The sequence below is a fragment of the Cetorhinus maximus genome, chromosome 10, assembly GCF_964194155.1.
Source record: "Cetorhinus maximus chromosome 10, sCetMax3.hap1.1, whole genome shotgun sequence".
NCBI classification, from domain to species: Eukaryota; Metazoa; Chordata; class Chondrichthyes; order Lamniformes; family Cetorhinidae; genus Cetorhinus; species Cetorhinus maximus.
This window is the reverse complement of record NC_135888.1, coordinates 106,307,506-106,374,237: the sequence shown is the minus strand read 5'-3', so window position 1 is coordinate 106,374,237 and position 66,732 is coordinate 106,307,506. Positions and strand designations below refer to the sequence as shown.

At 42.9% G+C, this 66,732-nt stretch overlaps 2 protein-coding genes across 3 annotated transcripts; one reads left to right on the top strand and one right to left on the bottom strand.

Moving 5' to 3' along the window:
* Positions 1-6,041: 6,041 nt before the first annotated feature.
* Positions 6,042-24,255, top strand: camlg (calcium modulating ligand). Of its 2 annotated transcripts, none has more exons than XM_078550941.1 (4): positions 6,042-6,499; positions 9,737-10,206; positions 17,070-17,135; positions 23,308-24,255. In XM_078550941.1, exons 1-4 carry the CDS (start codon positions 6,352-6,354, stop codon positions 23,497-23,499), a joined length of 876 nt encoding a protein of 291 aa, XP_078407067.1. In that variant the 5' UTR covers positions 6,042-6,351; the 3' UTR covers positions 23,500-24,255. The 2 variants fall into 2 exon arrangements, with proteins under 2 accessions (XP_078407067.1, XP_078407066.1); XM_078550940.1 differs by having other exon boundaries at positions 6,245-6,499; positions 9,734-10,206.
* A 4,883-nt stretch (positions 24,256-29,138) lies between these two features.
* Positions 29,139-66,282, bottom strand: LOC144685280 (RYamide receptor-like). The gene is made up of 5 exons (XM_078549703.1): positions 66,104-66,282; positions 55,455-55,688; positions 54,310-54,519; positions 51,657-51,864; positions 29,139-29,895 (listed from the first exon to the last, which is right to left on the bottom strand). The coding sequence occupies exons 2-5, from the start codon at positions 55,677-55,679 to the stop codon at positions 29,879-29,881; spliced, it is 660 nt and encodes a 219-aa protein (XP_078405829.1). The 5' UTR covers positions 55,680-55,688; positions 66,104-66,282; the 3' UTR covers positions 29,139-29,878.
* Between the last annotated feature and the right edge of the window lie 450 nt (positions 66,283-66,732).

Genomic DNA, 66,732 nt, shown 5'->3' with positions numbered 1-66,732 from the left:
CCCAGGACCGAGGGACTGGGAACTGTTTAGAGCCCCCCGGGCTGTACAGCTCAAAATGAATGTATGCAAATGATTGTAATATTCATTGATTGTATTGATGCACCTCGTGATACATGTTGTAAAAGTTGAACCTGATTGTACTTTTGTGATGGTGATTTTGAAATGGTTTGGAATGTTCTTGAAGAAAAAGTATATTTTTGCAAAAAAAAACAATTTTCAGCATTGTCTAGGCTGTCACTGAAAACCCTTGTTATAATTTTTCTTGAGATGCAAACATCTGTCTATTTGACAGTGATTCACCAGTGACCTGCATGAAGTGGAGAATTGGGGCGGAATCGTCCCAGATTTGCATTAAGTGCAAATTAGCAGGCAGGAAAAATTATGTTTACCCGCACCCACAATGGCAGATTTTCGTGTCATATCATTTCCTTCCCAGCACGTCCTGCCTCATCAATAGTGCATTCACAGGAAACACGCCGGATCACTGGCAGACCCACTCAGAGTTTCCTGCCAAGCTGTGGCCTCAGCGCTTCCTTGCTCCGGGCACCATATTTAAAGCACACCAGAGTACAGCCTACTTCATGTCTGCAGACCAGGACTGCTCCAGGTGACAGATTCCCAAAAAGCAAAGAAGACGGCAGCTCCCAAATTTAGTGACGCCTCCCTGGGGCACCTGCTGGATGCAGTGGAAGGCTGCGCAATGCCCTGTACCCCTGCTCTGGCTGCAGGAGGTCCACCAGAGTCACCAATCTGGCCTCAGAGGTGGTGGCAGCAGCAGTCAGCGCCACTGGAGCACAGAGGAGGTCAGCCAGCTACTGCAGGAAGTGGATGAATGCTAGGGTAAGTCAACCACTTCACCATTCTCAACTCACACAATCACAAACCCATCACATATCCACAGGGATCTCACATTTCAAGGTACAACACCACTAACTTCCACACACACCTTCACATCTCCATCAGGCTCATATCCTCTTGAACTCGCATCCTCATCCCTTCCATGGTTCCGCTCACCACACAAACATTCCATGTAGTGCCATGTGTCATTCTCACAAGCTCCATCTGTTTTCATACTGGAGAAGCTGGCTCACAGCAGCAGGGAGCGGTTCCTGACTGGGGTGGGGGGGTGGAGTGGCCCACATTAGGCTCCTCACTCGCTTTGAGGGGTGTGCCATCATGCTGACTGGTGAGGACGTGGACTGTGCCTGAGGCAATGGCGTGGGCGGCGAACACCTACGTGAGGATCCTGCACCATATCATCCCTCTCTCAACACAACTGTGAGTGCTCTCTCTCCTGCTTGTGACTCTGCTGACATGCACTAATTATCTTTACTTCAGCTCACAGAGAGGTCTACCAAGCGACTGACACCCTTGACCAGCCAGTCCCTCAACTCCATCCAGGGAAGGCGGTGGCATAGTGGTATTGTTACTGGACTGGTAATCCAGAGACCCAGGGTAATGCTCTGGGGACCTGTGCTGAATCCCACCACAGCAGGTGGTGAAATTTGAATTCAATAAAAATCTGGAATTAAAAGTCTGTTGATGACCATGAAACCATTGCTGATTGTTGTAAAAACCCAACTGGTTCACTAATACCCTTTAGGGAAGGAAATCTGCTGTCCTTACCTGGTCTGGCCTACATATGACTCCAGACCCACAGCAATGTGGTTGACTCTTAAATGCCCTCTGAACACCCAAGATATGGTCAAGGTATGTTCTCTCTGAACAAGGGCAATTAGGGATGGGCAATAAATGCTGGCCTAGCCAGTGACACCAACACCCCATGAATGAATAATAAAAAAAGGTCCTCACCTCCAGCCAAGAGGATGCCTCCTCCATTGAAGAGCTGGAATTAAACAGCCTGGAAGACCCATCACAGCGCTTACCCACACCCTTTGCCAGCACAGAGATACACTCCTTGGTGGGACCTGGATCAAGAGCAGGCTTGCGTTCACAATCTGGTGGTCACTGCACGGACATGTATCCGCAGGAATAAGAGGCAGGTTCAGCCGAGCTCCTTGGCACTCAGAGGACTGCTGGGGAAGAGGCATCTGTGAGGTACGAATCAGCTGATGAGTCTCTGGTTTCGGCCTTCCAACTCATTCTTGGGGGAAACATCATGCAGAGCTGTTGGAAGCCCTCAACAGAGTGACATACCAATCAAAGGAGTGCATCCACCTGCTCTCTGATGAAGTGATGCCCACATGTGTGCCTGTGGAAGCCTCCATGGGAAGGATGGCGGATACCATGAAGACCCTGGTCCAGCACAATGCGAGGATGTGCACAGACATGCACTCCATCGTGGTAGTCATGGGTGACTTCCTGCAGCGGCAACATGAGAGGAAATGGTGCACCTTGACATTCCTTCAGGTGCTCCTTCCCATCAAGGAGTCAGACCAGGGCCCTCGGGCACCTGAAGGGAGGAAGAGCTGCAGCTGACATCCCTGGATCATCCACTCAGGAATCTCAGAGTCTGTCCTATCTCTCTGAGTCCCCTATGTCTGTGGCCCTCTCAACCTTGTCCTGTGTCACCGCAGAGGGAGCAGCTGGCCCATAGGAGGACAGCCAAAACAAGCCAGGGCCCTCAAGGCCTTGGCTCTCCAGAGGACACACGCTAAAGTCATCACAGGCAACAGGGCCAAGCATTGCACAGGCTGTCTCCACCCTTGCTGAGGATGTCAGGGCAGCACCTGAAGAAGCCTGGAAAAGTTTATAAATTCTGATCACAAGTGGTTGCACGGGTGAACACATTTTGTCACTTTATAATCAGAAAATATATTAACTTTAGCTAAATAATGTGTAATGTTGTTTTTCAGCTTCATTAACAGGCTTCACGAGTCCCCCCCTTCCCCCCACTAGCAGTTCAGCTGCATGCAGTTGGAGCACAAGTGATTCTGGAGGGAGAAGTGTGTGTGTGGCAGGGCCTTTTGGAGCCTCGCGCAAGCACTCTCCCACACATGCGAAGCCTTGTCCATCACACTCATCTCACTGTCCTGAGAATTTTCAATGCTGCCTGCTGAGGTTCACTTTCAGTTGTCCATCTGAACCGACCTGAATCTTCGCCCACCCACTAATTGCACTCCCATGCAGCACCTGTGCCCGTCCAACATGAGGCTCCGCTCACTTTTCGATTTTCACAACTACAGTCGTGGTCAAATATCTTGTCAGCTTCCCCATCCTTTCCCCTCCCCCAGTCACCCATGTCCTTTGCCCCATCACTGTTGACCCCCCTGGTATCACTTTCCACTTCCCCACTGTGACCTACCAACCTGAACCCTTATCATTCCAGGATGTCCAGGTGAACGTGCATGTTCCCTACTTTCCTCAGAATCCCACCCTCATCTACATTGACCTCCCCAATCTCCTCCTTCCTACCCGCAGGGCCTTCTGCCTCTGAGTCCCCACCAACCACCCTCGTTGTCCCTTCTACTGCTACCGATGCATCCCCACCCTTCCAGCTCCCTCTGCCCCCTCTCATACTCACCATTCTCTCCTACCATGCCACCCTCAGTTTGCTCCCCAGGAGGCAGTCATTGATGCCACAGACCCCCCCCTTGCACATTTACCTGGAAAAGCCACCCCCTTACTCCCTTCCCCTGGACACCTTCCCCCACTCTGAGCTCCCACCTCCCCCTGGACACCTTCTCCCCTCTGAACTCCAGCTTCGCCCCAAATACCTTACCCCCTCCGAACTTCCTCCTCCCCCAGACACCTTCCCCTCTCCGAACTCTCTCCCTTACACCATCCTCCCCACCCTTACACTTATCGCCCCACTTGCTGCATTCACCCCCATTACACCCTCCTCCCCCCCCAAACTTAGCCGCCCTCGATATCTTTGTTCCCCCCAACCTCACCACCCCCCACACCTTCTTCACACCTCCAACCTTACCCCTCCAACACCTTCGTCCCTCCAACTCCCTACCTCACCATCATCCCCCCCACTGCACCCCTCGGCATGTAATCATACTTCCTCTCCCACTCACAGCTAGACCTACCTCTCCCCCCACCTTTTCGATCATCCATAGCAGTCCATGGCCAAGACCGGGATCTTCCGAAGCAGACCCGAATCATCAACGGAGACCTCCAACCATCCGAGAACTGCTCACAGCGAAGCCATGTCCATGAGAATCCACCCAACATGCGATGCACGTGTTCCTCCATGGTCCAGTATCTGTAGGGCTCCAGAATTTTTTTCTCCTCAGTCGTCCGTGATCTGAGCAAGGTCCTAAAGGTGAGTCCCGACTTCTGCACATCTTGCTTATCCAGATGTGTTCTGGGCCGACGTGTTTTCCCATTGGCATAGCGGTAAATTGGGCATGTTGGAAGATTTTGGTTGGGCCTTACTTTGCATCCCATTACCGAGATGCAAACCTAGTTCACATCGGCCTCCAGCAGGATTTGCGTTCCACCATGGCGGACACCATCGATCTTGCTGTAATTACATGCCAGCGTGAAACTGATTTCTGCCCCTCACACCGAATTGTCCCTCCCCCGCCCGCCCTGACGCCCACCGCCAATGGGACCAGACGATTCCGCCCATTGGTACAAGCAATTCAAAGACAGAAAATGCTATTTTAGAGGCATGTTTGATTATTTTCTTATGCTGTTTTTAATAATTTTTATGTTACAGCTTGTATTTTCTCAACCTAATGGAAAAACCAACATGGTGGACAAAAGGATCTTCAAAAAATATTTTCAACTATTGATTCATCTCCTCCTTTCTTTCAGTGGTAAATGTTGGTCCATCCTTGTATTTGTTGTTTCTCATATCTTTAATATTTTCTTATGGGATTTTCTTACTTGTTTCCTTGTGTGTTGACTCATATGTTCCCATATATTTAGTTGTGATGCGTGTCTGTTTTATGAATATAAAGTTTCAGCTAATCGATTGCAAGTGCTGATGTTCTGCCTCTCTCAATGTCAGTTTACCATCGAGCTCAAAGTGTTAGAGTTGACAAGTGTTACTTAGAATGGAAAAGGTTTGGTGTACTCCAGGGTTCAGTACTGGCTCCCTTAAGTTCTCAATATCTATATGATGAGAACTTGTTTGTATTAAGCAAAATTACATTTGCTATTGCCATAAAAGTAGGGAGGTTGACAAACATGAGGATATATTGTACAGCAGCAAAATGGTTCTGATAAATTTTCACAAGGCAATCATTGGGCCACAGATAGAGCATTCAGTGCCCCATTATAGAGAACACATTAAAGGAAAAAGAGAGTGCACAGAGTAGATTTACTAGAACAAATCCAGGAATAAGATACTATACTTATGCTTATAGACTTGTGATGGTGGGTCAGTGCTGGTGAATGGGAACTGGTTGGGACTTCATTCAAGTAGAAAGCAAAAATATTTTATAACGTCCTGATGAAGGATGGTAGTGTAGGATGACTGAAAAGGACATGGATAGGGCAAGGAAACTGGAAACTGTTAAAGTGGTGAAAGGTGTCAGAAGGATCACAGAGGTGGTTGGGAATAGACTGGCAAAGGGAGAAGAAACAGATTTGAGATAGGAAGAAATCAGTTCCATGGGGCAAGAACAGACTGAAATGGTCGGTCTACTATGGCAGTCCTGTTTGTTGTTGGGAAGGAGTTCAAAGGGAGCTGTGAGGTGCTGGGAGATCTATGACACTGGGGACCATGAAGATGAGGTGTCCAGAGGAGATGAGGTCCACAATAGTCTTAGAAACAATGGCTTAATGTTCCGTGGTGGAGTCATGGTCCAAGCAGAGGGAGGAGGTAGTTGTCAGAGAATTGTCATTCAGCCTTCACAAGGTTTGCCAAAAAGGTGTCGCCCTTGTCAGCAGGTTTAATGTATTTTTTGTTTCTTTACTTGTCTAATTACTATCCTCTATGGCTAAGCAATATCAGCCCATTTGTCACTGATGCTGCCTGACCTGAGCATTTCCAGGTGGAAATTTGTCTCAGGCGGTGAGGTCAAACAGGTGATAACGGATTGGCTGCCTGCTATGCACCACCTGATATTTAATTACATTAACTGCAATGGAACTAAACAACAGGCGCTGCACATAACAGGCAGTCGATTTGATATCGCCCATTTTTGGCCGCACCGCCCAAGACAAATTTCTACCCCTTTCTGTTTCTTGTTCAGATTTCTGGCAGTATTTTGCTTTTATAAGCACATGAAGCATTTGTTATCAACAAAGCAATCGAAATAGGTGATGGTATTTGTAAAAGCAGAATGTGATTCTCACTGGCAATGACACCATAAGTGACATGTGGTAAGTTCAGTCCCTGACAACTTGGCCTCAGCGCTGAGAGGCCTCCTGGCGCCACATCATCAGAGTGCGCCGGCGGGCTCCACCCGCCTGTCCCTGTCAGCGGGAGCGATGGAGAGCGGCGGCGAGGAGCAGCAGCAGCAGCAGAGGAAGAAAATGACCTCGGAGCGGAGAAGAGCCGAGCTCCGGCGGAGGAAGCTGCTGCTGAACTCGGAGGAGCGGCTGAACCGAATCATGGGTTTCAGCAAGAGCGGGGCGGGTGAGTGGGAGTAGGGATTGCGGCCTGGTCCCCGCCTCAGCCGCCCCTTAGCAACCGGCTCCGCAGCAACAAGCAGCGCTCAGTCCCGGGGTGGGGGGTGGGGGAGGAGGACGATAAACACCGGGCAGCGAAAAACTCCCTCTGCCCGCTTCATCCCATCCCAGCAGCGGCACCGTCTGTCCCGGTCTGTCTCACTGCAAAACAAAGCAGCCGCTAAACATTGAAACCAATCCAGCAGCCGCCTGAATTCAAGGGACAGGGGCGGGGAGCGAGCACCGGGGTGGGGTGGGGGGGGGGGTGAGGATAATTGTGAAAATGTGTTTAAACCCTGGCACTCTCGCGTGAGAGGAGGGTGAGGGTGGGGGTGGCGATGTTTAATCAGCCTTTTGGTCCTCATTTTGAATGTTCAAAGGTTGATTGTTGTCGACTGTCCGTGTGCGGGCAAGATAACAGACATTGTTACTGTGCAAAACACGGGTTGGGGGGATCAGGAAAGCGTACATTCTTTGTTTTTTTAATCGGACATTCTGCAGACAGAAACCTGATTTGTGGGAGGGTGGAAGTTTAACAGGAGAGGGGGAGGGAGCATGGGGTGGGGCACTATTTATTTCTGCCTTCTCTGGGCGCAGGAAGAATTTGACGAAGGTCAAATTGTAAAAAAAATGGCAAAATTAAATAGTGCTTGAATGGTGACTTTGTTGCCTGACTGATAGTGTTAGTTCAGCACAGGTTGGAAGTGCATTCATTACAGTTAGTGATATTTAACTATCTCTTTGGAATGAGAGTGAATATAAACTTTTTAGAGATATGTGATGTATTGCAGTTGCTTTGTGCTGTGGCAATACACGTGACTGGGAACCTTTGCTATTTGAAATAAACATTTTTGATCTGATTTGGCTGATGTATCACTTTAGTATTTACAGACTAGGGTTTTTAATTTGTGCTAAATGCTGTAATGGAACTTTTTCATAGAGAAGGACGAGAACCCATTATTTCGGTCTGTATAATTTAAATTATCACCCTTCCAGATTGTTGAATATCCGACTATTCTGCCGGGTATGTATATACTTGTTACATGGAAATGTAATTCTTTTCTTTCAACGAGATGATGCACTAGTGAAAGGGCTTAAAATTAGGAACAGTTGACGAGGAATATGGTGGATAGCGCCTGGCAGCCCAGAAGGATGCAGGCAGAGTGACGGAGGAGGTTGACAGGCAGAAATGATAGCTGGGGTTCCATTAGCCTGGGTTTCCTTTGTCCTCCAAACTGTCAGATGATGCCCCAATCCAAGTCCCAGATCTTTCCAATGTTCTCAGATCTCCGGGAAATAGTGAATGCTTCCACATCCTGAGGTTCCTTCCGTGTTGTCTGCTTTTAGAACTGCCCACAATGCTGCCAGCTTTGCTGCATTCCTTCCCCAATGCTCTCTGAAACACTCTACACAGTACTGCCAGACCCTGTGTCCCTTTTTCCTGTGCATCTAGATCCCAAACTGCCCTAATTTTGATAAGTCAATGTCCCTGATAATACTACGTAGCATGACATCTTTGTTCTTATAAAACCCCTGACTCATTGTGACCAATGCAGTGAAATATCCTCATATTCGGCAAATGGCCTTGTATCTAGTGCTTGTTTCTTATAACACCTCCTGGTGTCTTGATTGTATTATTTCTGGGCAATGTCTGTTTGTTACATTAAACTATTTAAGATGAGCTTTGCATAGTAATATAAGGGAAAAGCTAAATTATTGGAAATCTACTAAGGAAAAGAGAATATTGGGAACACAGGTTATAAATCAGCACCTGTAAATATAGAGAAAAAGCAGGTTATGAAAATTGATCTGATTTAAATGTAACTGAAACATTACAATCTGTTTTTCCTTTGCTAACTGACTTGTATATTTCCACAGTTTTTGTACGCCTACTATTACACATCGCTGAGTCCTCCAAACACTGTGATGTTATTGCTCTTTGTGGAATTACGTAGATTGGTTCAGCGCGTTATGTAGTAATTTCTGTGTGGGTTTTATCCTGCTCATGAGCAACAGTCTTAATCCTGTATGCCCACCCCATTTGGATATTCGTTTATCCATCTTTCCTTTCACCACTTTTCTAATACTTTAAAAAAAAACTGGCATGATCTTTGTTCTAATCACTAACTCTGGATATGCCTTCTACATGTTCCCCAATCCTAGACCCCCTCGGCCTCTGTAACAGCCTTTTAAGAATTGCATCACCCAGCCAGTTCCCCACATGGGGAACATTGTTTCAAATTTTATTTTGGTTGCCCTGACTGGTTTGCAGCTTCCCAATACTTTTCAATTATCTGAGAGAATGTTTTGCATGTTTTTCTCCTATTGAAGCAAAACTTCAGAACATCAATTCTCAGATCCCCACTATTTATCACTGATGGATTCTATTGCAATCCAGTGAGACCTTTAACCCTGATCTGAAGGCTCTGGCTAAACCATTTTTATGTCATGATTTAGACCTAGATTTGTGATTACTGATTTGTACTTTAAAAAAACACACACATATACAAGATTAGAGTGGCAATGGCAGTGTAAAGCAATTGAGTATGCATCAGGAATATATAAACCACTTATACTTCTGTTTTATTGTTTATGTTGTGGGATAAGGGAGAGCAGATGATGTGTTGGTGAATCTGATAGATGTAGCAACCATCTTACATCTAGTTAGTTGTCAAGCCAAAGTAACACATGAGTGACCAACTGCAGGTGAATATTAATACAGCTTTTGCTAGCATTCACAATGTTCTTCACATCATAAATAACCTTCAGAAATAGTGTAGTTTTTGTAAGTTTTTTTTCCTAGCAGTAGGCAGTGCACTGAGTTAGCACATTACCCTCTTATCCAGGGGACATTTGTTAGAATCCATCCCAAACTGATGATAGGAAAATCTCTTTGGTACCTGGCAGGGACCTATGTAAAATGAATGCAGTCAAGAGTGCTCTTCAGGTTAGAGTTAAGGCACATTAATGGGATAGAGTACTAGGAGTTATACTCTGCATGTAAACGGTGTATATATTGATTTGGGATTGGGTATTGGTGGAGAATAAATCTACTTGAACTTCCAAGAACAATTATTGTAAAGAATTCAAAAATGCCCTGATGACTTTTAAAAACTCAATCCAGATGAATGTTTCCATAGATTTTGAATGTTGCAGAAAGGAAAGATAAATATAATTTCTCCTATTCTTCCTTCTATTTCAGAAGAGGAGAACCGGACAGACTCTCTTCCACCATATGAACTGGAGAAAACCGTGTCTCTGCAGAACTCAGGCCTTTCCAAAAGAACTCCAGGAATTCCAAATGAAACTGCTGATGGCTCAGTGACATCCATTCATTATACCAATGGAACAGAGCTTCAAGGGCCATATTCTGCAGACAGGAGGGACTCGCTTAATAAAATTAATGAGGCTGACAATGATTTGGGGCAAGGAAGCCGTAACCTAGGTAAACTAGATGTGCCGGTAGAGCTGACCCAGCGTGGTCCACGTCGTGGTATTGAGCAGTATATATCACGATTCGACGAAGCGATGAAACTTAGAAATCAACTGATGAGTGAGAAGTCTGGTCATGAGAATGGAGGTGGGGGTGAAGAGTTTGGCACATTCCGTGTTTTCCGATTAGTGGGGAGTGCTCTGCTAGCCTTACTGGTTAGAGTCTTTGTATGCAAATACCTGGTGAGTACTGCAGCTGGTTTCTAATCTAAAATGTTTGTACATTTTGAAAAGAGAGAATTTTGTGATGTATACTAGTATATTTTTGAAATGTACTCGCAGCTCTCCTGTGTTGTTGCTTAGTAAGTTAAAGATTGCGTTGGTGGGGGATGCTCATCTCCCATGGAAAAGTGGACCAAAGTTTGCAAGAGGGGTCTCGAGATGAAGTAAATATTTTGTAGTTGGTTCCTGGACAATAAAAGGTATTTTCTTTTTTCAATCATTTTATTCACCTCAATTTAGATAACCCCTCAGTCTCCTATTCCCTAGGGATGTTTATGCAACCTGTCCTCATAATTGAACCCTTTAACCTCACTATCATTCTGGTGAGAATTGTCAGGAAGATATAATAGTTTTCATAGTGTGATTGGAATTTATTGTAGAGTCTGTGGGCCTGTGTGTGTGTGTGACGTAATTGAATTACAGGCAGCTGGTCCGAAGGCTTTGATGTATCAGAAGATAAGCTAGGTTTAAAATGTTAAGTAAGTAAACATGGGTGAAGTTTTAGAATATGAGGCCTAAAGGGAACATTTGTATTTTAAATAAACAAGACCAGCTTGAAGTCAAAAGAGGGGGTGAAATGTTTCACCTAGTCAGAAGTTAAGAAACAGTGTGTTTATTTTTCTCAAAGATTACTGGTAAAATTGGTACTATGATAGATTTTTATTATTAGAGAAGTAAAGTCCAAAGACGCAGTGAAACAATGGAAATTTGCATTCAAAGGAGAAAATATGTATGAAGGAGAGAAGGCAGTGCGCAAGGGAAGGCATTCTAAGATCTAACAAGTGTAAAAAGCCTCCAGCCTCTAAGCCTCAAACTGCTGTCTGCAAGAACTGAAGTTAAGAAAACTCACTTTGAATTTGACTGTTCAGGGCATCGGTGTTACTTTGCCTGGGTCTTTTAAAATCTGTGTATTTTACTGTTGCCTTAATGGAGGTGTAACTGGGAGTTAGATTAATTAGAGGAGTTGGGAGTTATCATGGTAGTAATTTGTAAAGCTAAGTATGTGCTTAAAATCATTGTTTTTTTTTCTATTTAATAAAGGTTTAATTTAGTTTTGTAAGAAAGCTATAAGACTTGTTGGTCTTATTACTATTGAATTCAAGGCACGCATCTCGAAATATATACAAATTGCAAATCCGTTGTGGCAGTTGCTTCAAGTTTCCCTTTGGGATTTGAGCAGCTCGGCATTTACCACCCTCCTGCCATAACAAGACAGTACTGCACTCCCTCCAAGGCCAGTATATCCTTCATGAGGTACAATGCTGGGGTGGAATACAGACTTGCAGATTGAGTGTGACCACTGCTGAGTACAAATGAGACAAAGGCGGACATTCTAATGGTCTTTTTGATTGTACCTGTCCATTAGCTTTTAGTGGATTATGAATATGGACATCTACATGCCTGTGCTGCTTCACAGTTCTTAGAAAATTTCTGTCTTGAGTCAGGTATGTGTCCTCACACTTGCCCATTTTGTCCTCTTTTTTGCCAGAGTTTTGCCTATTCGTTTAATCTATCTATATCCCTTTGTAATTTCCTGCTTTCCATCTATACTGCTTGCTGTGCCTCCCTACTAAGTGCATTCAGCAGTCCTCAGTATGCAACCTTCACCTGAATTGTTGATAAATATAGTTGCAAGCTGAAGCTCCAGTACAGATTTTTCAGAAATTTTACTTGTCAAATCCCACTAATCAGAGTACATACTCTTTTATTCCCCATTACTGAGCTAATTTCCAACTCTTACTTAAGCACTATACTATATCATGTGCAACTCTTACTTAAGCACAGTCTTTTGGTAGAGCACTTTAAATTTGAACTTCCCTACAAACTTCAATAATTGCACAGCCCAATTACATTTTGCCATAGAGACAGTTAACAAAATTTATTTTTTGAGTACACTGCATTAAACCAGTAAGGGGAGCTGGTGTAGCTACCTAGAATAAATTACAAAATATGTTTCTATCGCGAAACTTGACAATATTTTATTTGTTACATATAATGTGTTGTGAGTCAGCCCTTGAATATCATACCAAATATTTTTTTAGGACTATTGCCTCAGGAGAACTTGGCTTTGCAAGAAGTTTTCAGTTTCAATAAGTTTTCATTTGAATGGGGCTGGCTTAGAAACAAAAAAACCCTTATGCTCTTTGAAAGGCCAGTTATACCAAAAAAATCTCCAGAAGGTATAAACACAGATGCTTGCTGGGAGTTGTAAGCTGCTAACTTGAATCCCTTCTGCCTGCTGAGATCAGTTTGAATGAACTCAGGTCAGGTTTTTTCATAGACATAGGTGGAAAATATTGTTATAGGCACTTCAAACAGAAAATGTTATTTTGAGAAATATTTAAATAGACCCTTTGTAGTACAGAACTTGAAAATTGCTGAAAAGAGGTATGTTGCTGAAACTTTTCGTCTTGCACTCACCAGGACAAACACAAGAACGCCAAATTTCAAATAATCTCAACAATTTATACTATAGGGGAAAAAGGTGCTGATTCATTGGCAAGCTGACTCTGGCTGAGGCATTGCCATGGGGAATGCCTCTTTCTGCTTCCGGGTAATTGAAAAAAAGCACAAGGCTTAAATATTTAATCATTTTCTGTATTATGTATTTTAATATAAGATTTTTAGCATAAAATATTTCTGTAAATAATTTAATCCAAGGTGACAGGCAAAATTATTTTTAACTATTTTTAGTACTTTGATTTACTTTTTGAAAATTGGGTACTGCTGACTGATTTTTATAGTTTTATTTTGGTAGTTTTCAGTTCTGCCTGCTCTTTGGGGTAAATTTCCTATTTGTTGAGTTGTGACTTGTTTCTGTCATTTTACAATGTAGAAAGAAACTCTTGAGGAATGTTAAAAGCAGAATCAGAACTCCAGCTTTATATCTGACATTATTTACCACACTTCAAAAAAAACAAAGGTTAAGTAACAGTCAACCTCTGCGTGAACTCATTCAGTATTTACTTAATAGAATGTAGACTTTGTCGCTTTAAAGGATATAGTTTCACCTTGGCAGCATAATAGTACATTATGCATTACATAACGTAGTGCTGGTTTCCTTATAAAACATAATGTACAAGCCACATATTCTCAACCATATGTCTTTTGTTGTGAATAAGCCCTAATTGGAACATATGAGCTATTTAGTCTCCCACCATTTCTAGAGAAGGCTGATGTTTCTCATTCACCCAACCAATTCTGGGAAGGAAGGTGTTTCTGGTGGCTGCCAAAAATATTTAATCAGTTTTGTAATGGTGACCGAGAACGAACTACTTCAATAACGTCCTACTTCCCAGTGTGTATTGTATGAAAAGGACAGCATGTCTTTGGAAAATTTAGACTGAAAGGCCAGCCCATAGTGCAGAAACAAACTCAGTTGAAAAGGCTAGATAAATCAAACAATCATTGTTGCAACACATCTGATTTTTCACCAATGTGGATTAAAGGAAAAACTTTAGGAGGTGAAGTTTACACACCCTATTTACCTAAGCCTTATCAAATGAGAAATATATGTGGAAAGAACTCAAGTTGACATAGTTGAGACATAACAAATAGATTGTGTTGTTACATACGGGGTTAGGAGAGAACATTTGTACCCTTTCCCTTCTTGTCTGTAATCAGTGTGGTTTTAGAAAGGAAGTGTGCATTTTCTAGCCCCTGGAGCATGTGGTTGATTTTACTAACAGCAGTAAACTTTTGTGGGTTTAAATAAAGATTATTTATTCACGCTTTCACCTTGAAAGTCTAAACAGAACCTCACTCATGCACACAGACACGATAAAGATCTAGTTCGAGAATAGTGTACTTTTACAAGTTGTAAACAAAAGAATAGTTAATAGTTCCCATGTTTGACTTGTAGGGAAAACGGTTGCTGCAGGCCTTTTCAATAACTATAGGTGTATATTAAGAATTATTGTAGATTCCCTTGACGAGGTGGGTGTTCAGCAGGTTAGTCACTTGTAGTTTCTTCTTACCAGAAGATCAAGTTTCTTTATAGGTGGACTTGGAATAGGAATCAGGCTGGGAGAACAATTTTTTTCATGTAACAGTCTCCAGGCTTAAAAGGTGTGGGTCTACTGCCTTTTCTGCTGCTGATCTGTAGCTAGTGTAGCTTGAGTTTCTCTCTGGGTCTTGAGATAAGTACAGTTGTTTATCTGAAAACAGTTTTGGTCACATGATCAACTTCTATTGTCTACCTAGAATGATCTGGAAGTCTGAAACCCTGGCTACACAATGAGGTGATGGATGAGTTCTTCACAATGACTCAGGATGAATTGGTTTTTTGCCCAGCTCTCATTGTTCAGGTTCAAGCTTGGAGACATGGAGTCTGGACTTGTGTTTTTGGAAAATCCACAAACAATAGCAAGCATAAATTCCACAGAAGGGTTCCATCTGAGTATGTTGATTCAGGCAGGACCTCACCACCCATAGACATTCAAGTAGGAACTTTCTGGAAACTTGAGGTAGTCTGTGTAGAAATTATAGAAGTCACCTGACCTTCTGCACTCATCTCGACAATCTTGTTAGTGTCCATTCTTTTAAAATAAAGTTTTCCAGAAGCGTATGCAGTTCATGTTTAAAGCTATGAATAGGACATCCCTTCAATTGACATGACGATATGTACAATGAGAACTCCAATTCATGATGCTAAAAGAGGAAGACAGAGGGAAACAATGGACTGATTCTATCATAGAAATAGTGGATGGAAGACTAGCTGTACAGGGGGGAGATGACAATAGTGACAGCCTTGGATTAAAGCTGATGAGATGCCATGTATGCCTTGTGTCTTGAGAAGGTGTATTTGTGTACCGATGTTTTGAATTATTTTTAAACTGATTTTGATTTTTGCAACTTCATTATCCTTGTAGGTCATTGCAACACAAATGCTTTTTTAAAAAAAAAATGGAATATTCAAAAGTAGAAATGTTTAGAATATTATTTATAGATCATTGTTATGAAAAGCCTTTACTCTCGGCTGGAGCACAGTTGAAATGTTTAGCTGCTAATCTCACCTACCCTTTTAAAACCCTGAAGCCAATTGAGTCCTGCAGTTAATTCTGTTAGAGAAAAATTTGTAGATACCAAGTATCTGTAAATGTCAGGCCGAATCAATCTATAAACTTCCCTCATGAGCAAAAATCAGTCTGTGACTGACCCGAGTGTGAAATGCTTGATTGGGTTTTTTGTCCTTTTGGTGCTTTTTGATCTGTGACCAATGCTGTGAAAACTTTTATGTGGATTGATTCTTTGCAAGTGTGTCTTAAAATCAAAAAATGCTAGTTAACACTTTGCATTATTCATACTCATAGCATCTGCTATTTATGTTCTTCCCACTGTCATAGAATGAATGTGGTGCAGTTACTCAGAATTCTCCAGGTCGAGTGATTTGAACCACTTGGGATAAAAATGGCAGGTAGACCTTATTATAAAAATGAATGTAAATTTCCTTTGCTTTTACATCAAGAAGGAAACACAAGGACATTGTGAATCTGTGGAGCATTCCCCCTAACCCCTCTGCATTGCAAAACTTCTTTGATCAGGACTTGCTTGCCCCTAAATTCCTTTAAGATATATAGAATGCAAATATCTCGCAACTGCAAGGTTGCCACCATTAGTCAGGTCACATAACAAATAATTTGAGAATTGAACCCGGCCAGTATCACCTTGTAATCTGAGAGTTGCTACAGCTACCACTAGAGGTAGTCCATACAGGAAGTATTGCTGTTCCTGTAGGACAAGGGATATGAAGAAAGCCAGAATTCTAATACATTTTTTTCCTCCCCCCTCTGATCCTCTCTGCATTCTTTAACAGTATAAACCTTTGATAGTTTACAGTGACTAGCATGTTCCACTTCACCTTTTATTTAATAAACTTATTTTTAAAAAAATTATTTATTTTGTTAGATCAAGCATTGGATGAAGAAATATAAATAGAAAATGCTGGAAATACTCAGCAGGTCAGGCAGTACCTTTGGTTAGAGAAACAGAGTTAACATTTCAGGTCAATGACCTTTTCAGTGTTGGGTTAAGGAAGTTACTTTGTGCCGCACTGGTGTGTGGAACAATATAGACCTCCTCTCTGCACCTCTTGGATTTATGAACTTTCAAGAAAAGATAGAAACACTTGTACACCTCTAAAGAGTCAACTGCATACATAGTTGGGAGTTGCCTTTGCAGCAGCCCAACACGATTAGAGCACCATGATATTTGCGGAACCACTAAATATTAGAACCTGAGAAGTCCATTTAGGGAATTTTACTGCATTACTGAATCCCTAATTCTAATCCCTAATACAATCCCTAATAGTAAAAAAAAAAGAATTCCAAAGTGAGCTGCTCTTTCTTTTACAGCTTGAGATTGGTGAAAATGGTTTTCAGTAGTACTCTGTGCACTTGCTGCTAACTGCATTGGGAAGCAGTCCCCTGCAATCAAAAAACGAGCAGGGGATGTTCTGATTAATATCAAGAATTTGGTTGCAAAGCATTTGTCATCTGCTCAATCTCTTAAGTAAAAGTAACTTTTATTTCTGATATATTTAAGTCTGTCTCCTCTGTCATGCGATAATTCTGTAAAGGACTGTTGTGGATAAGTGCATAATTAATGCATTATGTATAGGCAGTGAGAAGACAAATCTGGAATAATTGTGGAAGTTCTACAGGAGTTGTTCAGTTACCATAAGTCATGCGTATATATTTTGCATTGAACAGCTCAAAACAAATTCTGATTTTTAAAAATAATTTATGGTGCAAATTTTTCCCTATTTAATGTAATTAAAACAAAAAGCATTAATGTGATTTTTTTTCTCTCAAAATATTTTACAGGCCATTTTTGCCCCATTTCTGACTCTTCAACTTGCATATATGGGCTTGTCAAAGTACTTTCCGAAGGTAATGTTTAAATCTTGAGCTGTTGTACAATTAATTATATTGTATAATTCAGAATTCACCTCTACAATGTATGAAAATTATATTTAGACCACAGAACCCATTTCTTTCAGTAGGCAGTGAATAATTTACATTATTTAAATTCTTTCTAGTTATATTCTTGGAAGATGCAAATAAGCATAAGCAAGACATCTTAGAGAATAACCCTAAAATTTTGATTGGATTTCAAATTGGACTGAAAGTTTCAACTTGTTACAAAAAAGACAACTTGGAGCAGGAGTGGATCAGATGCAACTTGTGCCTCTGAATCAGTTTCACAACCAGTTAGTTATCTAGATCCTTTTTAAGTTGTACTAATAATACTACCCTATTAATCAAGGAATACTTAGGTTTTTATTTTACAGTTCTTGAAAAATGATCTCAAATAGTCTTTGTGTGTCTTTAACAAATTTTAACCAAACTTGATCAAAAAAATTGTCATAAAAGAGCATCTCTTTCAAAATCAAGTGTGCTGACATTAATTTCAGTGTTATAAGCATACATTTGCCATGTCAGTTGGTGAAAAGATCAACTTTTTATTAGAAAACACTGCTGAAGCTTGATTTTTCTAGTTACAACAGCCAAAAATAGCAGCCGCATTTCAGATTGGGTGGAAGAAAAGAAAAGTAAAATGACATTAAAAGAAGTGACTGGGGAAATTACCAATAATCCTCTTCTCCAATTCAGAATGCCAGCAAGCAATTTTGATTATTTGACTCTAGTTTTTGCCCTGACTCTATGGGCAGAATTTTCCATTTGTCCCGACCGACTCGGCGGCGGGCGGGCGATTGCCGCTGGAGAAACGGGCTGTGCTGCCATTTTCCGCAGGTGGGCCAATTAAGGCCCGCTCAGTGGGTAAGCAATTCCCGTGGAGAACGGGAAAATAGTCGGGGGGGCGGGCGGCCTCAGACTGCCGGTTCCAATGGGGAGCCGGCAGCCTGTATAAAGAGTGGCCAGGCAGCCTGCTTGAGGCAGTGCACCATGGCCACTCGGGGAGAGAGGGACGGAGGATCGATTGGACAGCAGCATGAGCAGGAGGAGGGGGGCAGGCTGCAGGAGAGGCCAGCAGGGGGCCAATGTGCCCCCCTGATTTTCCGATGCATGCCTTGCTGTCCTCCTGCAAGAGGTGTCTATCTGTCGGCATGTGCTGTATCTGGAGGATGGGAGGAGGAGGGTCCCCCATGTCACCAGATAGGCGTGGCAGGAGGTGAGTGATGCTGTAAGCGCCCATGATGATGTGCGGCGCACTGGCACCCAGTGCAGAAAAAGATTCAATGATTTGCTGCGCTCTGGATGGGTGAGTACCGTGTCGGTCTTGGCCATTTGACCCAGAAGGTAGCCTTAGCCTTTGAACCCCCCCCCACCATATCTTGCTGTCGTTACTGTATAGGGCATCTGGGTGGGTAAATGGGTACTGACCATGCTTACATCAGCCTTAGTGGTTGAGGTGAAGAAGGGTTCTCCCCGCGGCATATGTTGGTGTTTGTGGCATTTGAGTAGTCTGGGTGCAACCTGCAGGGGAGGCTGCTAGACACGTACTCAGAACCCCAACACGTCATATTGATGGTAATGAGATGGTGCAAGGGGTGCCTCAAGGTGTTTTGGCCAAGTGGCATCTGCTGGCATCCGTGCCGCACCTAGTTGTGCCTCCTTGCCATGGGCGCTAAGACCCGTGTGCTATTCAAAGTGATGGACCCCGAATGTGTGCAAGGTGGCCATTGGGGGAGGGGGGTTGGGACCAGCTGTACTATCTTCTGGGGGCAGATCACCAGTAGTGTGGACAGGAGCTGCTGGAGGCCTCAGATGGGCCACTGTGGTTGGGGTGCGGCGTGCGCGTGCAGAGTACATGAGCGAACAGCCCAATAAATCCTCTTCTCTGTTTTGCAGGCAAAAAGTCACCACAATGCCCGGAAGCGCCTCACAACCTTTGAAGAACAGGCCATGGAGCTAGGCAGGAGGCAGGAGGCCAGGGCGGCTGGGGGTGGCGAGGCTGGGGTCCAGCGGCCAGGTATTTGAGGTCCACAGTACTATCCACTCTGTCTGCCCACCATCCAAACCACTGATGGTTGCTGCAATCGTTATTGCTGAAACACTGCTCATTCACAGACTGAGACATTCTGACGTGTGGGCCATACAGAAGGGACTCTCGTCCCCTTGAGGATTCTCGTCTCCACCACCTTCCAAAGTCACCGTATCCCATTTGTGACCACTAACACCATGGTCTAACATGCCATTGGATCGCTGCTGCACAACCAAAGAGTTATTGCATCTTAGGGGGTTTGGGACCTCCACCACCCTTTCAGCCAGTGCGCCCCACATCACTTAGTCCAAAAGGTCCTCAGCACCTCAGCTGTGAACCTCATGGCACTCAACTTAGATAAATGCCACCACGTTACTCATCCCTGCACCAAGGGGAAATGTTGCCTTCTGCACACCCGGTCTATGCCCCTCCTAACGGAATGAAGGCCAATAATGTGACCTTTCGATCTCCTGTGACCCATGGCAAATGTCACAACTGTTTGCGCTGTTTCCTCAGCACCGCAACTATCCAGGCCAGAATGCATCCAGGTCAGGTACCTCTGCACTCTCCCCACTCCTATGGTATATAACATGCCATATGGCATTCCTGAGGCCATTTGACCAGCCTGTCTGCATGTGCATTTAATGGTTGGGGCGCCTCTTGACTCTTCCCCACCTCACCAATGTTCGTCTCCTTAGCGTCTTGAAGGGTGAGCGACTTATGAGGCTGGGGGGGGGAAGGGATGAAAGGTTGAACTGAATGTACGCTAACTGATGCAGTGTCCTTGTTGTTAATTTCATCATCACCACCAGAGCGACCCGCACCTCGACACCGCAGCCCCCCCTTTGCACCTGAGGGCTAACATGTGCAACTTGCGGCACATAATTTCAGCCAGCCAGGCACCAGCGCAGACACACACACCTTGGTGGGGACTTTACCGTCGGCTAGTGTCCCGGGTCATAGGGAGAGGGCATATCACAATTGCTGGAGGAGATGGTAAGGGCAGAGAGTGCCGATGGCGCCAGCAGCCGGAGGGCTGCAGGGGACGAGGCACATGCTGAGTCCGGCACTGATGACGTGCCCCTGGAGTTATCCCCAATACAGCAGCTGCAGGACAGGCGGCAGGAAGTGCATTTGCATCTGGCAGGGTTGCATGAGGGAATGCTTCAGTTGCTCTCTGCGATGGAGGAGTCCAGACAGAGTGCACGTGAAGGTTTGACCCTCAGGGCAGAGCTTTAGGCTTCCTCCAATGAGAGATTGGCAACTCTATCATAGAGAGGGGCTTCAATCGAATGGAACATTTTATGATTGGGATATGATCTGACCTGCAAGCCCTCACAGCGGTACTGGCCACGGGTGGTCATTCCCAATGTGGGAGATGTTGTGGACACCAAGCGTCGGCACTTGGTGCCCATGCATCTGCGGTGAGCAGGGAGGTTGAAAGGGACCTCATGTTGGTGCAGCAGCTGCCTGTTGTCACTGCGAGCTCCTCTCATGATGCTCCAGGTGAGGGCAGCAGCTCCTTTGCCCCTCTGTCAGTCAACGTTTCATCCGTTGAGGCTGCGACAACTGGGGAGGTGCCAGTTCAGGAACTGGCCACTCCCTCCCAGGCGGAGCCATCACAGGCTCCACGGGCCAGAGAACGTCCGCCAAGATCATCAAGACCAATAGGACAGCAGAGTCAGCAGGCTGTCTCACAGGCCACTCCGAGCGATGGGGCGGCACCTAGATGTAGTACCCGGAAACGTAAGCAAAAGGCACTATAGGCACTGCACAGGTGTGTCACTGATGATTTTGTGTTGCCCTTAGAATAGGGACCCAAATTTTTCTTATTACAATGGAGTGTTGTCTGCTTTTCTTTTGGACAGAATAAAGTCCACCTTTGTAACCATGGCTGAGTGTCTTTTGTTTGTGGTGCATTTTTCTTTTTCACATTTATCATGAGTGTTTGAGTGGACATTGATGTTTTTGTACTAAGCCCTTATTTGCAGCTGAACAGGTGGGAGATGTGGCACCTAAGTGCCACGTGTGGAAGTGCCAGGCAATGCTGTTCCTGCTGATCCATGTGTGTGGAGCTAGCTGAAGGTTCTTTGGATTAAATTGTCCCGGGTGTCCCTGCCTCCTTGGTGTAAATGCGGGTCATCATTCTGCCCCTCATCATCGCCCTGTGATTCCTCATCGTCTGAGGCACTGCTGGATTCATCATGTGCAGCCTCATCCAGGGCGTCAAGGTCTTCATTGTCAACTGCATCCCCCCTTTCCAGCGCATGATTGTGCAGGGCGCAGCAGACTACCACTATCCGAGGGATGCGATCTGGGGTGTACTGAAGTACACCCCCTGAGTGGTCCACGCAACGGAAGCGCATCTTGAGAAGACCAATGTCTCTCTCCACCACAGCCCTTGTGGTGCCCTGGTTCCTAATTGTAGCGCTGCTCAGCTTCTGTTCTTGGACGGCGTAGTGGCGTCATGAGCCACCTTCACAGGTGATAGCCCTTGTCACCCAGCAGCCAACCACCCAGCCGAGCCGGAGCACTGAAGAGCCCCGGCACCTGGGAGTGTCTGAGGATGTAGCTGTTGTGGGAGCTGCCTGGGTATCTTGCACAGACTTGTAAAATCTGCATCCTGTGATCACACACTATCTGCACGTTCATGGAGTGGAAGCACTTCCCGTTGATGAAGGCACCGGGCTCACCTGCTGGCGCCTTGATGGCCACATGTGTACAGTCTATAGCACCCTGGACGTGGGGGAAGCCAGCAATGGCCGCGAAGCCTCTGGCTCGCTGTGCCTGACTTGCCTGGTCGCAGCGGAAGTGGATGAAGGTGGATACCCATCTGAACAGAGTGTCTGTAACCTGCTTGACGCAAGTGTGGACAGATGATTGGGAGACACTGCAAAGATCACCCACCGAGCCTTGGAAGGAGCCAGAGGCATAGAAGTGGAGGGCAACTGTGAGCTTCAGAGCCGATGGCATGGAGTGTCCACCCACACAGTTAAGGGAGATCTCCGGGCCAATCATCTGACAGATATAGTTGACTGTCTCCCTTGAGAGTCGGAGCCTCCTTCGGCACTGCCCCTCAGTCATATTGAGGTAGCTGCTTCACCGCCTGTATACCCTGGCAGCAGGATAGTGGCATCTTCTGTGGCCCCTTGCACCTTGGACAGCCTCTTGGCCCTGCGCCCTTTGTGCCTGTGCCTGGCCTCCCAAAGGTGGCTCCCCTGGAGGCTGATTGTCCACTCCTGGCCTCCTCCTTATTCTATCCCTCCCTTCCTCCTCAGGGGAGCTGCCTGCAGTGGAGATGTCAGAACCCGTACCCCCAGGCTAAATGGAGGCCTCCGGAAAGCTGCAGGCCCGAGAAAGATTACTGTCTGCAGGCTGGTTTCAAAGTACACAAGAAGCTCTTGGAAATTGATGAGAACTGCTAACCATCACACGGGCAACTTTTAAACACTTACAGCAATTAAAACTTCGTGTAAAACATGAACAACCCCTCTGAGTCCACAATACCCGACATTACATGAGTTTTCTTAAAAAAATCTACCTGTTGGGCCCTTGCTCCAACCCGAAGTGCGCATGGGTCCCTCAAAATCCAGGACAATTGGTAAGTTAAGGGCCCTAACGAGGCCTTCAATTAATGGCGGATGAGCACCCCGCTGCTGAGCGCGCCCGCTGACCGAAATATCGCGATGCCATGTGCTGACGTCGGCACGCTCGCGCGACGTCAGCGCGCGACATTTTAAGCGCTGACGTGCGGGCTCTGCCACCCACACGTCAGCCGGAAAATTCTGGCCTATCTGTCTGTTACTTACTGACCTCTCAAAATATAGAAATCATTTTTAAAACAATATTTTCCATTTCTATCTGTTCAGAACATTCCCACAAGTGGACTTCACTGCATAATTTGGTCAGTCCTTGCAGACAACATGTAATATTGATTGAAACAATCTACATGATGATTGATGCTACCATTTATTCTGATTTTGATAAATGTATCAGTCGTAGGGCCAAAAAGTCATTTCTCACCTTGCCACCCCAAACTTAGGTGACTACAATAATGTATGACATATTTCATTTGGAGGAAAAAGTATTGATAACTATAAATCTGCTCCATCATAGAGTGAAAAGAAGGTAAAGACGACCGTATTGACTGCTGCCCTGCTTCTGTCAGGAATCCCTGCTGAGGTCATCAATCGTTCCATGGATACGTATGGGAAAATGGGAGATGTGTTTGCAGATCTCTGTGTCTATTTTTTCACCTTTATCTTTTCTCATGAAGTAATTGTTTTTATTGGTGTTGATTTGCCTTGATGTCATTGGTTTGGGAAGGGGAAAGAAACAACAATAGTCAAGCTTTGTTTCATCTAACTTTGCAATTTTCACGGTCTGTGCCATTCTTCAGTCTTAATGGGCACTGGATCTTTCAGGCTGTCGCAGGCTCTCAAGTTCTTTTCTGAATCAACCTGTCCAGAAATAATTGAAAGAAAAATAATGTTAACAGACAAAAATTTCAATTCTTCACATTGGTGTTCCTTAACCAAGAACATCAAGAAATATTTTCCTTTAATTTAGTATGCAGAGTTTGACATCAAATGACACATTAGTAGTCTTAGAAAGCTGTGTCAAAATGTGGAAAAAGTCGCACGTTTGTATCTGTATATATATATGCATATATATCTCTGTATGCTTATAAGCCATCTATAGTACAAGAAGTGATGTTACTCAAATTACAGACGTGCAACAAAAAAAATTTAGCTTTTTATTTTTAAAAGTTGGCATTACTATTAGCTGAATGCTATTATAGCCTACTTGTCTGACATCTGTCTGTACTGGTTTGATGCCATGCTTTACCTGCAAGAATCCACTGTCCAGGGTATTTATTATTTTTCTTTAACTGTGATATACTGTGATTAAGTTATTTGACCCATGTTTTGTATTTATATTAGGTTATCTTATTTGTAGACACTTGTTGGATACTATGCGTTTCCTGTAAGTTGTTGGAGAGCAGAGTGAACATTTTCATTGTGCAACTTAAAATTAATTAAAAGTTAAATGCATAACACTTTATATTTTTATTCTAAACATTTGTGCAAATCTATCCAAAAAATGTCACTGTTATAAAAAGTTATTTGACAACTGAAAGATCACTCTCTGATTTCATCCTCATCCAACTATGCAGTGTTGGAAGTTAATAAACTTTTCATTTATGCAATCCATACTTCCCTCCTTAAGAAAAGGAGCAGGATGAACTAGTGACGTGGATGCAAATTAGACACCATTGAATTTGTCCCCTAAAATGTGTGTGCTTGTTTAGTAAGGCAAGGTCATTTTCTTCTGTTTTAGTGGCTGCAAAACATGCCACCTAATGTTTATAAGCTCAAATTTGGAGATCTGAAGTAAAATCCCATGTTAGATAAATCAGATTTCCACTGACTGTTGTTTTTTCAAAATGGTGTATTCTGTTGATATATAGTACCAGAAGACACTTTTTGGAAGTTATTTGATTGTGAGGTATCACATTAAACCCAGTCTTATCCTCACTTGATTTTCATACGCATACGCGCGCACACACACATTTCCAGCAGTGGTCACTGGATAATTCAGGAACTGTTTCCATAATGAGGTGGGGGATGGGGGGAGGGGGGAAACAAGGGAAAAGACAAGAGAATGTACATATTAGGTAGCCAAAAAATGGTAATACACATTTGCTGATGCAACATAATTTCTCAATAAAATGTGTGAACAATTTGAAGGGTAGAACTTTGGTAGATCCACTTTTGCCAAAGCTAAGGGGTGGAGGTGGTGGGCAGTGGTAAACAGTCCCAACTGTCATTTCGCAAGGGAACTTCTTGTGAACCAGAGAGAATCTGCTATATTGTCTGAAGCATTTTTCAGTACTAGTGGCACCTGAGAGAGGACCTGACAAAAGAGATTTCTGCCTCCTTGGAGAACTTTTGAACATCCTGTCAGGAAGATTCAGCAAAGCTGATCAAGTAGGGTCAAATAGCATTGTTAAGTTGTTGTCAGAATGCTCCAGATAGGGGACCATGGGTTTTAGAATTTTTTTTTAAAACCCCTTCTGTCCTGGGGTGAATGAAGACAACTGCAGTACATGCAGCTATTGCTTTGGCTGAACTTGGCTAACCATATAGTGTAGGGACCTTCCTATTGTGCCCATAATAATATCACACCACTTGTTGCTTCCTATTACTCAGTAAGAGTTGTTATAGGATGTTTGATACACCAACAGTCCTAAAACGAAATTATATTTTTTGCCTTTTTTCTCCTATTTTGAAGGCTTCACCTCCTCCTAAGCTATAGTTGCATGGGTGCATTGTGGAAATAACAGTTCATTTGTGAGCCCAAACAGTTTTTTTTTAGCTGTGCTGAGCTGATTGCATCCTCCTATTTCTAAACACAGATACAACTCAATTCACAAGAAAATAGCAATGTCAGGGGAAACAATGTATTTATACTATATGCAAAGAGAGTGCTGATTGGTTGGCAAGTGGACTCAGGTAGAGGTGTTGACATGGAGAATGCATCAGTTGATGGTGACTGACAGTTAACTGCCAAGCATTGTTTGAAATTTAAACCAGACAGCTTGATTCTGGTCCATTGCCCTGGGGAATGGCTGTCACTTCTTTTGTTCAGCTGAAACAGGTGCAATGTGTGTACATGTTCTTTCTGTCTGCAAAGAACAGGTCCCTATGTATTAATATATGTAGCTTCCAGTACACGCAAATACGCAAAGTGCAAGCCAGACTGACGATCTTAAATTGGTTGTCAGCATTTTTCTTAGCACACAGGATTATTTAGCAAATGTCTAATCGCATCTAATGTTGGATACTGTATTTTGAGTTTTGCAAGCATAGGCTGGTTGGGTACGGTATGTATCTTGCCTCTTGCGAACAGTGGAAGGGACATGCTGTTTGATGCAATCTGCCAGTCGGCCTACATACCTGGCATCACACAGGCACTGAGATTCATACACCATATTACTCATTTGTGTGATAGGCAGAACGTCTTTTTGACTTGGCGACAACATTCTGTTAGTGGCAAATACTACTCGTGTTGCTACTGCATAGTAGCAGCGTGAAACAGCTTCACCTGTTGCTCAAATTTTTGAGATACAAAAGGTAATCTGAGGTGGACTGGGCTCTTTTCAGGGTCGAAAGTGATGACCTTGGGCCCAATCATGAGTTTGCGTCATATATAGTGTGAAATGATCTGATCAGGGTAACTGCTATCTCGCAGGATTTCTTTGATGTGCTCTATTTTAGCATCAAGCTTTCATGCTGAGCAAATAGCTCAGGCCCTATTTATGAGGTTGCCAATGAGGCCGATCTTAAAGCATGTGGAACTGTAAGTCCCAATGCAAACACATACTTTGCAGCAGGGAGTGGCAACAGACGTTCTGACATACCCTTTTTTCTGGCCTAGAGGTTCTAGATAAATTGTAGTCGCTCTACTGCTTCGGATCAGACTAGTGAGGGGTGGGGAAGATACTTGTGACATTGTAATCTTTATAGTGCAGTTGCATGCTGATTTTACCACATGAGCCATAAAATTGGAAGAGGTTCACCTGAGGCTTCAGCCCAAATTGATTAACTGAACCTTGCAAAATACATTATATCCATTTATATTAGCATGCATTCTTTAATTGGTCAATTTTTAAAAGTCTAATGGAAGTTATAAAGTTGTGGTAGAAGTCCCAATATTTATATTTCTTGCCAATTATTACCTGCATTTTTCTCTTCAGTCATTATTCTGTTCAGACATTTGACAAATGCTTATCTGCTCAGAATGAGTTTAACATATAATTGCAGTTTTTAGCTTTAAGTACAACTCATTGAGAACACAAAAGAGTTCTACACATTAATCAGAATCTGCATATGTCAAATTAAGTTTAGGTATTAAAAACTGTTGAATCACTTAAAGGAATAGTGCCTGAGCACTAGATTATGCAGGCATTTAATAAGTTTTTTTTGTTTTCAAATTGTTTTCACCTTTTCACATTTCATGCTTTTCTTGCACCCCTCTCACCCCCAGCCTTTGTCTAACATTGACCTGAATGCTAGCTCCCCACAAACTTTAGGTTCACTGACTTCAGACTGAAAATGAACTTGGGTGAAACCAGATTGATTAAAACATCCTAATCTATATTGCCCCACAGCCTTTTCTCTTTTAAAAAATGTATTCATTCATGGGATGTGACATCGCTGGTTAGGCCAGCATTTATTGCCCATCCCTAATTACCCTTGAGAAGGTGGTGAGCTGCTGCCTTGAACCGCTGCAGTCCATGTGGTGTAGGAACACCCACAGTGCTGTTAAGAGGGGAGTTCCAGGATTTTGGCTTAGCAACAGTGAAGGAATGGCAATATAGTTCCAAGTCAGGATGGGTGTGTGGCTTGGAGGGGATCTTGCAGGTGATGGTGTTCCCATGCGTCTGGTGCCCTTGACCTTCTTGGTGGTAGAGGTTGTGGCTTTGGAAGGTGCTGTCAAAGGAGCCTTGGTGAGTTGGTGCAGTGCACCTTGTAGATGATGCACACTAATGTCTCTTGTGTGCATAAGACAGTGCTTAGATACACTTGCAGAGCTTCCAACAACTCTTCAATATCTCACTTCAGCAAAATGTTTTATGATAACCATTATCATAAGCTCACTTCTGGATTTACCTAACATCCATTTGCACCATCTCAGCATAGCTAATGGCCCCATTTCCATCTGGAAAGGAAACTCTTGCATCCAAAGCCAATTATAGTGTCTCCAGCTGAAATCAGCAAACTTGATCCAGGACCTTCCTGGTCTATGTGACTAAATTCATTTACCCACTGAACTCCCAGGTGGGAGATTTATTCTTTTAAATAAAAGTACAATTATTCTTAAGGTAATTTCATATTTCCTCTTGGTAAATATAATTTTTTACTAGTGCTCAGCCAATATGACTGTGCCAAAATCTCTCTCTGCAGCCATACAACACAAGATTTAATCAGGCCTTGCTTTGCTGTTATTTCGTTGTGGTTAGTACATGTAGTACTAACCATGTTTTAAAGAATAATTTGAGTGGGCAGTTGGGAGCTTACATTGCTCATGTTCTAATGTAAAGTTGGCAAAGGGAGCTCTGTATGTTTTTTCTCAAACTTAGAAATTGAATGGTGGGAGAGGTTTTTATGTAAATTTAAAACCACTTTTGCATGTGCAGCTGATACAAAATTAAAGAAGGATGGCAATCTTGTATGATCTCACTTACACTGATTGTAGTTTGTACCTACAACATTGTACCACGCTGGCCCCAACTTAAGTATAATTAAACTTGTTAAAATTGTGCATCTTTTAATTTTAAAAAAAATTGTGCCAATAAATTAGAATTGGGTCTTCCCATAATTAATGCTTCCTTATAACGATGGTTAGCGCCGAGGTGTAACTGTAACACAACTATTTCATTGGAAGTGAAAACCCATTTCTTTAAACAAAGATGATACTCTTGTCAATTCTAGAGTGACAATATTTTGCCAAATAGAACCATCTCATATTTTCTTATTTATTGAACCTTGTAACTCAGCCAGGATGTTAAATTTGTTTATTTTTAAAAATCAGGTTTGGTATGTTATAAACATTGCTGCCAGTGAGAAACAAATGGGGCCATTAGGGTACAGCAACATAGTGATTATGTTACTGGACTGGTATTCCAGAAACTTGGACAAATTGTCTGGAGAAGGGTTCAAACCCCACCATGGCAGGTAGGGAATTTAAATTCAATTCATTAAATAAATGATTAATGTGGAATTTTAAAAAACTCACTAATATCCGTGGCGGTGACCATGAAACTATTGGATTGTTGTAAAAAATCTGGTTTACTAACATCTTTTGGGGAAGGAAACCTGCTATCCTTACCTGGTCTGGCCTGAATGTGACTCCAGTCCACAGCAACGTGGTTGACTCTGAACTACCTTCTGAAATAGCCTAGCAAACTACTCAGCTGTATTCAAGAAGGCAGCCCACCACTACCTTCTCAAGGGCCATCAGGTACGGGTAATAAATACTGGCAACGCCCACACATCTCATGAACGAATATAAAAAAAACAAGGCTTAGGTAATGGCAATAAAACTCATCAGTTGAACCCTTCCCTTAAATTACAGCCTTGTTGATCACTTACGGTAATCATTATACTGTACCAGCATATAGAGATGAATACAGACAGTACAACGATGTTGCACAGTAATTACTGATTGCTTCTAGATGGTTTCTTTATTGCACTTACTTTGTCATTAAACTAGGAACAAATTACCAACAAACTCTGAAGAAAATGTAACATGTTACACTTTAAATATGATTTTTAGAATGAGAAACAAATAACATGCAGAATCAGTCTACATTTTACACAGACATCAAGTCAATACAATTTGGTTTTGTATGTATCCAAGTCTAAAACATTAAAAGTATTCCTCTCCAGGTGAAGTCACGCCAATGTTTTTGCAATCTTGCCATGTAGCTGGTCTTTCCATGTTCTCTTTCCTTTTTGAATGCTTGATGCATTTTCTCTTTTTATGCACAGAATTTACATTTCTTCTGTGTTGCAAGCATTAAATTCATCTGCTAAAACTCCGATGGGACATCAAATAATGTTCATCCATGTGTAAAGCATTCATTGGGAACCAGGGCAACTGGTTAGGTTTAATTTAGATGTTACATCACAGAAGTAGCTAAAAAAGAACAAAAAGATATTGATCAAAGATAGATGTGGCTAAATGGAAGATTTGATAACACTAGAAGTAGGAGCAAGACTAGGCCATACAGCCCCTTGAGCCTGCCCTATGATTCAGTGAGATCATGGATAATCTTGCATCTCAAATTTATTTTCTTACTCTATTCCTATATCCCTTGATACCCTGAGTGTTGAAATATTTATTGATCGCCATCTTGAATGTACTTAGTAAATTGAATATCCACAGCTGTTGAGACAGAAAAGTTCAAAGATTTATAGTGCTCTGAACAAATTTCTCCTAATCTCAATGCTAAATGGTCAACACCTTATCCTGAGGCTATGCCCCCTACTTTTGCACTCTCCAGCTTGGGAAACAGCCTCTTAGCATCTACACTGTCAGGCCCTTGAAAAATGTTATGCATTTCAATGAGATCACCTCTCACTCTTGACCTGTCTATATTCTCATTTCAAAGTCAGAACAGCAAAAGTAGTACAGAGTTTGAGTTCATGGAATGCATTTGTGACAGTTCCTTAGAACAATACATCGTGGAACCAACCAGGGAAGTGGCTACTTTAGATCTTTTGTGTAATGAGGCAGGTTAACTAGTGATCTCAGGAAGGGACCCTTTGAGGAAAAAAGAGATCATAATACAATGGTATTTCATATTGAATTTGAGAATTACATATAAGTTTAACTGTTTTAAGCATAATTGGCATTGATATGTTAGTGTTCAGAGGGTTTTGGGTTTCCTTGTACATGAAACACAAAAAATAAATATGTAGGTATAGCAAATAATGGAAAGAAAATGGTACTTTGGCTTTAATTGCAAGGTGACTGACGCATACGAGCAAAAAGGTCGTGCTGAAATTGCTTTGGTGAGATCACACCTGGAATACTGTGTATGTTTTGGTCTCCTTGCCTAAGAAAGGATATACTTGCTTTAGATGGGGTGTAATAAATGTTCACTGGATTGATTCCTACGAAGACAGATTAGGTAGAATGAGTCTATATTTTCTGGAGTTTAGAAGAATGAGAGGTGATCTCATTTTCCCTGGCTATGGGACCTAGTTTCAGGATACAGGGTTGGCCATTTTGGATTGAGATGAGGAGAAATTTCTTCACTTGGGAGTTTGTGAATCTTTGGAATTCTCTAACTTAAGAGGTCCCTGAATATTTAGTCATTTGAGTATTCAAGGCTGAAATTGATAGGTTTTTGGACTCTAAGGGCTCCCATCCAAAAGTGATATCCCTATATCTAAGGGAAAGTGGAGTTGAGGTCAAGGATTGGTCATGATCCTGTTAAATGCTGAAGCAGGCTCACTGGACAACTACTTCTATTTCTTATGTCTTTCTATTCTTGTGTAGCCCCATGATGTGAAAGAGTTTGGACAGACTAACCAGCTGACTGTTGTTTTTATTCCCAATGAAAATTTAGATGTGAGTTCACTTTTAATGAGTCAATTTATTTCCATGAGAAAGGTAGGGGATTGAGAAATCCAGTGACTTCTGATCAACTTCAGATTAATGGAATAAAGGTCTTTTCACTCTGCTGCTGGAAGGGCCCAACATGAAATTATGTTGGAGCAGTCTCAACCCAGTTTCTAATGGCCATGACATTGCTCCCTAATTAGGGTCAACGAACATATGAAATAGGAACAGAAGTAGGTCATTCGGCCCCTCGAGCCTGCTCTGCCATTCAATAAGATCATGGCTGATCTGTTTGTAGTTCTACATTGCCATCTACCGCTGATAACCTTTGATTCTCTTGCCTAACAAGAATCTATCCACCTCTGCCTTAAAAATATTTAGCGACCCCGTTTCACTGCCTTCTGAGGCAGAGAGTTCCAAAGTCGCACAAATTTCTGAGAGAAGAAAGTTCTCCTCATCTCTGTCCTAGGGTGACCTCTAATTTTAAAACAGTGCCCCCTAGTTCTGGACTCACCCACAAGAGGAAACATCCTTTCCACGTCCATCTTGTCAAGACCATTCACATCTTATATACTTCAATCAAATCACCCCTCACTCTTCTAAACTCCTGTGGAAACAAGCCCAGCCTGTCTAACCTATCCTCATAAGACAACTTGCTCATTCCAGGTATCAATCTAGTAAACCTCCTCTGAGCCGCCTCCAATACATTTGCATCCTTCCTTAAATAAGGAAACCAAAACTGCACACATTATTCGAGATGTGGTCTCACCAATGCCCTGTATAACTGAAGCATAATATCCTTACTTCCATGTTTAATTCCTCTCGTAATAAAGGATAGCATTCCATTAGCTTTCTTGATTACATGCTGTACCTGCACACTAACTTTTTGTGACTTATGCACCTTGGGAATTCTGCAGTCGTTCTCCGTTTAAGTAATACTCCACTTTTTTATTCTTCCTGCCCAAGTGAACAACTTCACATTTTCTCTCATCATACTCCATCTGCCAGATTTTTGCCCACTCATTCAACTTATCTATATCCATCTGCAAATTCCTTGTCTTCTTCACAGCAAATTTTCCTGGCTATCTTTGTGTTGACTGCAAATTTAGCTCTTGTGCCTTCGCTCCCCTCATCTAAGTCATTGATATAAATTCTAAAAGGTTGAGGCCCCAGCACCGACCCCTGTGGGACTCCACTAGTCACATCCTGCCAATCAAAGATCCATTCTCTCTTTTTTCTGCCAGCCAGCCAATCTTCTATCCAGGCTAATATGTTACCCCCTACACCATGAGCTTTTATTTTCCGCAATAACTTTTGATGTGGCACCTTATCAAATGCCTTCTGGAAATCCAAGTACTGTATGTCTACAGGTTCCCCTTTAACCACAGCGCATGTTACTCCTTCAAAGAACTCTAATAAATTGGTTAAATGTGGTTTCCCGTTCACAAAGCCATGCTGACTCTTCCCAGTTACCTTGTGTTTTTCTAAGTGCCCAGCTGTAACCTCTTTAATGATCAACTCTAAAACAGAATCTTTACAATGCAGAAAGGTGCCATTCAGCCCATCAAATCTGCACTGGCTCACTGAAAGAGCAATCTACCTAATCCCTTATCCCTGCAACCTTGCACATCCTTTTCAGATAGTAGTCCAATTCCCTTTTGAATATCTCAACCAAACCTGCCTCCACCACCCTTTCAGGAAGTCCGCTCCAGGCTCCAGCCACCTTCTGGGTGAAAAAGATATTCCTCACATCACCTCTACTCCTTTTGCCCATTATTTTGAATCTGTGCCTTTTAGTTCTTGATGTACTCTTGAGAGGGAACAGTTTCTCACTATTTACTCTGTCCATTCCCCTCAGGATCTTGAATACCTCTAACAAGTCTCCTCTCAGCCTTCTTTTCTCCAAGGAACCTATCTTCATAGCTACAGTTGTTTATCCCTGGAATCATACTTTTTAATCTCCCCTGTACTCTCTCCAGTGCCTTCACATCCTCCCTCAAGTATGGCACCCAGGACTGGATACAGTACTCCAGATGAGGCCTAACTAGTGAATAATACAAGTTTAACATGACCTCCTTACTCTTGTATTCAGTACATCTACTAATAAAATCTAGGATACCATATGCTTTATTAACTGCTCTGCCCTGCCATCTTCAATGACTTATGTGCATATAAAACGAGGCCCCTTTGTTCCTGCACCTCCTTTAGAGTTTCTTTATTTTAAATTGCCTCCCTACATTCTTCAGCCAAAATGAATTGCCTCACAACTTCTCTGCATTGAACTTCATCTACCATTTGTCTGCCCAATCCTCCAATATGTCTATGTTCTTTTGAAGTTCAAGACTATCCTCATCACAGTTGGCAGCATTTCCAATCTTCGTATCATCCTCAAATTTTGAAATCATGCCATGCACACCGCAATCTAGGTCATTAATATATATCAAGAAGAGCAAGGGTCCCAACGCTGACCAATGGGGTACCCCACTACAGACCTTCCTCCAATCTGAAAAACAACTTTTTATCACTACTCTGTTTCCTGTCACCCTGCCAATTTCTTATCCAAGTGCCTACTTTCCTTTTTATTCCATGAGCTAGAATTTTACTCATGGTGAGGCACTGTATCAAATGCCTTTTGAAAATTCATATACACTACATTCACAGCATTGCCCTTATCAACCTTCTCTGCTACCATCTCAAAAAAATTCCAGCAAGTTAGTTAAACATGATTTTCCCTTAATAAATCCATGCTGGCTTTCCTTAGTTATACCGCACCTGTCTAAGTGACTATTGATTTTGTCCCGAACTATAGTTTCCAGAAGTTTCCCTACCACTGAAGTCAAACTGACTGGTCTGTAGTTACCAGCATTATCCTTGCACCTCTTTTTGAACAAGGGTGTAACATTCACAATTCTCCAGTTCTCCGGCTCCATCCCTGTGTCTAAGGAAGACTGGAAGATTATCACCAGTGCCTCTGAAATTTCCACTCTCAGCTCCCGCAGTATCCTTGGATGCATCTCATCTGGTCCTGGTACCTTATCTATTGTAAATTGCTCGAATGTACCAGTTACCTCCTCTCTCACCTTGGCCTGGGTAGCATCCTGTTCCTTTGTAAGGACAGATGCAAAGTACTCGTTTAATATCTCAACTACTTCTCCTGCCTTCACATGCAAGTCTACTTTTTTATTCCTAATTGGCCCTACCCTTTCTTTTACCACCCTTTTATTATTTACATGCTTCTAGAAGACCGTGGGATTACTTTTTATGTTGGCTGCTATTCTCTTTTCATGCTCCCTCCTTGCTTTTCTGATTAGTTTTTCACTTCCCCTCTGGTCTTTTTATATTCAGCCTGATTCTCCATTGTGTTTTCTACCTGACCTCTGTCAAACGCATACTTCTTCCTAAACAAAAACAGAAACAGAAATACCTGGAAAAACTCAGCAGGTCTGGCAGCATCGACGGAGGAGAGCACAGTTGACATTTTGAGTCCTCATGACCCTTCAACAGAACTAAGTAACAATAGGAAAGGGGTGAAATATATCACCATGGACGTCCAATCCCTCTACACCTCCATCCCCCACCGGGATGGTCTGGCGGCTTTCCGCTTCTTCCTCGAACAGAGGCCCGAACAATCCCCATCCACCACTACTCTCCTCCGTCTGGCTGAACTTGTTCTCACACTGAACAATTTCTCCTTTAACTCCTCTCACTTCCTCCAAATAAAAGGTGTGGCTATGGGTACCCGCATGGGCCCCAGTTATGCCTGTCTCTTTATGAGGTATGTGGAACATTCCTTATTCCAGTACTACTCCAGCCCCCTCCCACAACTCTTTCTCCGGTACATTGATGATTACTTCGGTGCTGCTTCATGCTCTCGTCGGGACCTGGAAAAATTTATTAAATTTGCTTCCAATCTCCACCCCTCCATCATTTTCACATGGTCCATCTCTGACACTTCCCTTCCATTCCTTGACCTCTCTGTCTCAATTTCTGGTGATAGACTGTCCAACAATATCCATTATAAGCCTACCGACTCCCACAGCTACCTCGACTACAGCTCCTCACACCCCGCTTCCTGTAAGGACTCCATCCCATTCTCTCAGTTCCTTCGTCTCCTTCACATCTGTTCTGATGATGCCGTTTTCAAAAACAGTTCCTCTGACATGTCCTCCTTCTTCCTTAACCGAGGTTTTCCACCCATGGTGGTTGACAGGGCCCTCAACCGTGTCCGGCCCATCTACCGCGCATCCACCCTCACGCCTTCTCCTCCCTTCCAGAAACATGATAGGGTCCTCCTTGTCCTCACTTATCACCCCAACAGCCTCCGCATTCAAAGGATCATCCTCCGCCATTTCCGCCAACTCCAGCATGATGCCACCACCAAACACATCTTCCCTTCACCCCCCCACCGGCGGCATTCCGTAGGAATCGTTCCCTCTGTGACACGCTGGTCCACTCCTCCATCACCCCCTACTCCTCAACCCCCTCCCATGGCACCTTCCCATGCGACCGCAGAAGATGCAACACCTGCCCCTTCACTTCCTCTCTCCTCACCGTCCAAGGGCCCAAACACTCCTTTCAAGTGAAGCAGCTTTTCACTTGCACTTCCCTCAACTTAGTCTACTGCATTCGTTGCTCCCAATGCGGTTTCCTCTACATTGGAGAGACCAAACGCAGACTGGGTGACCGCTTTGCAGAACACCTTCGGTCTGTCCGCAAGCATAACCCAGACCTCCCTGTCGCTTGCCATTTCAACACTCCACCCTGCTCTCTTGCCCACATGTCTGTCCTTGGCTTGCTGCATTGTTCCAGTGAAGCTCAACGCAAACTGGAGGAACAGCACCTCATCTTCTGACTAGGCACTTTGCAGCCTTCCGGACTGAATATTGAGTTCAACAATTTTAGATCTTGAACTCTCTCCTCCATCCCCACCCCATTTCCATTTCTTCCCCCTCCTTTTTGTTTTTTCCAATAATTTATATAGATTTTTCTTTTCCCACCTATTTCCATTATTTTTAAATGTATTTCCACCCATTGTTTATCTCTACCTTTTAATATTCCCCCACCCCCACTAGAGCTACCTGTACCTTGTTTGTCCTGCTCTCTACTCTTAATTAGCACATTCCTTCAACACCTCTTTGATCTTTTGTCTGTGACATCTTTTGGTTATCTCCACCAATTACTGGCTGCTTGTCCCAACAAACACCCCCCCCCTCCTCACCCTTAAACCAGCTAATATTTCACCCCTTTCCTATTTTTACTTAGTTCTGTTGAAGGGTCATGAGGACTTGAAATGTCAACTGTGCTCTCCTCCGCCGATGCTGCCAGACCTGCTGAGTTTTTCCAGGTATTTCTGTTTCTGTTTTTGTTTTGGACTTCCAGCATCCGCAGTTTTTTGCTTTTATCTCTGCATACTTCTTCCTTTTCATCTACACCTCTATCCCTCTGGTCATCCAGGATGTTCTAGATTTATGTTCCCCTTCAAGGGAATATACCTTGTCATTGCTTGCCATACTATCTCTTTGAAGGTAGCCCATTGTTCAGCCACTGTCTTTTCCGCCAACATTTGATTCCAATTCACTCGACTTAGATGCATTTTCATCCTATCGAAGTTGGTTTTCCCTCAATTAATTATCCCTGCACTGGAGTGCTCCTTGTCCTTTTCCACGGCCAACCTAAGCCTTATGATACAATGGTCACTATCCCTGAAATGCTCTCCCATTGATATTTGATCCACTTGGGCCAACTCATTCCCCAAAGCCAGGTCCAACAGTGCCTGCCCTCTCATTGATACATACTGCTGCAAAAAGTTATCTTGGACAAATTCCAGGAACTCTCACTGTTCTTGTCCCTTTGCATTATTCCTATCACAGTCCATATTTGGATAATTGAAATCCACCATTATAATTACTATGTCATTCTTGCACCTCTCTATAATTTCTTTGCAAATTTGTTTCCCTACATCCCTCCCACGAGCTGGTGGTCTATATACTACACCAATCAATGTTTTGCTCCTTTTTCATTCCTTAGCTGCAGCCAGAGAGATTCCATCTTTGACCCTCTAGAACATCCTCTCTCTCCAGTAATACCATCTTTAATCAATACTGCCACTCCCCCCACTTTTCTTCCTTCTCTGTCTCTCCTAAATACCTTGTACGCAGGAATATTTAACGACCAGTCCTGCCTTTCTTTGAGCCAGGTCTCTGTTATAGCAATAATATCATAGTTCCATTTATCAACCTGTGCCTGTAGTTAACCAATCTTATTAGCCACACTCCGTGCATTCACATACATATACATAATCCTGATTTAGGCTTTTTAACTTTCCCCCTTGCTCTGACCACATCTAATGACTTACTATTGCCTACTGTAGTTCTATCAAACTCTCCAAGTATTCTTTTTACATTGATATTACTCTCTGATAGATCCCCGTTATCAGTTAATACTTCCCTACTTCCCACTGCCAAATTTTCTCCTTTCTGAATTTCCCTTCAGGTTCCCATCCCCCTGCCAATCTAGTTTAAAGCCTCCCCAACAGCACTAGCAAAAATCCCTGCGAGGACATTAGTCCCAGTCCTGTTAAGGTGCAGACCCACTCTTCGCCCTTTCATACTGGATGTAAAATTCAATCATATTGTGGCCGCTGCTACCCAGGGGTGCCTTTACCCTGAGGTCATTAATTAATCCTGTCACACTATACAACATCAAGTCTAATATAACCTGCTCTCTAGTTGGTTCAGAACGTGCTGCTCTAAGAAGTTATCTTGAAAGCGTTCTAAGAACTCCTCATCCAGGCTATTACTACTAATCTGATTTTTCTAGTTTATGTGTAGACTAAAATCACCCATGAGAATTGCCATCCCTTTATCACAAGCACCCAATATTTCTTCTTGGTTACTGTTAGGGTACCTGTAGACCACTCCCACTAGTGACTTATTTTCCCTACTATTCCTCAGCTCTACCCAAACCGATTCTACATCCTGATCTGAACCAAGATCATCTCTAACTATTGCCCAAATGCCATCTTTGATTAGCAGTGCTACCCCTCCACCTTTACTTAGCTTCCTATTCTTCTTGAATGTCATATGCCCCATAATGTTCACAACCCAGTCTTTGTCATCTTGCAGCCATGTCTATCAGATCATATTTATTTACTTCAATGTACGTATCAATTTGTTTACTTTGTTATGAATGCTATGTGCATTCAGATGTAGAGTTTTGACTTTTTGTTATCTTTGTAACATCCAGTCTTGATACTTGATGCATTCTAAAGTTTCTTCCCTCTGTCCCTTCTTGCCATTCTCCGAACCTCATTTCCCACATTACTATTTTCCTCTCTACTCTTTGTCTCAACTCCTTGATATACCACATCTTTCCGCATTTGATCCCTTAACCTCACTATTTAGTTTAAAACCCTCTCTACTTCCCTAGTTATGCAATCTCACTCAGACAAGCTGTAAGGTTGACTGACGGGGACATGGAAATGTCAAACTGGTGAATGACAAGCAAAGGCAGCATTATCTTCTTGCCTAACCCATGATGTACAACCAACTCAGGGGTATTGAAATAAAGGAAAAATACTGTGGCTGCTAGAAATCTGAAATAAAAACAGAGTGCTGGAAAAACTCAGCAGGTCTGGCAGCATCTGTGGAGAGAGGAACAGAATTAACATTTCAAGTCCAAAATGATGATTCTTCTGAAGAAGAGTCATATTGGATTTGAAATGTCATCTCTGTTTAAGATGGAGAGAAAAGTGGAGATGGAATTAGGGAGGAAATTCATAAGATTATAAGAAATAGGAGCAGGAGAATATCGCACAGCCCATAAATTCCAGTGAAAAAATACTTATATAGCATCTTTCAGTCCTCAGAACATCCCAAAGCCCATCACAGCCCAGGAATTCTTGGTTAAAAGCAAAATACTGCGGATGCTGGAAATCTGAAATAAAAACAGAAAATGCTGGAAAATCTCAGCAGGTCTGACAGCATCTGTGGAGAGAGAAACAGAGTTAACGTTTCAAGTCTGTATGACTTCTAAGAGCTAAAGAGAAGTAGAAATGTGATGAAATTTATACTGTTTAACGTGGGGTGGAGTAGGTGAAGCTGGATAGAAGGTCAGCGATAGGTAGGGGCTAAAGAGAGATTGACAAAGATGTCATGGACACGACAAAGGGAGTGTTAATGGCATTGGTAAGGGCTAAAGACGGTGCTGATGGTGGCATAAAGGTAAGATAGCAGAATGTGTAAATAACAGAACAAGGGTCAGCACTCTGAAAGAACAACATGGAACAAGTAACAGCCCTTTTGGAGTTGGGATGGGGGGAGGGGGGCGGTGGTATGGGGTAAAATGATAGAAAAAAGAGATAGAAAAGGGGGATAAAAAGGGGATAAAACAATAAATGAATAAAAACAAAAATAAGTAAATAAAAATAAATTTTAAAATAGGGCTTAAAAAAAGGGGTGAAGATAGAGGAGAGAGTTCATGATCTGAAGTTGAACTCAATGTTAAGTCCGGAAGGCTGCAAAGTGCCTAATCGGAAGATGAGGTACTGTTCCTCCAGTTTGCGTTGGGCTTCACTAGAACATTGCAGCAGACCAAGGACGGACATGTGGGCATGAGAGCAGGATGGTGTGTTGAAATGGCAAGCGACAGGAAGGTCTAGGTCATGATTGCGGACAGACCGAAGGTGTTCCACAAAGCAGTCACCCAGTCTGCGTTTGGTCTCCCCAATGTAGAGGAGACCGCATTGGGAACAGCGAATGCAGACCAAATTGAAGGAGGTGCAAGTGAAGTGCTGCTTCACCTGAAAGGAGTTTTTGGGCCCTTGGACGGTGAGGAGGGAGGAGAAGGGGCAGGTGTTGCACCTTCTGCGATTGCATGGGAAGGTGCCATGGGAAGGGGATGAGATTTTGGGGGTGATGTAGGAGTGGACCAGGGTGTCCTGGAGGGATGGTCCCTACGGAACGCTGACAGGGGGTGTAAGGGGCAGATGTGTTTGGCGGTGGCATCATGCTGGAGTTGGCAGAAATGGTGGAGGATGATCCTTTGAATGCAGAGGCTGGTGGGGTGTAAAATTAGGTCAAGGGGGAACCTATCATAGTTCTGGGAGGGAGGGAAAGGTGTGAGGGCAGAAACACGGGAGATGGGTCAGACACAATTGAGGACCCTGTCAACCACAATGGGCGGGAAATCTTGATTAAGGAAGAAGGAAGACATGTCAGAAGTGCTGTTTTGGAAGATGGAATCATCAGAACAGATGTGATTGAGGCAAAGGAACTGAGAGAATGGGATGGAGTCCTTACAGGAAGCAAGGTGTGAGGACCTGTAGCTGAGTTAGCTGCGGGAGTCGATGGGCTTGTAATGAATAATGCTAAACAGTCTATCTCCAGAAATGGAGACAGAGAGATCAAGGAAGGGTAGAGAAGTGTCGGAGATGGACCACGTGAAGGTGATAGAGGGTTGGATATTTGAAATAAAATTGATAATTTTTTCCAGGTTCAGAGAAGAGCATGAAGCGGCACCGATACAGTCATCGATGTACTGAAACGAGAGTTGTGGGAGAGGGCCTGAGTAGGATTGGGACAAGGGCTGTTCCACATACACCATGAAGAGACAGGCATAATTGGGGTCCATGCGGGTACCCATAGTCACACTTTTTATTTGGAGGAAATGAGACAAGTTTAAGGAGAAATTGTTCAGTGAGGGAACAGGTTCAGCCAGATGAAGGAGAGTGGCAGTGGAAAGGGATTGTTCGGGCTTCAGTTCAAGGACGAAGCAGAGAGCCCTCAGACCAGCCTGGTGGGGGATGAAGGTGTTGAGGGAGTGGACTTCCATGATGAAGAGGAGGTGGTTAGGGCCAGGAAACTGAAAATTGTTGACATGACTTAGGGCATCAGAGGAATCACGGATGTAGATGGGAAGAGACTGGACAAAGGTAGGAAGAAATGCATTCTGTGGGGCAGGAAGAGGCTGACACGATCGGTCTACTGGGATAGTGTTGTTTGTTGATTTTGGGAAGGAGATAGGTGTGGGCTGTCTGAGGTTGGAAGCTGTGGGGGGAAAGATCTCCAGTGGAGATGAGGTCAGTGACAGTCCTGGAAAAAATGGCTAGACATTTGGTGGTGGGGGTATAGTCCAGGGGAAGGCAGGAGGAAGTGTCTGAGAGTTGGCGCTCAGCCTCTGTGAGGTAGATGTCAGTACACCAGACAACAACAGCACCGCCCTTGTCGGCAGGTTTGATAGGAAAGTCAGGGTTGGACCTGAGAGAATGGAATGCAGCAAGTTCAGAAGGAGACAGGTTAAGTGGGTGAGCGGAGCAGAGAAATTGAGACAACCGATGTCACGCCGACAGTTCTCAATGAAAAGATCAGGAGTAGGTCAGAGGCCAGAGGGAGGTGTCCAGGTGGAGGGAGAATACTGGAGGCGGGTGAAAGGATCCATTGAATGGGGGGATGATTCCTACCAAGGAAGTGAGCATGGAGACGAAGGCGGCAGAAGAAGAGCTCAGCATCATGCCGAGCTTGAAATTCATTGAAGTTCAGGGCGTAAGGGTATGAAACTGAATCCTTTGCTGAGTACAGAACATTCACCCTCAGAGTGTGCCATGAATTGTTGGCACAGTTATGTAGATAAAATATGGCAGCCCATTTGTGAACACAATCCCACATGAAGCAGACAAGGTAAATTAACAGCTGGTGGGACTAGTTGAGGGATAAACTTTGACCAGGACACTTGGAAAACCCTATTTTTCTTTTAATTGCACCATCAGACTTTTTATGTCTGTTTGAACGTGTGGATGGGAAATTAGTTAACTTGGACAATACAATATTTCTTCAGTACTGCACTGAAGTTTCAGCCTAGATTATGTGCTCAGTCCTCTTGTGGAACTTGAACCAATAACCTTCTGACTGAATTGTGAGAGTGTAACTACTAAGGTCAAGGTGACTAATGGTGTAAAGTGGGGGACCATCATCAAAAGAACCTGACAGTGTTCTTTAAGGAGGTGACTAAAATAATAGATGTGGAAAATTAAGTGTCAGTGGCATATGTGAACTTTCAAGGAAGCCTTGGATAAGAGACCAAATAGAAATACATTAGAGAAGATAACAGGATATGGTATTACAGGATAGAAACCCCAATTAAAAATATGGCCTTGGCCCTTTCCTAATTGTAAAAAATTCAAATTAAAAAATATAATTGATTGTCTTCATTCAGTAGTGTTTCCATCTGTCACCAAGTTCATGAGCGTTCAAATTAAGATACCGCAAAATCTGATATTTAAAAAAAAGAGTTATAGAAAGTGAATCTGGGGAATTAATAATGGAAAGTAAGGAGATGGCAGATGAATTGAATAGGTATTTTGCATTAGCCTTTACTATAGAGGATACAAGTAACATCCCAGAAATAGCTGTAAATCAGGAAATGGAAGGGAGGGAGGAACTCAAGAAAATTACAATCACCAGGGAAGTGGTACTGAGCAAATTGTTGGAACGGCAGGCTGACAAGTCCCAGGTCCTGATGGACTTCACCTTAGAGTCTTAAAAGAAGTGATTAGTGAGATGGTGCTTTGGTTTTAATTTTCCTAAATTCCCTAGATTCAGGGAAGATCCCATTAGATTGGAAAATAGTGAATATAGCTCCTTTATACAAAAGGGGAGGGTGACAGAAAGCAGGAAACTACAGGCCAATTAACTTAACATCTGTCATAGGAGAATATTTGAAGATATTATTAAATCAGGCAGAGTTAACATAGTTTTGTGAGAGGGAAATCAAGGTTAACCAACTTATTGGAGTTCTTTGAAGAAGCAACATGGTGTGGATAAAGGGCAACCAGTGGATGTACTGCACTTAGATTTCCAGAAGGCATTTGATAAGGTGCCACATCAAAGGTTATTGCAGAAAATAAAAGCTCATGGTGTACTGGGTAACATATTGTCATGGATAGAAGATTAGCTAGCTTACAGGAAACAGAGAGTAGGCATAAAGGTAAAAGCAAAATACTGTGGATGCTGGAAATCTGAAACAAAGACACAAAATACTGGAAAAACTCAGCAGGTCTAACAGCGTCTGTGGAGAGAAAAAAAGAGTTAATATTTTGAGTCCTTATGACTCCTTCAGAGGCATAAGGGGATAAATGGATCATTTTCTGCTTGGCAAGATGTAATGAGTGGTGTGCCAGTGCTGGGGCCTCAATTTACATAATTGTCTTCGATGAAGGGACTGAAGGTAAGGTTACTAAATTTGCTGGTGACACAAAAATAAGTAGGAAAGTAAGCTGTGAAGATGAAATTAGGAGGCTACAGAGCGATGTAGATAGGTTAAGTGAGTGGGCAAAGATCTGGCAGGTGGAGTATAATGTGGGAAAATGTGAAGTTGTCCATTTTGGCAGGAAGAACAAAAAAGGAGCATATTTTCTAGACTAATACCTGGAATGGGCAACTTGTCTTATGAGGAAAGGTTGGACATGCCAGACTGGTATCTACTGGAGTTTAGAAGAGTAAGAGGCAACTTGATTGAAACATATAAGATCCTGAGGGGTTTTGACAGGGTGGATGTATCCTCTTGTGGGAGAATCTAGAACTAGAGGTCACTGTTTAAAAATAAGGGGTCGTGCATTTAAGATAGTGACGAGGAGAAATTTCATCTCTCAGAAGGTCATGAGTCTGGAACTCTTCTTCAAAATGCAGTGCAAGTAAAGTCTTTGAATACTTTTAAGGCAGAGGCAGATAGATTCTTGATAAGCAAAGGGGTGAAAGGTAATTGGGAGTAGGCAGGAAAGTGGAATTGAGGTTAAAATCAGATCAGCCATGAACTTATTGAATGGCGGAGTGGGCTTGAGGGGTCTACTCCTAATTCCTGCTCCTAACTCGTATGCTCATATGCACAAGTAGAGATTCTGTTTAGCCAACATGCAAAAGACTTGTGCAGACAATTCTTATGCATGGAAATTTAGTTTTTGGCCCTATTTTGATAAGTCAACTTATCTCCAAAGAAACAGTTCAGGACTGGAGGACTCAGGTTGTTGGAATAATGGTCTCTCATACATAACATAGAGGAATACTAATAGTTATTATAGTATATAGTAAAAATGGGAAAAAGTGATTGTCAAATAATTAGAAGCCAAAGTTATATAGCTTCAGGCCTTGATACCAGTACAATGTAAGCCCACTGATCCTGAAACAGTGCAACTAATAGTAACCATAGATCCTCTGTTAAAACTGAAAAAGGAAAGAAAAGAGAAGAACAAATAGACATGAGTTTATTTCCTAGTACAACTAATTTACATTATGTGGCAAATATTGCTTGATTAATTAGTGCAATTTCTGTAAACATGGACCAGCTGTCACATAAAGAACACCATCAATTAAATGATGCTATAAATAACACAACTTATTTACAGCTGCGAAGAATTATCTTGGCACCACAAATATTATTTTATTCTAAAACATCTCATTTCTATTCAACAGAATGCCTTTGCTTGTAGGAGACACTGTTTGGCTCTTATTAATGTTTCTCTTGGCTAATTACACTGACATGAATTCAAATTATGATTATAAGTTCTTGAATTGTGTCAAATCTATTATGTTTTGAATACAGCTGACTAAATTAGTGATGGATTATTATTTTATTATCCATTTCTTTAATGAGTTGATCTGCCCTGAACTTGGTGAGTTATAGCAGAAAAGCAAAAAATGGTTAGCTGTCGCAGTGTTGTTTACGTGAGGAGCTTAAGGTTAGAATCTGCAACAGACTGAATGAGTGGACTTCCGACCCATTACCTGAAATAAATTCAAATAAATACGTTCAAGAGGTGAAAGAATAGTGTTCTAAATGACTGTATCATCCTAAGGTAAAGGATAATAAAAATCATCAGTTTCACCTCCTTCCACACAAAGAGTTATAAATCTTGGAATAATAGAAGACTTGACATGAATCACGAAAGTAAGATTGTTTTTCTAGTGTAAAGGAAATGCAGATTGCTGCAGTTGAAGCAAAGTGGACTATTACTTTACAAAATGTAACATTTTTGCTTGTTCACACTGTGCCTCATCTACCATATCATTAACATCACAAGTTAGAAATTCTCTGCGTTCAAGTGCAGTCAGTTTTTTTTTAGGACATTTAAAAAGAAGTTTATTGAAAGAAAAAGATTTCCTCAACAACTTTAAGACATTGACTTTTATAACTTCATATGGGTGATCAGTGGTAGAAGTGTAACCCTCTCTGGCTCCTCCTTTGACAGTAATTCTTGTGGAATTTGGCCTCGGGAGTCGGGCCCCTTCTTTAACAGTAATTTCCTTGGAACACAGCCTCAGGAATCTTCAGTACTTGGCTAGCAAGGAAGACCTTTGGAACCTCTACTTTTATTCCCAAAGTGACCATTACCTCATGTCAGAGTTGGGCTTTCTTACTAATCTCCTTTGGATTGAACAATGAGCCTTATTCTTGAGCTGGACTTTGGAAGAATATGATGTCCACTGGATCAAGATGGTGGCCGCCAACCTGGTGCTGCCTCGGGAAAAAGTCGTGGAGCTGCAAATACGGGACCTGTAGCATCTTATTCTTGGGTTGCAGCCTGCACCAGGAGTTTATGAAGACTCAGCTCTCTCCCCACTCCGACTCCCGGCTCCATTCCTCCCTCTGCCCCATCGAGTCTCACCCGCTGAGAAAAGTCTCTCCGGCACTTGCTCAACAGACAGATTCTTTGCCACTGAGAACTAAATTAAGTGAGGAAAACAATGGCCACCGCAGTTGTGTTGAAAAATATATCTTGCAATTTGTGCTTTATATGCTGGTACTGAGTTTCAGCTGGGGGTTCTTGAATAGTAATAATTCAACAAGATTATTATCTTGATATCTTGGTTTCTCTGGAATACCAAGGTTTTTTTTTGAAAAATCACAATAGGATAAACAGAAAACAATTTGGATGATAATGCCCTATCTCTGGTTTATTAGTCTCAAATTTGTCCTGGGAGGAATTTAAATTATTTATTTGCAACTGATGATCATATAACACAAACACCAGTTTAATATTTTCACAGAGTGTCATTTGAGATAGAGTGCGCTGTCCATTCATTTTGTTTTTTATTCTATGTTAATTATTGGTATACTTCCATTTAAACAGTGAACAGAGGTGCATTTGAAGGCATTTCTAAGTTAAACAGTACAAGGAAGCTGATGTACATAGAATTACGTAGAAATTACAACACAGATACAAGGTCATTTTCCCCAACCAGCTTCTCTTGGTGCTCATTCGCCATATGAGCAGTAGTCCTAATACCATCCTTTGTGTAACTATACCCCTGTAGTAATTATAGTTTTGATAAACGTAAGACTGTAGCTTTAAGAATAACCCTGTGTTGTTAGATCACATGATCTGTATAAACCAATGGGTTAGCAGTGCGGGGAACCTCAAAGGGGAGTTCTTCTTTAGTTATAGAGTTTGATGCACACATATAGAGCAGAATTTTCCCAAATTTGCACTCAGTGCGGTAGTGGGCGGGTAAAACGACGTTTTACTTGCTGGCCGTGATGGCGGGTTTTCAAGCCGTATCATCCCGAACTGGCCTCATTATTTATGCACTCCCAGGAAACACGCCGTTTCCATGGCAGCGGGCTCTCATTTGCCTACTTGCCATCACCCCGCCATTGCATCACACCGGGCGCCATGTTTAAAATCCAGCCAAAAGCACATATCTCAGAGCTTCCAGCTCACCACTGTTGCACGGAAGACATGGCCCTGAAACTGAAGAAGACTACAGCACCAAAGTTCAGCGACGCGTCTCTCGAGTGACTTTTGGATACTGTGGAGGCCCGCCAGGATGTCCTCTACCCCAGCTCTGGCTGCAGCATAGGCAGCAACAGCACTAACCCAGCTTGGGAGGCAGTGGCAGTCGTGGTCAGTGCCAATGCGTTGCAAAAGAGGACAGCCACCCAGTGCCACAAGAGGATGAATGATCTCCTCCATTCCGCCGGGGTAAGTCACTCGTCTCATCACTCAACTCACACACTCACAAACCCATCACACATCCACAGGGCCCACACTCACTGCCGGTTCAAGGGACATCACCATTCTCTCTTTCACATTCACCGTCATTGTCCTCATCCCTTCCATGGGACCACTCAACACCCACACAGGCCAGGTATACTTGTCACCTGGCCTGGGAGGCACCCTGCTTACGCTTTTTCCAACTATCCATGCAGGACAAGCTGGCACACAAGAGAGAGAGAGGTCTCAGAGGTGGCAGAATGCCCAAAATCAAGATCCTCACTATTTTAGTCATCTCCTTAAAGAACACTGTCAGGTTCTTTAGTGCATGGTCCCTCACTTTACACCATCATTAGTCACCTCGACCCTAGTAATTGCACTCTCACAGTTCAGTCAGAAGGTTATTGGTTCAGGTTCCACAAGAGGACTGAGCACATAATGTAGGCTGAAACTAGTGCAGTACTGAAGAAAGAATGTTGCTGTGCACGCACCTCCAGGTCACCCAAAGTGCAGGCTGCCCAGCGGACATTGCCTCTGTGCTGTTCTGCAACATGTTGGCGTGCTTTTCTGCCGACATGGATGGACAATCCAGTGGGAGTGCAAGAACCTGGCGGGATGGTCTGATAATGATATGCTGATGTATTACAATGAGGTTCCTGACGACCGATGATGGGAAACGCGGACACAGTGGGCACAGAAAATTCCGCCCATAATTGTTGCTGCTGTCTTGCAAATAAAGTTAATTTTGTCCACTAAGAAAAGTTGTTTGGAAGATCAACTCTATAACAAACTGGCGATGAGGATAAATCAGATCCGGTGCTGTACCTCACCCAGTGATTGTGAATATCTAGATAATTAAAAAGAAAGGAAGATATACTCGTCTGAGATGCCACAGTTTGGCAGAATTGTTCCCTTTGAGCCATCCACAGATGACTGGTCTCAATGTATAGAATGTCTTGAGTTCTATTTTCAAGCCAACAAAATCATGAGGGAGGAAAAGAGGAGAGCAATTCTCCTGAGTATTTGTGGGAGCAGGACCTACAGTTTAATTCGAAGCCTGACAGCCCCCAGTACCTCAGATTTGAAGACTCAGTGAATTAGTAGACCTTGTTAAGGGACGTTTTCAACCCAAGCCCTCAGTCACAATGCAGAGGTTCAGGTTCAATTCACAGAATAGAGCCCCGGGGTGAGATCATTTCTACCTATGTGGTGAAATTAAAACAACTAACGGAATATTATGATTTCGGTGAAACCCTGAATGACATGCTCAAGGATCATTTGGTATGTGGCATACAGGAGAATGCTGGCTGAAGCGAATCTTGATTTTGAGAAAGTATTAGAAATAGCACTTGTAATAGAAAGTGCTGTAAAGGATTCACAAGAGATTCAAGGGGTGCAAAATGGTGCCGTTCTCCCAGTTGGGCAGGAACAGTCAACCCAAAGTGGTGTGAAACACGGGACTCCTCCGCAAAGTGGGAAACAGCCCCCATTAATCAAAAATTGAGAAGAAACAGCTTAGCAGCAATGTCGAAAAGTAATTTTTACTGACGTGGAAACAATCATACTCTTAACGATTGGCAATTTAAAAGGGTAGAATGTTATTTTTGTCACAGAAATGAACACATAATGAAACATTGCAAAGTGAGATTTAAACAGGCTTCCAGACAACAATCAAAGTCCAATGAAGCCTTTAGTGTAGAAGAACCAGAAACAACCAATTCTGACATTTATTCATTATTCAACATGAAAGTTGGGAAGACAGAATCAATTATTGTCACAGTGCAAGTGAATGGTAAACCATTAAAAATGGAAGTAGACATGGGTGCTTCTACCACTATAATAGGAGAACACACTTTCAGATATTTAAATAAAGGTGATCAACAATTAAATTTGGAACAAACATCTGCCAAATTGAAAACGTACATAAGCATAGAAATCCAGGAAAAAATATCACCAGAGTAACAGTTCATATAGACGCCAAACAGCACAACTACCGGAAGGCAGAGAACCAAGCCTCCTAGGTCGAAATTGGTTGAGGGAAATTAACCTTGATTGGCCAGTGAGATTTCAAAAGGAAGCAGGAAGAGTTCCTGAGTTGTAAAAGGAACAAGGCAAAGGTACTTCAAAAAGAGCCTGGAGAGGACCACAACTGGATGGAAAAGGAGTGTGTAAATATTCAGCAACCTGAAGAAATGAAGACTGTTTTGAACAATGACATGGATGAACAGCAGAAGAAACCCAAGGAGACTCTGTTGAATTACAGAATTCAAGATGAAGTGAGTAACCTTCGCAAAGAAAAGGAAAACCTGTCAAAAGACCTTCACACACTACAAGATTCCCTCAGGTCAAAGTTTGTGCCTCTGGAAAATTACGAACAGAAAAATTTTAATGTCACTCTGAATAAACTGAAGAACCAGTTGGCAGAGAAGACGCAGCAATGTTCAAGTTTCCAGGAGGAAGCCAACAAATACAAGGAGGAGACAGAAGAGCTGAAGAATCAGCTGAATGAAGCTAAAGAGGCTTTGAAAGCAAATGTCGTAGAACTTTTCAAGATGCGAATAGATAATGAAGTTATGGGTAGCTCAATTACTGAACTAAGACAAGTTGAGATTTCACCTGAGAGAAGTCTGGCCGACAGTGAAGTCAAAAAGAAGGCTGAGACTAAATTCTGTGGTAAAAAGAAGACACATAGAAAGGAGATGCAGAATAACTGATGAGGCGCTGTCTTTGGACAAGACTAAGCTTAATACTTCCCAATTTGGAGGGGAAGGTGGAGAAAAGTCAAGGGAACCAAAAAGCAACTCATGATTTGCAGTTGTGAGTGACAATTTACTGTTGAAGAAACAATATATGTAAAGAATTTCAGTGGAGGACCGAAGTGGTTTGCTGGTAAAGTGAGCTCTGTGCCCGGACCATTGTTATACCATGTGGAAGTGGAGGGTCGGATAACCCGTAAGCATGTGGATCATTTAAGAAAAAGGGAGCTACCCCAACAAAATTATGCTCCACCTGTAACCGTTGCTGAACCTATGGTTCCTGTTGAAGTTGCTCAACCAAGGACAGACATGCCCGATGTCAGAGTGGAAGACACTGAACTGCGTGTGCTTAATGAGGTACCTGATGTTAATGCGGTTTGAGAGAATGTGTTTCTTTCTAAAAAATTGGAAGTCATGGAGCTGCGACGTTCTACACGGATCAGGAAACCACCTGAAAGACTGAACTTGTAATTTCATGACTTGTGTAAATATTGTAATGTCATGAGATAAATATCCTTGTAAATACAAAATGTACAGAAAGGTTAAAGGGGGAGGAATGTTGTAATTATAGCCTTGATAAATGTAGGACTGTAGCTTTAAGAATAATCCTGTGTTGTAAAATCACACGATCTGTATAAACCAATGGGTTATCAGCACGGGGAACCTCTTGTGGGGGAGTTCTTCTTTAAATATAGAGTTTGATGCACACATGGAGTTGCTGCTGCTGTCTTGTAAATAAATATAAATGTGTCCACTAAGAAAGGTTGTCTGGAAGATCAATTCTATAACAACCCCATTATCCAATTTTGCTTCAAGCACCCATCCAACCTGTTCTCAAAAAGGCCTATTAAGGCCATTAATGATCTAACGGTTGGTGGACAGGCGAAAGGGCCAAGTGGCCTTTACATTTTTTGGAAACCTCATCCACGAGTGGGATGAGGCTTCCTAAAGCAAATACAGATAAAATAAAAACTTTATTTTTGAATTAAAAACATGTTCCAACTCCTGTGACAGAGTCACATGAGGGGACATGTTTTATTTCATTTTTATTGTCTTTATTAATTTTTTAAGAAAGGGCTTCAATCTCCCTGAGGCAGCTCTGTACCTCAGCGAGATTGAAGTGCTCTTTCGCGCACATGTGTGAACTGTGCGCTAGGCCCACTCACCCTCCTCCCATCCACCTGTTGATCCACAGAACTCTTTCTTAATGCAGCCTTTTTACCCTATAGGGTTATTTACTTTCCACTCCATCCAGCTTATATTTGAAGATTTTCCACAGCTGCTTTGTCAACCTGTTTGATAACTTTTTTTGCCCACTTAATTTCAACCTATGTTTTTCCACTTTGGTGTCCTTAACTTCATTATTATGTTATGATCGCTATTTCCCAATTTTATTCTCACATCTGCTAGTTGCTCTATAATGATAACTAAGAAGTAGTCCTTCTTCTCAACATGAAAGTTGAATTGCATTCTCATCCCACCCCACCCCACCCCTTTGATAATATGCATTTCTTTTGACTATATGCAAAACCAAACTTCAAATTTATTTGAAAATACAAGGATAAAGTGCTTTTTTTTGTGTTATTTACCATGGATTTGGACTGTCCGGGGAGTGGTGCCAACAGATTGTTTCCTGGAGACAAGGGATCTACAGCTTTCCATTGAACTCAAACGCAGACTGATGGTATTCTCTTTTCTAAAGATGTCAGAGTCACTGTGAGTTGAGAGATTATCTCCATACATGTGGAGGCAACACCGGGATGGATAGAAACAAATGCACAAACGTTGCAGGTCAGCCTGTGAACAAACAAAATTCCATTGTTATATTAGACCCTGCATATAAACTGGAGGAATAACAGACCCTGTAGATGCTATCTGGACAAATAATTTCTACTTTCAGGAAACTAGAGACCTGGCCTTGAAATTTTAGTGGGAAGAGAGGGTGGAAATGGGGCTGATTGTTCATGGGGGTGGACTCCAAATCTAGCAGATCTCTATTCCAAGCACCCTGTAACCTAAATTCCATTAGAGGTAAGGAGCCTTGTGAATCTGCCCACTCTGCTCCCCTCCTGTTTCAGTTGTCTTCTTGCCCCTCCATAACCGTCTCCATTGTGGCCCAACCTAGTTTACTGTCCTTTTCCTTCATCGCTTCCTTTCCAATATGACAGAACCCTGTATTCATCCTCTCTATCTCTTCCCTTCATTATAAACCTGCAATTTCCATCATGATACACGCTATCCCCTACTTCTTCACAAAGGTGACCACCTGTCTTCTCCGTCTCTTTTCATAACCTAACCACTCTAGCCTGTCTTGTAGATTATCAAACATGGGTAAAATATGGAAGCTTCCAGTAAAAAAAAAATTGCTCAGGTCTTTAACATCACGACTGGCAATGTTTATAAACTGAAACTTAATCAGGTTAATTCTCCTGGGCAAGAAAGTAACTGTAGAGCACTGGAAGTTTACATTTCCCCATGTGTACTGATGGGCCTGGATTTCCTGGTTGTCCTCAATACAGCAAAGATGGTGGACTTTGTGTGCTTATGGAGGGTTCAGGTAGGGCAGTTTGTGAGAAATTCACACTTTAAAGGCAGCCATAGCTGCCTTAAGAGAACATATAAAGGAAAAACTTGCATTTATAAAGTGACTTTTATGATCTCAGAATATCCCAATGCACTTTCTTGCTAGCCCTTTAACCATCTCTACTTTAAGGAGAATGCCCTCCTCCTCTTCTTCCCTCAGCCCTCACATTGAACATCCATCTCAAAGCTCGAGGAACAGCATCTCATCTTTCAGTGAGGGACTTGAACACCTTCCAGACTCAACAGTGAGTTAAACAATTTCAGACCATGACCACCGCCACCATGTTTTTGGACAGAGGTGCCAGTAATGACTGTGCCATTCCCATTTACAAGTCCTATAGATGTATCTTTTTGTTTCATTGTGTGTGCCATCTCCTTTTGCCTTGCACCACCATCCATTTCATCATTTAATCTCTCCTGCCCTCTACTTCAATACAGATTTTCATTTTTGTTCTTTCCTTCCCTTCTCTTTTTCCCCACCTCTGTACTTGAGTAAAACCTGTTACGCCTCTAACTTTTCAGTTCTGATGAACAATCATTGACTTGATATGTTAACTCTGTTTCTCACTCCGCAGATGCTGCCTGATCTGAGCATTTCCAGCATTTTCTTTTTATATTTCAGATTCTCAGCATCCTCAGTTTTTTGCCTTTGAATTTGTTGCCGATGATGCTTTCAACAATCCTCCTGTCATCTTTTAACCTAAACTCTCCTACGCATATTCACGGCTATCCCTTGATCTTGCCATCTCATGTGGCTTCTCTACTCTCATCATCTTGATCAGAGCCATGGCCATTTCTAACCACTCCTTTGTATCCCTCATCATCCACATCTGCCTACCTCTTTCCAAACCCATTTCCTTTTATATCTGCCCTAGAAAATATTCTCCCTCAAGTCATTCATAGCCTGTCTTTCAAACTTTTCTGTATAACCTTTGGCCCTTCATTCATCACATTACTTCTGTAGATGTTGACCTGTTCAACCATTCCCTTGCATCTATCATTGGTGTTCTTATCCCAATAAAACTTTAAATTTCTTCCAGCCTAGCTGTTCCCTGGCTTCAACCGCCATCTTCACTTCATTCCAAAGGGTGCAGACTTCAGCATATTTTTACAACTGGTTTAACCATCCATCCCTGGATCTAGCTGGACAACGTCTAGCACTATTGTACCTTGCTCTTCTCTGTCCCCTGTTCTTCCCAAGAAAGCTACATTAGCATATCTCAGATCTCAAATTACCAATATTCTGCATCCCAAAACGTTATATTTTGAAAGAAATCCAACTAATTTGCATTTGAAAAGAGTCAGCACTTTCTGCTTCTATCACTTCCTTAGTGAGCTTGTTCTGTAGATTTACCAGTTGCTCACTGAAATAATGCTTCTGCAGATTAGTTAAGGATTAACAGTCACTTTTCCTGTGCATTGCATCTGTTTTTCAGGTGCTAATTGGTGCTAATCTCAGCCAAATGACATAAGAATATGTGGGATATACACCACAGAAACAGGCCATTTGGCCTAACCAGTCCATGCCAGGTTAACACTCTACTTGAGCCTCCTCCTGTCTTTGCTCATCTAATTCCATGAGCATAGCTCTATTTCCTTCTCCCTCATATGCTTATCTAATGCTTACACATATGCTTCTTAGCTTGAATATTAACATACCCTGAAATTGTCATTGTAGAATCCATAAATAAGTGGGTTCCAGAAGCTATGTGACATGGCCAGGTAGTGGGAGAAGAAGTAAAGGGCAGTGATGTCCATAGGATCACTTGGCAGCACAGCTGGATTGAACTCATATGTGACACTGAAGATGTGAAATGGCAGCCAGCAAAGGGCAAAAACAGCCACAATTATAAACAGCATCTTGATTACCTGAAAGAAGTAGATTTTAATAAATTGTTATTTTTATCCTATTTTACTTGCCTTTAATAGCAAAACAATCAGGTCTACTTCTTCATATTAATTATAACCCTTTAAAAAAATTTTGAGTTGAATAAGAAAATAAACACAATATGGATTTGCTTCCACTTTGCTACTGCACTTTCAGCAGCAGTATGGTGGAACCCCCTTTATGCAAATAAACAAAGTTTCTTCTGTACCACCACCAAAGTTATTTTAGTGAATCAGGAGCAGCTCCAAGGAAATTCCCAGCCTTAATCTCTAAACTGCATTTAGATAATAGGACCACTGCAGATTTTTTTTTCAGCTAATGGACTGTTTAAGTATCATTACTAAAAACCCAGACCCAGGGCTTGGGATGGACTGCAGTAATGTTGATGGGAGTTAGTAAACTGTTAGACCAGCATGAGAAAGTTACTTATTACATCCAGCCTTATTTAGATATGCTGGCTAAAATCACTGAAAACAGGAGCTCCCATAGATTTTCCCAGGACCTACCCAGATGCCATTTATAGGACCCACTGCTGCCTCAACTGAGATCAGGATAAACACCAGGGAGTGAAGCTGGGGACTTTCTAGTCTCTGTGACTTAGGACCACACTTTGCAATATAGTTACTTATCCATTGGGTAAAGGGCAACATCCATTCTTGATCTGACCATCATGGCAGAGTGCTGCAAGGTTATGAACACCATCATATCAAGCACAGCTTAGCTTTTTGTCTATTTTCGTTGTGCATTTCAGCAATGAAAATATCAAAACAGGGAAAATGCATCCACTGGAATAATATCAGCCGCAGGACAGCTGGTCATATGAGCAGTGCAAGTAGGAATTGTTGTTTTTCTAAAATCTAGGTGTGCATGCAGACATGTTGAGGTTCTCCCTGGCTCATTATATCTATGTCTTTACCTTCCGTTTTGATTTGTCTTGCTGAGCTTCTCTGTTTTTGTCCATATTTCCTGGTGGTCTCCGACCCCACAGCCTCATGCCCACATTCCAGTAGGTTATGGTGAGGATAAATAAAGGCAGCATGTAAGTGAAAAGCAGCAGAAAGAGCGTGTAGACCTTCCGGTAAGTATTATTAGGCCAACCAGTCTCCAAACAGATCATTTCAGATTCGCTATCCAGATTCATGTACTTGGCCTGGTTCACAAAACATGACATAGTTCAAAACTTATTCAGGCAATGATCGATACCAAAAAACATTTTTGTCAATGTCAAATCCCAAATTGTACTGTGCATTTAATTAATTTACGCCCATAAATTCTGAACTTGCCCAAAGAACAACTAGGTAGTCTAGTAATGGAGATGCAACTTCAGCAATTTGTGGTCACAATGTCTTCCAGTGGCTGGGGAAAATGAGGGACAATAAGGTCAACAAAAAGATTCAAGTAATAAAATTATCTAAGACCTGTGCATTGAAGATCAATGGAAGCATCACAGGAGCAGTTATACACTTGTCAAAATTATTACCAAATAGAAACGATACCTTGTTTTCAACGTATAGTGCATTTGTGCTACAGGGGCAGATTTTCCTGATCTTTGGCATCCAGATGAAGATCTGTGACAGTCGGTCTCTGCCCCTTTTCAGCACCCTGTGATTTCTAGCACTTCCCTCAAGATGCAGAGTAGGCTCTGTGTTTACGATAGGTACAGACCCAGCCTGGCAATGCAAATGAGGTGGGAGGAGAGGATCCTGAGCAACCCCTCAATTTCTTTGCATGGCAGCCTAAGGGCACCTGCACAGAGTGGGAGGCATTGGGAAACCAATGATGGGGCAAGCATTGTGATCCTACTGAAATTGTTCTGGCTGTCCCTGCAAATCAAAGACAGGCCTGAAAGTAGGTGGCCTTACTTCTGATTTTAAGTTAGGCTCTAGGGCTAATGAGCGGTCCCAAACATTTCACCCCCTCTCCCCACTCCCCACACCCTCTGCATTTCTCATTGGAAGGCCCTAGGCAGATGGGGTCGAGGAAAATTGGTCCCTACAAGTTTAGCTTTGATGCAAGTCATGCCAAAGTCTTTTGAAATGTAAATCAGGTACGAAAACTCAAACTGACTCTGAAACAATCAGAATTAGATAAACTGCTCCAGAAAGTTACATCCTCCTCTGGCCAGAGTCACATTGGCCCCTGATTCTAGATTCAAGCTGCATTTAGTGATGCTACAGTGATAATATATTAATATCCTCAATCATTCAACCAGCAACACAACAGTTCATGAAAAGTCTTCAGCACACCATTTTTAATTCTAAATGACAGAATTCTTAATGTGTTGATGCACCCTGTCGCTTGCCTGTGACATTATTGTAACTAAAATGTATGCAGTTTCTCTCTCCTTGATGTCAAGACATTGGCCCCAATTTTGCAATCACTGCTGGGCAATGGTGCTTGCCATTCACCTCACTGACAGCTGCCCACAAAGCTTTTCTGGGTTTCTGGGCGGATACTTGCTCTAATCCTGCATCTGATTGGGTGCAACACAATACGCACGGGCAAGAAACAGCGAGGCCCTTCAACCAATCATTTTGAAGAATCCTCACTGAGACACACAGGACTGGATTTTAACTTGTTGGCACTCTGGAAGCAGGGGAGCCCAGTAGTGTGTAGGGTACCCAGAGGTTTCAGCAGTGCTTTTGTCAGCAACTTTTAAACCCGACCACTGTGTTAGCATTTGGCTTTCAGTCTTCTTGACTAATTAGCGCAAGCAAGCGTAATGACCATCTTTATAACTATATTTCAACTGAAGTATTTAAAGAAATCCTGCTAAAATGAAAGCTGAAGCATAGTCCAAGTGTTTGAACAGAGGCTGCAGCAATGGATTCCCAATGTTGTAAGGCTGCACTTTACTCCACTGATGTATCCCAAGAGTTGATACCGTGGACTGTAAGGGCCCATAGGGCGATTCTGTGCAGCAGTGTGATGCCAAATTCCTGGATACAGTGCCTCAAGAGGTCTAACAACCTAATGAAAAGGTGCGTGGCACAGCATGTTCAAGTATATTTTAATGTGTGTCAAATCCCAAGTTCCCTCACCCTATCTTCCCTTGCCTCCTTCTGCACATCACTCCTCACACTGATTTATCTTACAGATGCAACCATCCTTCTTTGCCTATGCACTTGTTCACATCCTCATCTGACCATTCATCACTGATACTCACCCTCATCTTAATACAGTGTCACACCTATTCTTCACAGTGACTCTCAACAAATCATGCCCATCTATCCAATTAACAAATTTTGTTACTTTCACCCATGCGTCTTTTTTTCCCCTTCTTGCAGGAAAAGAGAGCACTAAAGACTAGGGAAAGGCAATGTGAAAAGCAGGTAACCATCCAGCATTTCCATACTGGCAGCTGCGATGGTGAGCCATCTTCTAGAACTGCTGAGGTCCTTGTAGTGAAGGTATACCCACCGTGAAGGAATAGCAACATATTTCCAAATCAGGATGATGTGTGACTTAGATTGGAACTTCCAGCTGTTGGGTATTTCAACAGTGCCTCCTGCCTTGTTCTTCTAGGTGGAAGAAGTCATGGGCTTGGAAGGTGCTGACAAAGTCTTGGCGAGGAGATGGTACACACTGTTGCCACTGTGCACTGGTGGTGCAGCGAGTGATTATTTAAGGTGTTGGATTGAGCCAAAATCCAAAAGGTTGTTTTGACCTGAATTGCGTCAAGCTTCTTGAGTTGCAACTGTACTGATTCAAGAAAGTGGGTATTATTCCATCAGACTCCTCACTTGTGCCAGGACAGGATTTGGAGAGTCAGGGGGTGAGTTATTTGGCATAGAATAACCTGTCTCTGACCTGCTCTTGTAGCCACAGCATTTATGTGGCTGCTCCAGTTAAGTTTCTGGTCCATGTTGCTGAGGGATTCAGCAATGTTAATGCTATTGGATGTCAAGGGAAATTGTTAGATTCTCTCTTGTTGGAAATGGTTTTTGCCTGGCACTTGTGCAGTGTGAACGTTATTTGCCAATTATCTGCTCCAGCATGGATTTTATCCAGATCTTGCTGCATGTGGGCATGGATTGCTCATTATCTGAAGAATTAGTGGCAAGTATCCCAAGTTCATGTCACTGCATTGATTTCAATGCTGAATCTCGTGGCAAGAACTGCAACAGCACAACCTGTGGAGGAGCAGAATATAGCAACTTCCAAATTTCCATATTTAACTGTGCATTCGAAGATGCCAGATGCTATCTGATTTGCCCCGTAATACTGTGAACACTCATAGCTTCACAAAATTTAGGCCATTGTCATTTTATTTTAAATAATCCTTGTTTTCTGCCTTACTATTTTTCTTGTGAGTATTATTATTCATTCTTATGTAAAGTTTCATGGGCCCCAGTGGTCCTCTGTTACTTCTTTCAAGTGTCCACTCATGTTGACAATTTAACAATGAAGGGCAATGGGTTGTTCAACAATAGAAAGCACCGAAACTAAATCCAATACTGCACCCAGCTACAGATATACACGCTTGCAATTCTTGTACTATGGTACACAATGCAAACCATTTATAAAGCCTTCTGCTCTTCCCAGCTCCACGTTCAGGTAAGCATGGGACCTTCCTGATGGTTAGCACAAGTTCAACACTTGGAGGTGGGGGGGTGGGGGTGGTGAAGTGTAGTGATGTTCAAAAACTCCAAGAAGTGCAGAGCTATAATTTTAATAAATCATTTTCCCTTTTAAAATTGTTGCCATGCGTTCCTGCCACTACAACCTCCTTTCCCAGATGGAAGTATTCGGGTGCTTCCTGTCTTTCATAATGAGAGATAAGGAGGCTGGTTAGCTTCAGAAAAATGGGCACTGCACAGCTGGATTTATAATCCAATATCTTCGGGACAAGAGGACACAAAATTAGCTAAAAGTGGAAGTGAAATAAATAAGTGAATTTCACTGACACTAAGTTAATGCAGCCATCAGTTAATGGTAAGTAATATATTTTAAATGCTGTTGCACATAATCATGTTATGTTACTTGTTTATGCATTTATGTACACAAAATCCATGTTGAGAAGACCAATCTATATCATTGAAGCTCTTTCTTACATCCTGTCAGGTTTATTTCTTTTCAAAGATCATCTTCATTCAATCATCCATCACTGAAGGTTGTTCTTGGAATTTGACATTTAGAAGATTAATGAGGGATCTCAAGATTTAAGGCCATCTCCTCCAACATTAATTTGACCTTTTGCTCTACAAACCAGGCAAAGATTACATTTTTCCTGTTGTAAGTCTTTAGAATAACTGTAAGGTAACATAGCAGACTTTTGTATGCAAGATTTGTGTCTTTGTGGGTGATATAAGCACGGGCTATTAAGCTTCAAGGGCTGCACTTAAAGTTTAAATCCATAATTTACCCATGTCTCAAGGTGTTAATTCTAATATATCTTGGCATTCAGAGAATCATACTCACTGCTTATTCCCCATCGCTGTGTAATTTTTTATCCGTTCAAGTATTCCCTTTTGAAAGTTCAATTGAATTTGCTTCTACCACCCTTTCAGGCAATTCCAGCTAGATTATGACCACTCGCCCCATAGAAATTTTTCCTCATGTTGCCTCTGGTCCTTTTGATAGGCACCTTACATCTGTGTCCTCTGGCCACCAAGCCTTCTTCCACAGGTAACTGCTTCACCTTATTTACTCCAACAAAACCATTCATGATTTTGAACAATCATGGTTTTCATTTGATCTCTATCTTTTACTCTCTGACCTCTAGCCGTCTCCATGCGAAGGAGAATAATCACAGCTTCCCCAGTCTCTTCACATAACTGAAGTCCCTCATCCCTTATACCATGCTAATAAATCTCTTCTGCAACCTCTCTAGGGCTTTAACATCCTTTCTAAAATGTCTGCCCAGAAGGGAATAGAATACTGCAGCTGAGGCCCAGTGTTTTATAAAGGTTTAGCATAATCTCCAAGCTTTTGTACTCTGGGCTTCTATTAATAAAGCCAAGGATCCCATATGCTTTATTACTTCACAACTCATCCAGCCACTTTCAAAGATAAAGCACATGCATGTTCCTCTTTACAATTGTATCATTTGGTTTATATTGCCTCATCGCTCATTCTTTCTACCAAATTGTATCACTTCACGCTTCTCTGCTTCAAATTTCAATGACCATGGATTTCGTTTGATCTCTATCTTTTGCTGTCTGACCTCTAGCCATCTCCCTATTGATGGGCCATAAATCTCATACATGAACTTTATCAAGTAGTTTTGAAAATCTATATGAATCATAAACACAGCATTTTTGTTACTGATGTCAGTGATGGGAGATAATTAAGGGAGAGAAAACTTCAACATGGAGGTGCCCTCACCAATCTTTTTAAACTTTTATTTAAAAAATAGATTCAGCAACCAGGTCACCACTGTTGAGGAGGGGGCTGGTGTGGGGGGAATGGTGTGGGTGGGAATGACTCTCCAGGCTAGCCTATGATTACACTTGCACCTAGACAGGCACGGAGGGCATCTAGGCCTGTCTTGTGCATTGCCCCCCTGGTCTATACCAGTGCCCACCTCCAGACCTCTAAACTGGCCCCAACTGGTGTGGGAAACTGAAGACCGACTGGAAAATCCCAGTCAAATCACTTAATTGGCCTTACTTAGACCCTCAACAAGTCTTTTTGTTACCTGCCAACCCCAATCCCACCTCTGCTAAAATGGTGTGGGGAGCCAACATGCTAGCCAGCGCTGGTATTTTTAGACCCTATCCGCCTCCTGTTGCAGGCTGCAGCCCCTCTCAAGCTGGAAGGTCTCTGTTTGGCTGTGCAACTTCAAGATCCTGCCCACTGACCTTAATTGGTCAGAGAACTTGTCTCCATACCAATTAAGGGAGTGTCCCTGTCAAAATTCCAAAGAGTGACTGTGTCCCTCGGTGTGTGAATTTGGAACACGGATCCTAGAAACAGCCCTGACTTTTATTTCCTTCCCCCAAAGGCAAAATCCATCCCAATGTTGCAGGTCAATGATCTTTCTTCTGAATTGTATACTGTGATAAAAGCAAAAAACTGCGGATGCTGGAAATCCAAAACAAAAACAAAAATAAAAATACCTGGAAAATCTCAGCAGGTCTGACAGCATCTGCGGAGAGGAATACAGTTAACGTTTCGAGTCCGTATGACTCTTCAACAGAACTAAGGAAAAATAGAAGAGAGGTGAAATAAAAGCTGGTTTAAGAGGGGGTAGGACAAGTAGAGCTGGATAGAGGGCCAGTGATAGGTGGAGATTGCCAAAAGATGTCATAGACAAAAGGACAAAGAGGTGTTGACGGTGGTGATATTAGCTAAGAAATGTGCTAATAGATGATATTAAGGGTAGAAAGCAGGACGAGCAAGGTATAGATAGCCCTAGTGGGGGTGGGGTGGGGGGAAGAGATCGAAATAGGCTAAAAGGTAGAGATAAAACAATGGATGGAAATACATTTAAAAATAATGGAAATAGGTGGGAAAAGAAAAATCTATATAAATTATTGAAAAAAGGGATCAGAGCGCAGGTGGGGATGGAGGAGAGAGTTCATCATCTAAAGTTGTTGAACTCAATATTCAGTCCGGAAGGATGTAAAGTGCCTAGTCGGAAGATGAGGTGCTGTTCCTCCAGTTTGCGTTGAGCTTTACTGGAACATTGCTGCAGGCCAAGGACGGACATGTGGGCATGAGAGCAGAGTGGAGTGTTGAAATGGCAAACAACAGGGAGGTCTGGGTCATGCTTGCGGACAGACTGAAGGTGTTCCGCAAAGCGGTCACCCAGTCTGCGTTTGGTCTCTCCAATGTAGAGGAGACCGCATTGGGAGCAGCGAATGCAGTAGACTAAATTGAGGGAAATGCAAGTGAAATGCTGCTTCACTTAAAAGGAGCGTTTGGGCCCTTGGACGGTGAGGAGAAGGGAATTAAAGGGGCAGGTGTTGCACCTTCTGCGGTTGCATGGGAAGGTGCCATGGGAGGGGGTTGAGGTGTAGGGGGTGATGGAGGAGTGGACCAGGGTGTCCCGGAGGGAACGATCCCTGCGGAATGCTGCCAGGGGAGTGAAGGGAAGATGTGTTTGGTGGTGGCATCATGCTGGAGTTGGCGGAAATGGTGGAGGATGATCCTTTGAATGCGGAGGCTGGTGGGGTGATAAGTGAGGACAAGGGGAACCCTATCATTTTTCTGGGAGGGAGAGGAAGGTGTGAGGGTGGATGCGCAATGGATGGGACGGACACGGTTGAGGGCCCTGTCAACCACCGTGGGTGGAAAACCTCGGTTAAGGAAGAAGGAAGACATGTCAGAGGAACTGCTTTTGAAAGTGGCATCATCAGAACAGATGCGACGGAGGTGAAGGAACTGAGAGAATGGGATGGAGTCCTTACAGGAAGCGGGGTGTGAGGAGCTGTAGTCAAGGTAGATGTGGGAGTCTGTAGGCTTGTAATGAATATTGGTGGACAGTCTATCACCAGAAATTGAGACAGAGAGGTCAAGTAAGGGAAGGGAAGTGTCAGAGATGGACCATGTAAAAATGATGGAGGGGTGGAAATTGGAAGCAAAATTAATACGTTTTTCCAGGTCCAGACGAGAGCATGAAGCAGCAGCGAAGCAGTCATCGATGTACCGGAAAAAGAGTTGTAGGAGGGGGCCTGAGTAGGACTGGAACAAGGAATGTTCCACATACCCCATAAAGAGACAGGCAAAACTGGGGGTCATGCGGGTACCCATAGCCACACCTTTTATTTGGAGGAAGTGAGAGGAGTTTAAGGAGAAATTTTTCAGTGAGAGAACAAGTTCAGCCAGACGGAGGAGAGTGGTGGTGGATGGGGATTATTCGAGCCTGTGTTCAAGGAAGAAGCTAAGGGCCCTCAGACCATCCCGGTGGGGGATGGAGGTGTCGAGGGATTGGACGTCCATGGTGAAGAGGAGGCGGTTGGGGCCAGGGAACTGGAAATTGTTGATGTGACGTAAGGTGTCAGAGGAATCGTAGATGTAGGTGGGAAGGGACTGGACAAGGGGAGAGAGAATGGAGTCAAGATAGCAAGAAATGAGTTTCGTGGGGCAGGAACAGGCTGACACGATCGGTCTGCCGGGACAGTCCTGTTTGTGGATTATGGGTAGGAGGTAGAAGCGGGCCGTCCGAGGTTGGGAGACTATGAGGCTGGAAGCTGTGGAAGGAAGATCTCCAGAGGAGATGAGGTCAATAACAGTCCTGGAAACAATGGCTTGATGTTCAGTGGTGGGGTCATGGTCCAGGGGGAGGTAGGAGGAAGTGTCTGCGAGTTGACGCTCAGCCTCTGCGAGATAGAGGTCAGTGTGCCAGACAACAGCACCGCCCTTGTCAGTAGGTTTGATGATAAAGTCAGGGTTGGACCTGAGAGAACGGAGTGTGGCAAGTTCAGTAAGAGACAGGTTAGAGTGGGTGAGAGGAGCAGAGAAATTGAGACAACTGATGTCACGCTGACAGTTCTCAATGAAAAGATCAAGAGAAGGTAAGAATCCAGAGGGAGGGGTCCAGGTGGAGGGTCAATATTGGAGGCGGGTAAAAGGATCCGTTGAACGGGGAGAGGTATCCTGCCCAAAGAAATGAGCACAGAGACGAAGGCAGCGGAAGAAGAGTTCAGCATTGTGCCGAGCCCGAAATTCATTGAGGTGAGGGCGAAAGGGTATGAAACTGAGTCCTTTGCTGAGCACTGAACGTCCAGCATCAGAGAGGGGAAGGTCAGGGGGTATGGTGAATACACGGCCGGGGCTGGGATTGGAAGACGGGATGGGGACAGAGGGATGGGCAGGGGTGGAGGGTCCTGGATGGGCGTTGGTGTCGATGAGTTGTTGGAGCTTGCGTTCCTTTGCACCTGAAAGAAAGAGACAATGTTTCTTGTTGAGGCGTCGGATGAGACGAAGAATAAAATGAAACTGGGGGCACGGGCAGCTTAGAAATAGGATGCGTCAGTGCTGCTGGAGGGAGAGGTCGAGTGTGTTCATATGGTGGCGCATGTATACTGTGATGTTCTCCAGGGGTCAGTATTAGGACCACTGCTGTTTCTCATAAATATTAGTGGCCTGGACTTGAGGCGAAGTTTGCTGATGTTACAAAGTTCAGTGTAGCAAGCCACGAGGTGGACAGTAACAGACTTCAGGAGGAAATTCACAAGTGGTGTAATTATAAGGGACAGGTCAGTCTTAGCCAATTTTCCGGATTCATTAAAGAAGTAAGAGAAAGATCAATAGCAAAAATGGTGTGTTTGTGATTCACATAGATTTTCAAAAATACATGATAAGGTATGTATGTATGAGATTTATGGCAAAGATAATGATGTGTGGGAGTAGAAGACAACATTGCCCCATTAAAAGGGAGATGGCTAGAGGTCAGAGAGCAAATGATAGAGGCACAAAAAAAAGCATGGTCGTTGAAATTTAAAGCAGAGAAGGGTGAAGCGTTACAATTTGGTAGAAAGAATGAGAGATGAGGCAATGTAAACTAAATGGTACAATTTTAAAGCAGGTGCAGAAGCAGAGACACATGGTAGTGTATGTACACCAATCTTTGAAAGTGGCAGGACGAGTTGTGAAGATAGTTTTCAGTTCCCTGTGGGGCCTGGTAATCCAGCCCATTAACTCTGTTTCTCTCTCCATAGATGCTGCCCGACCTGCTGAGTATTTCCAGCATTTCTGTTTTTTATTTCAGATTTCTGGTATCAGCAATATTTTGCTTATTTATCATCATGCATTCCTTCAAGTCTGAAAACAACAGTTTGTCGCTGCTCTCTACTTTTTGTCCCTTAATGAATCTTGTATTCACACTGCCATTGTCCCTTTAATTTTGGTAACAAGTCTATTGTGCAGTTTGTTAAACTTCTTTGAAATCTTATAAAACATAAACTCCACTATCCTCATAATTCCTCTCCATTACTTCATCAAAGGACTCAATCAAACTAGTCAAACGTGATTTGCCTTTAACAAACCCGTGCTAACTTTTATTTATTAGCCCAAACTTTACTAAAATTCTGCTTTAAGACTTATCTTTCAATGATGTAATGTTGCTTGGAAAATTCTTTTGCGATCTCCAGGCCCAATCAATGGAAATTATTTTTATATTTGGTGCCTGATCTGACAGAGCAGTTTATGCCTGGGAGCTAAGTTGAAAACCTATCCCATAGGGTCGAATCTAGGCTTTTCTTCTTACCAGATTTATATCTTCCATTTCTCCTGGAGGACTTGACTTTTCGGGATATGGTTTCCCTGTTGCCTCATACAAATTATTATTTTTATTGTTAACCCTGATAATAAGGCCTTGATTTTAACTTGGTATGTGGTGGGGTGAGTGGCGAAAATGTGAGGCCTGGACTATTTTAATGCCTAGGTATTATCTAAATAAGTTAGGCTCAACTCCATTCTGAATCCAGCATCATTAATATGGCGCCAGTTGGTGGGAGCTAGGAGCGTGGCAAAGAGACTGGAGAGGGGGGACCAGCATAGAGACCAGCAGGAATGATCCTAGCAAAGTTTAACCTAGACTGGAAGTTGAAGGTGATTGTGGGAAGCCTGCCCCTCCTGGCCAACAAAGAAACCTTAAAAAAAATTAAATTAACTTACCTTTATGGCCCTCCTCTGGACTAGGTGCTGACCTCTTTGCTACAGGTTGTCATTTGGATCTGGATAGCTAGCTCCCTGAGATTTGAATCTCAATGATACCCTCAGCTACTGCTTATATTTTAACCCCCTTGTCAAGCACTGTGGGTTAAATTAGGTGCTCAAGCATCATCTTACTAGTCAACCACAGAGGGAAGAGGAATCCCACTCAGCCCAATCTCTCCACACACAGACAATTGTGCTTCCAGCTCAGGTCCCTAAAGCCTGAATATCAGTAGGAACTAGGGCTCTGGTCAACTTTATCTCACAGAATCCATCAGGGAGCTGTGGCCAATTACATTTTGGCTAAAATCAGCAAACTCAGTACAGGTTGAAGGTCCATAGCTCAACTATTGACTCAATAGATTCAATGATGTGAAGACAGCAGTGACACGTAGTGGTAATGTCTCTGGCCTAGTAATCCAGAGGTCCAGGCTAAGGGTCTGGGGGCATAAGTTCAAATCCCAAGACGGTAAATGGTGGAATTTAAATTCAATTAATAAATCTGGTATATAAAACTAGTCTCACTATTGGTGAACATGACAGCTCCCTCTGGATTCTTACCTGCTCTTGATCTTTTCATTGAGAACTGT

Coding starts and splice junctions, on each gene's coding strand:
- camlg (XM_078550940.1), top strand. CDS start 6,352: ATGGAGAGCGGCGGCGAGGAGCAGCAGCAGCAGCAGAGGAAGAAAATG. Junction 6,500..9,733: donor TTTCAGCAAGAGCGGGGCGG/GTGAGTGGGAGT, acceptor CTTCTATTTCAG/AAGAGGAGAACCGGACAGAC. Junction 10,207..17,069: donor TCTTTGTATGCAAATACCTG/GTGAGTACTGCA, acceptor AATATTTTACAG/GCCATTTTTGCCCCATTTCT.
- LOC144685280 (XM_078549703.1), bottom strand. CDS start 55,679: ATGAATCTGGATAGCGAATCTGAAATGATCTGTTTGGAGACTGGTTGG. Junction 54,520..55,454: donor AAGACAAATCAAAACGGAAG/GTAAAGACATAG, acceptor TACTTCTTTCAG/GTAATCAAGATGCTGTTTAT. Junction 51,865..54,309: donor TCTACAATGACAATTTCAGG/GTATGTTAATAT, acceptor GTTTGTTCACAG/GCTGACCTGCAACGTTTGTG.